The 72089-nt window shown below is 43.0% G+C and overlaps 1 protein-coding gene and 1 pseudogene across 1 annotated transcript; both read right to left on the bottom strand.

The window, feature by feature from the left end:
* Nucleotides 1–31116: 31116 nt before the first annotated feature.
* LOC122012357 (pectinesterase inhibitor 9-like) lies at nucleotides 31117–32015 on the bottom strand. The gene has a single exon (XM_042568904.1). The coding sequence runs from the start codon at nucleotides 31966–31968 to the stop codon at nucleotides 31369–31371; it is 600 nt and encodes a 199-aa protein (XP_042424838.1). The 5' UTR covers nucleotides 31969–32015; the 3' UTR covers nucleotides 31117–31368.
* A 12664-nt stretch (nucleotides 32016–44679) lies between these two features.
* Nucleotides 44680–48720, bottom strand: LOC122012280 (annotated as a pseudogene).
* Nucleotides 48721–72089: the final 23369 nt, after the last annotated feature.

The raw sequence follows: 72089 nt of genomic DNA, 5'->3' as shown, positions 1-72089 counted from the left end.
TCTTTAACCTAAGGGCATGATTTGGGTGAGTTAAATCCTGGGGATTGATTTACATAAACCTCTTTTTTGATAAATCCATTGAGGAATGTAAATTTTATATCCATTTGGTATAACTTGAATCTTTTATGTGCTACATAAGCTAGCAGTATCCTGATAGATTCAAGTCTAGCTACAAGTGCATAGGTTTTATCATAACCTAACCCTTCTACTTGGCTGAACCCCTTAGCTACCAGTCTAACCTTATTTCTTACTATTTCACCTTTATCATCTAGTTTATTTCTAAAGACCCACTTAGTAATGGATTTATTTATGGGTTTAGGTACTAGTTCTCAGATTTAGTTTCTTTTGAATTGAGCTAGTTCCTCTTGCATACTAATTATCCAATCTGGGTCAAGTAGGGCTTCTTCTATATAGTTTTGGATTTAATTTTGGAAATAAGTGCTATTTGACTTAGGTTTCTATAAGATGATCGAGTTTGAACTCCTAGGGTTGGATCACTCAAAATTTGATCGGATGAGTGATTAGATCTTATTCTTGATGTTCTTATGTTAGGGTCAATAATTGGCTCTTCGGATTCACTTGATTTTTGTCTGTTCTTATTATCTTCATCATCTCCTATATTTCTTGCAATTTGATTATTATTTTTATTGATTAAATTAGGTAGACTATTTTCTTCATCAAATATTGCATTGGTTATTTCTTCAACTTTTAGGATATCTTTGCTATAGACTCTATAAGCTCTACTAGTTGTTGAATACCCTAAAAAGATGCTAGTTGAAGATTTTGATGTAAATTTACCTAAATAATCCTTAGTGTTTAATATATGTATTTTACATCCAAAAACTTTAAGATAATTTAGATTGGGCATTTTATTGTAATATATTTCATAGGGTGTTTTATTATAAAATTTATTAATTAATATTCTATTTTGAATATAACACACTGTATTTATTGTTTCTGTACAAAATTAGTTACTTAGATTATATTAGTTTAATATGGTTTTAGCAGCTTCTTGTAATGTTCTATTTTTTTATTCTACTAGATCATTTTGTTGGGGAGTTTTATGACATGAAAATTCATGATTATATCCATTAGTTTAACAAAATTTGGTAAACATATAATTTTCAAATCCCCCCCCCCCCCCATGATCACTTCTAATTCTTTTAATCTTAATATCTTTTTCATTTTCTATTAATTTGTAAAAGTTATTAAAGATTTCAAAAGTTTCATCTTTAGTTTTTAAAAATTTTAGTCAAGTGAATCTTGAATAATCATCAATTATGACTAAGCAGTATTGGTTTCTGCTTAGTGACTTGGTTCTGTGTGAATCAAATAGGTCAAAGTGTAGGAACTCAAGTATTGAGTTGGTTCGATTTAGGTTTGTTAGTTTGTGGGTTGACTTAGTTTTTTGCCTTGTTAACATGCATTACATATTATATTTTATAAAATTTTTAATTTAGGTATACCTCTAACTAAGTCATTTCCACTCATTTTTGAAATGAGTCTGATGTGAGTGTGACCCAATCTTTTGTGCCACAATTTGGTTTCCTCTTGTTGTGTCAAAAGACATTTTAGTGAGGAGGTTGGTAGGTCAATTGTGTAAATGTTATTTTTCCTAATTCTTTTAAGAGTAATTTCATAATTTTCAATATTTTTAATTAAACACTTAGAGTTAGAAAATGTTACTAAATATCCAAAGTCACAGTTGACTTATGTTAAGTAAGTTAAAATTGAATTTATCAACTAATAAGACTTTTCAAATAATAAAATTGGAACTCGGTTCGATATTATATGTTCTGATTACCTTAAGTTTTTCATCATTGTCAAACGTAATTGACCCTAAATTCTTGAGTTTTAACTTGATGAACTTCAATTGGTCTCCAATTATGTGTCTGGAGCATCCACTATCTAACATCCATTAGTCCAAATCATTATGTTCCTACACGTAAAGTATTTGATTTGGATCAAATTTAAATGGATTATAAGATAGTTTAATTGAATTCAACCCCTTATTTTCCATCTTACCCAATCTAGATTGTCAATCATGTTACACTTATGGGTGATTGTGAGATGGTTGATTGACTTTAACTTAAGTTTAAGTAGATTTAAGTTTGATTAGATTAGTTTTAATTTTATTAGAATTAGATTTAAGTTTAATTTGATTAATTGAGTTTGATTTAATTAAGGTTAATTTGATTAATTGAGTTTGATTTAAGTTAAATTTGAATTACATTATATTTAGGTTTGATTTGATTTAAGTTTGATTTGATTAGATTTAATTTGATTAGAGTTAGATTTAAGTTTAATTTGATAAATTAAGTTTAATTTGATTAGATTTAATTTGATTAGAACTAAATTTAAGTTTAAATTTAATTTTATTAATTGAGTTTAATTTGATTTAAATTTAATTAATTGAGTTAGGTTTTAAATTTCACTAATTTTTATTTTAACCTAAATCCATCTTACCCTTTTTAAATTATCAATCAGGGAACCTTATAGGTTTTGTAAGATGGTTAATTTTAATCTTCAATTTAGATTAAAATCTAAGGATTGATTTATATTTGAGTTAGACTAAGGTTTAACAATTAGTCAATTAAACATTCATTTCAATAATTGACTTTCAAGCTATGGCAAGGCACTAAGCCTTTTTGGATATTGAAACAATAACTACTTCTAGACAAAACCTTTTAAAGACATTAAATATTTAATTTTCTTTCTGAGAATCCTTGGTCTAACTAAACAAGTGTCAATCAAGCCTAAGTCCTTATCTATCATAATCTAAGCATATATAAGGAAAGTGGTAAACCAAACATCAAACAAATTTATTTAATAATGAAGATAGCCTTTCTATTAGCTCCCTCTGGACCATAACCTCGATAAGGTCTATCAAGGTAGTGAATTTGATCCTTGAGGATCCAATATTGATCAAGTCCAACTTGATTAATCAAGTTAGACTTAGGGACTCATGCTTGGACTATTTTTCTTTTTGTTCAATTAACAAGGGACAATTAAGATTTAAATTTATGTTTGGCCTTATACCCAAGTCTGGATCAGTTGTATACGACCATTTGTTTCTCAAGAATTAGGTCAAAGTTCTTAGAACCCAAAGTGAATCATTCCAATAAGTTCCTAAGTTCCTTGACTTGAATTTTCAAGTTAGAATTTTCTTCCTAAAGTTGTTGGACTTGAGTTGAAGTTCCAGCTTGAACAGATTCGGTCAAGGAGTTTGGGTTAGTTACTTCCTTGAGGGCTTTGACCTCCTCTTGGAGTGACTTAATATGAAGGTTGGATTTAGCCAATTTTCTAGACAAGTATGAAATTAAATTATGTGATCTAATTAAAGAGATACTTATAATGGATTGGGAATCTTCTGAATTGGATACAGATCTGTGGCTTTACTCAGACTCAACTTTCGATTCTATCTCGGACTTGGATTCGATGAGTTGCTCTCGGGGAGGAAGTCCGAAGAAGCTTGTTTGTTCGAGATCTTTATCGGAGTCTTCTGATGACGATTCATCCCACGTTGCTTGTAGTGTCTTCTTTTTTCGTTGCTTCTTCGTTTCCTTCTGGTTGGGATAGTTCGCCTTGATACGTCCCTTCTTGTTGCAGCTATAGCAGGTGACTTTAGACTTAGTTTTTGTGTTCCGACTTAGTTGTGTCATCTTTGACTAGATCACCTTCTTGATCTCACGTTTTGTGAAGCCGTTCTTTTTCTTGTACAATTTTTGTACTAGGTTGACGAGCTCGACAGTGATCTCATCATCATTTTCTGAATCTGATTCGTCTTCGGACTTGGGTTTGGTTTGATGCTTGTTCCTAAACTCTTTAGTCTTCCTTGCACCTGCAACCAACGTAATACCTTTTTTGGCTGGAAGTGCATTAGTTTGTTCATGTAATTTTAATTCTGAAAATAGCTCATCTAGTCAAATTAAAGAAAGGTCCTTGGATACTTTGTAAGCATCTACCATTGATGCCCACAAGGTATTTCTCGAAAAAGAATTTAACGCGTACCTTATTATATCACAATTCTCTACCTTCTGGTCAATCATGTGTAGTCCGCTAAGTAGGTCTTAGATCTGAGTATGGAGTTAACTTACCGACTCACCATCCTATATTTTAATATTGTATAATTTATTTAAGATTAAGTCTTGTTTGTTTACCTTGGTGTCAGAAGTGTCCTTGTGCAACTCGATTAACTTTTCCCATAATTCCTTGGCGCTGTTGAAGGGGCCGACCCGGTTCAACTCTTTGGAGGGTCTGGGTTGCCTTTGCATTGGCTTCGATATTCTTTATTATGCTTTGGTCCCAATTTTCGCATGATAATGGTTTTCCAGTGTCATCAAGTGGAAGTGCAAAGCCAATTTGGATGATAATTCACATTTTAACTTGTGTTTTGAGATGGTAATCCATTCGGCTCTTCCAGTAATCAAAATTTACACAGGAAAATAGCAGTGAGCGTGCGGTGCTGTAGCCTTCTTGGTATACCATTTAAAAGACTCTTGCACATAATAAAATAACAAGAGTTGTCCCAAGACTTAGTTTTAGATTAGTAGTCTGTATAAAGAATAAAAAAAACTAAAGACCTTGAGTGGTGTTGCACCAACTTTGAGAAACAAAAAATGATTGCAGAAAGAAAAAAAGATTTGATCGAAAGGAGTAATTTTACTAATTCCAATTGACTCCAAAAAATCTAAAAACAATACCACGAAAAATTGCTTGAAGGTGGTTTCACCGATTTGAAGCAACCCCGCTCTGATACCAATTGTAGGATCGTTGCGCTAGAGGGGGGTGAATAGCGCTTGTAGCTTTCACATTTTTTGCAAAACATAGAATGCATAGTAGAAATAAAGAAACACAATCACAAACACAAGTCATTTTTGTAACGCCCGAAAATTCTCAAACTTGCATTAGAATTATTCTATGATTTTTCTGAAATTTTTAGATATTTTTCCGAAATTTTCCGAGTAGCGGAAGTAGCAAAAATAATTAGAAGAATAAAAAGGCTTAAGCGGGAATCGAACCCGGGACTTCTCGGGTCCGCTAAACCTTTAGTTAGCTTTAGAAACCGGTGAACCCAGCAGGGCCGTGCTGAAAGAAAGGAGAATCAATTAAATTTATATTAGAGTTGGGTTCAATAACCCACTTAATATAAATTAAATAACTTAAGTTGGATTGGTTTAATATTTGGTTCGGCAACACACCTCTTCCTCTCAAACTCACGCTGACGCCAACTCCTTCCCCCTCTTCTTCTTTCGGCGCCACACCAAAGGAACCCTAGGGTTCTCTCCCTAGGGCCCCAAGGACGATTTCCGGCGACGATTTCAGCACAAGGACGTTCCCCTTCGCGAGTAGAGCACGTGGACGCGAGCGAATCGTTGAGAAGTCGTCTCCACCGGAATTTCTAGCGATTAGATTTGTAAGAAATCTAGCACACGAGGTAAGAAACCCCTCACTTGCAGTATAATAGCTCCGTTTGGATTTTCTACTCATTAGTTTAGTAATATGCAGGTTTTTGTCGACATGTAAGGTGTTTTTAACCCTCCTCGCAGGTTTAGGGATTTAGTTGAGCACCTTTAGATGGGCCGGACACGTTTACCCTCTTCAGTTTGGGGTTGTAGACGTTGTCGGGTGCCTAAAGGTGATCTCCCTAATAAAGAGGAGAGTGGGGGCACACTAGGTGTTCGACAAAATAACTAGATCAGGAAAAATGCAACTTAGGCATTTTAATAGCTCAGTTAAATGCATTAGAAGCGATTAAAATAGTAAATCAGTTTATTTTAGCTTATATGGGACTACGGTCCAATGGGTGGGCTCCCATAGTCGCCTCTAGGTTCAGACAACCTAGCTCTAGGTTCAGATAACCTAGAAACAGCAAGTTAAAACAGTTAGCTATATTCAGTATTTTATTTTCAGTGGCACTGTACTGGATCAGATATCCATTGGGTTGGACTCCCGCAGTCGTCCCTAGGTTTAGATAACCTAGTTAACCCTACTAAATTCGGGACTTGCAAACCCGGGTCTAGTTAGGGATGCGCGCATAGCAAGTACAGTTGTCGGGCCCAAACAGCATGATTATGTATTTTCACTTATTATGAATTAGTTTTCAAAACTCAGAATTAGTTATGTTAGTTGAGTTTGAATTCAGTATCAGTTTAGCTTATTATATGTTCAGTTCAGTTTATCTTTATTGATTCATATGATTAGTTGCTATGCCATGCTTCAGTTTACATGTTCAGTTATTTCAGTTATGCTTGCAACCATAGTATGTCATGCCAGTACATGTTTTCGAATAGCATTCTTTAAAAGCATGTTTGCATCGTTGCATGTTTTAGTGAGGTAGATGGTTTCTTACTAAGCTTTTTAGCTTACAGATACTATTTTCCTTATACTGCAGATACAGGTAAAAGGAAAGTGGACTAGCAGTGGAGGCTGGAGGTCAATGCAGATCAAGATGTGTGTGGAAGGAACTGGGATAAAAGACCCTCTGGGGATTTAGCATTTACTTGAGCACTTTACAGTTTATTAGTTTCAGTTTTCATGTTTTATGCACTTTTGAACATTAGCAAATTTAAACAATTAGAACTTTTAGAAATTTATACCTTCATGCACTTTAAGTTGTTAAAATGCGTTTTAATGAGTAAAATGTCATGAACCAGTAAACCTTGCTTTAGCTTAAGTTTAGAATTGTTACTACATGTTATTAGAATAGTTTATCATGCATTAGATAGTTGTTATGTGGTATTTTGGCACGCCAGAGTGCTGAAATCAGAGTTTTAGGTGAAATCAGAACTCTGATCGGTCTACAGACCGATCAGAGGGTGGGTTGTGCCGCTGGATCGGTCAGCCGACCGATCCATGCGCGAACAGAGAGTTAGCAGGGAATACAGAAACTCACTGATCGGTCTGCCGACCGATCAGTGAGCCACTGGATCGGTCAACCGACCGATCAGTGTGCTCCTGGATCGGTCGGTAGATCGATCCAACTGCATCCATAAGCAGAGAGTACAGAAGAGCTCACTGATCGGTCAGCCGACCGATCAGTGAGACACTGGATCGGTCATCCGACCGATCCAGCTGCATACAGAAGAAAAATAGCTTCTGGATCGGTCAGCCGACCGATCCAGATTACCACCCGAGCACAGTAGCATCCTGGGTCGATCCACGGATCGATCCAACCAAGAGCAATCGATCCAGTCCAGCTTGGATCGATTGGGAAGCTCAGGTTTCGTCCAAGAAACTTATCAGTCCAGCTCCTTGACCGTAGGGGATGTAGGATACACCAGGTATCCCTTAGATCACATCCTTTAGCACATGTAGAACCAATAACATGTATTAGATCAGATATCAGTAGCATAAAAATTCAAATTAGATCAGTTTTCCGCATAGTCAGTACAGCAGTAATGTAGCGATTCGCCTTACAGCCTAGTAGTAGAAGGCGGGTCGTTACAGAGTGGTATCAGAGCAGTGTTCCATACTTCCTACACACACATCAGCATTGTACCTGCAGCTTCCAAGTAAGAATACCTCTACTTTATTTATGCTCCTTGTTTTGTTATTTCAGTTCATGTTATATGTCTACTGCTTGTTAGTATGTGATAGTTTTAAACATGATATCAGTAGTTATATAACTGTGATTACATTAGTTATGTTATGTCCTCTATGTCTTTAGCAATGGCACGAGGACGCCCAGCTAGAAGGGCACTAGCTACTGAGCCCCAGCAAGAGGCAGGCAGTTCAGTGCCTCCTCCAGACCTTACAGTATTAGTGGCTCAGTTACAGCAGCAGCTAGCTGAACAGCAACAGGAAATAGCCACCTTAAAGGCTAATCAGCAGAATACCCCTACAGTCACCCCGGAACCGAATTTGACGACTCCGGTAGTCTTAGAGGTTCCACCAGCTCAGCCTACAACACCAGCACCAGCACCAGCACTAGCAGTCCCAGCAGCTGAGCCAAGAAAGGAAGCCTATCTGATCCAGTGGCAGCGAGTCAAGCCAGAGAACTTCTCATGCACTAGTGAACCATGGGATGCACAAGCCTGGTTTAAAACACTGGAGAGCACGATGGAGCTTCTGGACTGGCCAAAACACGAGAAGGTAAAGTGTGCCTCCTTCTGCCTGACAGGAGACGCACGCATATGGTGGGAAAGAATCAGAACGAAGCGCCCAGTGAACCAGATGTCATGGGCTGACTTCGAGAAATAGTTCTTCGAGGAGTTCTTTCACATACGGGTTACCAACCGCCACTACAACGAGTTCACTGAGTTTCGTCAAGGCAACCTTTCAGTTGAAGAAGCCGTGAAGAAATTCAACAGGTTGGCTCGTCTATGCCCAGAGCTAGTCAGCACAGAGAAGGAACGGATCCGGTTGATGCTCAAGATGCTGAGGCCAGAGATAGCAGTGAACGTGGCCGGTGGCATACATAGGCCACAAACCACAGAGGAGTTAGTGAGCAGTGCCTTGACCACAGAGCATTACCAGAACAGCATAAAGTAGCAGAAGCAAGTCTCCTCCGAGTCCAAAGGCCAAGGAAACTCTCACACTCAAAAACAGCAAGGCCACAGCTCTAACTGGAAAGGGAACTCCAACAGCAAGCGCAAATCAGGGAGTGACCCAAAAGGAGGACCATCTAGCAAGCGACCCAGTTATCCAAAGTGTGCTACTTGTGGGAAATTCCACCCAGGGGTTTGTCGCAAGGGCACACGAGGATGCTTTGAATGTGGACAAGAAGGGCACATGGCCAAGCAGTGCCCGAACAAGACCGGTCTTCCTCAGCCACAGCAGATTCAGTATGCAGGCCAGCCAGCTCAGTTATATCAGATGCAGGCCGCTCTAGAAGGTCCACTTATCAGCCAGGGCAGATTAGAAGCCCCTCCAGCTATGGCGAATGCGAGGATCTACTCACTCACCAGAGAGGACGTAGCCAATGCCTCGACAGTTGTCACAGGTCAGATTAGCATTTTTCAGTATAGTGCTACTGTTCTATTTGATACTGGGGCAACCCATTCATATATAGCCAGGATGTTCTCCGAAAAATTAGAAATACCCCCAGAGGTACTCAGTGGTCAGTTTTTGACGGCACTACCTTCAGGAGAGATCATGGCATCCACGCACTGGCTCAGAGCAGTGCCGGTCATTATAGCAGACAGAGAGCTCTTTTGTGATCTGATAGTGCTAGAGATGACCGACTATGACGTTATCTTTGGAATGGACTTTCTGATCAGATACGGTGCTACCATAGAGTGCCGTAAACAGAAGGTCATCTTCCAACCTGAAGTGGCAGTGCAGTTTGAATACAGCGGAGAACTAAAGAGAAAGGCCAAGAAGTTTCTCTCAGCTATGAAAGCACAGAAGCTACTGGATTCAGGATGTACAGGATTCCTAGCACATGTAGTCAACGCCAGCCAGGACAAGAACCAACAGCTAGCAGAGGTTCGAGTCGTATGTGACTACCCAGCAGTCTTCCCTGAAGAGTTACCAGGCTTAGCACCAGATAGGGAGATTGACTTTGAGATAGAGCTCATTCCCGGTACAAATCCTATCTCCAAAGCGCCTTATCGCATGGCTCCAGCAGAACTGAAGGAACTTCATGAGCAACTACAGGAGCTGCTTGACAAGGGCTTCATACGCCCTAGTCACTCACCATGGGGAGCGCCTGTACTGTTCGTGAAGAAGAAGGATGGAAGCATGCGGCTATGCATAGACTACAGAGCACTGAATCAGGTCACGATCAAGAACAGGTATCCTCTTCCCAGAATAGATAACCTGTTCGACCAGTTAAAGGGAGCAGCAGTGTTCTCTAAGATTGACCTCAGATCAGGATATCACCAAGTCAGAGTCAAGGAGGGTGATATAAAGACGACGTCGGGACCGATCTGGACATTACGAGTTCGTAGTCATGCCTTTTGCGTGACAAATGCTCCACTACTTTCATGGACCTCATGAGCAGTATTCGGGAGTATTTAGATAAGTTTGTTATTGTGTTTATTGATGACATTCTTATCTACTCGGGAACTCGGGAAGAACACTCAGAGCACCCGAAACTAGTATTGCAGACCCTTATACGCCAAGTTCACGAAATGTGAATTTTGGCTAGATCAGTGTCCTTCGGTCACATCATCTCCAAGGATGGTATTATGGTAGATCCCAACAAGATAGTGAGTAGCTGGAAGAGACCTAAGAACGCCAATGAAATCAGGAGCTCGGGATTAGCGAGATATTACGAGAAAGTTTGTAGAGGACTTCTCCAGGATAGCCTCCCCACCGACAGCTCTTACCAGGAACAGAAAATTTCAGTGGACGGAGGATTGTGAGAAGAGTTTCGCTAAAAGGAGATTGACCAGTGCTCGCATTTTGGCTCTACCAGACAACACCAGCAGCTTTGACATCTATAGTGATGCCTCTAAGTTGGGACTAGGAGCAGTACTGATGCAAAACGGCAAGGTGATCGCCTATGCCTCTAGACAACTCAAGGAGTATGAGAAGAATTACCCTACTCATGACCTTGAGCTTGCAGCAGTAGTATTCGCTCTCAAAATTTGGAGACATTACTTATATGGAGCTCAGTGCAGAGTGTATACAGATCATCAGAGTCTGAAGTACTTCTTCACTCAGAAGGATCTGAACATGTGACAGCGCAGATGGCTTGAGCTGGTCAAAGACTACGATATAGACATCCTCTACCATCTAGGGAAAGCCAATAAGGTAGCAGACGCACTTAGCAGAAAATCCAGTGCTACCTTATTATCTCTTACAGCCATATCACCGCCCCAACAGAAGGAGATCGTAGATTTCGGTCTCGAGCTCATCGTTGGACAGCTCTCTACTATGACCTTAGAGTCTACCTTGCTTGGTGATATTCAGTCAGCTCAGGAGCAGGACCCTGAAATTCAGAAAATCAAGCAAGGGCTAGCAGAATCATAAAGTAGAGAATTCAGAGTGTCCGATAGCGGGGTGTTGTATTTTGGTGACAGACTCTGTGTTCCAGATTAGGAGGAGCTACGGAGACAGATTTTAGATGAGGCTCACAAGACTCCCTATGCGATGCATCCAGGTTCCACCAAAATGTATCAAGACCTGAAGAACCGTTTTTGGTGGCCCGGGATGAAGTGAGACATCGTCAGATGTGTTAGCATCTGCCTCACCTGTCAGAGGGTCAAGGCAGAACATCAGCGATCAGGAGGAGTTCTGCAGCCTATACAGATTCCAGAATGGAAGTAGGAGGATATCTCTATGGATTTCATAGTGGGACTGCCCAGAACCACGAATGGTTTTGACGCCATCTGGGTAATAGTCGACAGGTTGACTAAATCAACCCACTTTTTAGCTATCAAGATATCATACTCCATGGAGAAGCTAGCTCAGTTGTATCTCCAGGAGATCGTCAGACTTCATGGAGTCCCACGAACCATTATTTCAGACAGAGACAGCAGGTTTACATTACACTTCTGGGAGTGTGTACAGTCAACATTGGGCACGAAGTTAAAGTTCAGCACAACATTCCATCCTCAGACAGATGGTCAGACAGAGCGAGTAAATCAGGTACTCGAAGATATGCTCCGAGCATGTGCCCTAGATTTCAAAGGAAGTTGGTGCAAATATCTGAGTCTAGCAGAATTTGCATACAACAACAGCTATCAGGCCACTATCAGCATGGCACCTTACGAGGCTCTCTATGGGCGGAGGTGTAGATCTCCAATCTGCTGGTATGAGAGTGGTGAACAGAAGGAACTAGAGCTTCAGACAGATCTAGTAGCAGATACCACAGCAGCTATACAGCAGAGCCGCCAGAAAAGCTATGCTGATACACGGCGCAGACCCTTAGAGTTTTCAGTTGGGGATTCAGTGTTCCTCAGGGTAGCTCCCATGAAGGGAGTAATGCGTTTTGGGAAGAAGGGCAAACTAAGTCCCAGATATGTGGGACCATACCTTATTAGCAGAAGAGTGGGCAAGGTAGCATATGAGCTAGAGCTACCCACAGCGGTCCACAACATATTTCATGTCTCTATGCTGAAGAAGCATACCCCAGATGCCACCCAGGTGATTGAGCCCCAGTCGGTACAGATCCGCGAAGACCTCAGCTATGATAGTCGGCCTATTCAGATAATAGACCGAGCAGTTAAGAAATTGCGGAACAAGGAAGTACCATTAGTCAAAGTCATTTGGCATAGTCACACAGCAGAAGAGGCAACTTGGGAGACAGAAGCCAGCATGAGACAGAAGTACCCAGAATTGTTCTAAGTTCGAGGACGAACTTTTTATAAGGTATGGGGGATTGTAACGCCCAAAAATTCTCAAACTTGCATTAGAATTATTATATGATTTTTCTGAAATTTTTAGATATTTTTCCAGAATTTTCCGAGTAGCGGAAGTAGCAAAAATAATTAGAAGAATAAAAAGGCTTAAGCAGGAATCGAACCCGGGACTTCTCGGGTCCGCTAAACCTTTAGTTAGCTTTAGAAACCGGTGAACCCAGCAGGGCCGTGCTGAAAGAAAGGAGAATCAATTAAATTTATATTAGAGTTGGGTTCAATAACCCACTTAATATAAATTAAATAACTTAAGTTGGATTGGTTTAATATTTGGTTCGGCAACACACCTCTTCCTCTCAAACTCACGCCGACGCCAACTCCTTCCCCCTCTTCTTCTTTCGGCGCCACACCAAAGGAACCCTAGGGTTCTCTCCCTAGGGCCCCAAGGACGATTTTCGGCGACGATTTCAGCACAAGGACGTTCCCCTTCGCGAGTAGAGCACGTGGACGCGAGCGAATCGTCGAGAAGTCATCTCCACCGGAATTTCTAGCGATTAGATTTGTAAGAAATCTAGCACACGAGGTAAGAAACACCTCACCTGCAGTATAATAGCTCCGTTTGGATTTTCTACTCATTAGTTTAGTAATATGCAGGTTTTTGTCGACATGTAAGGTGTTTTTAACCCTCCTCGCAGGTTTAGGGATTTAGTTGAGCACCTTTAGATGGGTCGGACACGTTTACCCTCTTCAGTTTGGGGTTGTAGACGTTGTCGGGTGCCTAAAGGTGATCTCCCTAATAAAGAGGAGAGTGGGGGCACACTAGGTGTTCGACAAAATAACTAGATCAGTAAAAATGCAACTTAGGCATTTTAATAGCTCAGTTAAATGCATTAGAAGCGTTTAAAACAATAAATCAGTTTATTTTAGCTTATATGGGACTACGGTCCAATGGGTGGGCTCCCATAGTCGCCTCTAGGTTCAGACAACCTAGCTCTAGGTTCAGATAACCTAGAAACAGCAAGTTAAAACAGTTAGCTATATTCAGTATTTTATTTTCAGTGGCACTGTACTGGATCAGATATCCATTGGGTTGGACTCCCACAGTCGTCCCTAGGTTTAGATAACCTAGTTAACCCTACTAAATTCGGGACTTGCAACCCCGGGTCTAGTTAGGGATGCGCGCATAGCAAGTACAGTTGCTGGGCCCAAACAACATGATTATGTATTTTCACTTATTATGAATTAGTTTTCAAAACTCAGAATTAGTTATGTTAGTTGAGTTTGAATTCAGTATCAGTTTAGCTTATTATATGTTCAGTTCAGTTTATTTTTATTGATTCATATGATTAGTTGCTATGCCATGCTTCAGTTTACATGTTCAGTTATTTCAGTTATGCTTGCAACCATAGTATGCCATGCCAGTACATGTTTTCGAATAGCATTCTTTAAAAGCATGTTTGCATCGTTGCATGTTTTAGTGAGGTAGATGGTTTCTTACTAAGCTTTTTAGCTTACAGATACTATTTTCCTTATACTGCAGATACAGGTAAAAGGAAAGTGGACTAGCAGTGGAGGCTGGAGGTCAATGCAGATCAAGATGTGTGTGTAAGGAACTGGGATAAAAGACCCTCTGGGGATTTAACATTTACTTGAGCACTTTACAGTTTATTAGTTTCAGTTTTCATGTTTTATGCACTTTTGAACATTAGCAAATTTAAACAATTAGAACTTTTAGAAATTTATACCTTCATGCACTTTAAGTTGTTAAAATGCGTTTTAATGAGTAAAATGTCATGAACCAGTAAACCTTGCTTTAGCTTAAGTTTAGAATTGTTACTACATGTTATTAGAATAGTTTATCATGCATTAGATAGTTGTTATGTGGTATTTTGGCACGCCAGAGTGCTGAAATCAGAGTTTTAGGTGAAATCAGAACTCTGATCGGTCTACAGACCGATCAGAGGGTGGGTTGTGCCGCTGGATCGGTTAGCCGACCGATCCATGCGCGAACAGAGAGTTAGCAGGGAATACAGAAACTCACTGATCGGTCTGCCGACCGATCAGTGAGCCACTGGATCGGTCAACCGACCGATCAGTGTGCTCCTGGATCGGTCGGTAGATCGATCCAACTGCATCCAGAAGTAGAGAGTACAGAAGAGCTCACTGATCGGTCAGCCGACCGATCAGTGAGACACTGGATCGGTCAGCCGACCGATCCAGCTGCATACAGAAGCAAAATAGCTTCTGGATCAGTCAGCCGACCGATCCAGATTACCACCCGAGCACAGTAGCATCCTGGGTCGATCCACGGATCGATCCAACCAAGAGCAATCGATCCAGTCCAGCTTGGATCGATTGGGAAGCTCAGGTTTCGTCCAAGAAACTTATCAGTCCAGCTCCTTGACCGTAGGGGATGTAGGATACACCAGGTATCCCTTAGATCACATCCTTTAGCACATGTAGAACCAATAACATGTATTAGATCAGATATCAGTAGCATAAAAATTCAAATTAGATCAGTTTTCCGCATAGTCAGTACAGCAGTAATGTAGCGATTCGCCTTACAGCCTAGTAGTAGAAGGCGGATCGTTACAATTTTACTTAGTTCGGAGCCTGTGGCAACTCCTAATACAAGGCCTACACCACACTCGTTGAGTGTTTACTTTAGACAATTCACTATCAATTTGTAGAATTACAAAGACAAGTACAATTACAATGAGATTAAAGATTAAGTGCTATAAATGAAACTTATACCGACGACTTAGAGAGTTGGAGTTTCAAACTTTCGATCATCAAAGCAGCGTTATAGCTTCGTAGACTTGCCTTTGGAGGAGCGCGCAAAAGTAGAAGACATTTGTATTCGTTGTCAATGAATGTCTTCGAAGCTATTGGTCCAACCACTTTTATAGTCGAGTTGAACCTGATCCAGATCCGCTGATCTTAGGTTCACTGTTTGACTCGACATTAATTGGTCAACTAATCCAGTCGTTCAGTCGACCGAACCTTCTGAATCTGCCCAGCTTCCCATCCAGATTCTGCCGCTTAGGATAGAAGTCTTCGGTCCACCAATTGAGTCGTTTGGTCAATCGAACCTCTGATGCTCCTCAATTTATCTGGTCCGATCAACTCGGCCTGATCAAGTCGCTGCATATCCACCGTTTCGTTGACTGAATTCGAGATTCAGTTGACCGATCCCTTGATCAAAAACTTCATCACGAGCTAAAATCTGATCATTTTGCTTAGGGGTTCGATCGACCGATCCGGACGTTCGGTCGACCGAATAAAGCAAAAATCATTACCTGTAAAATGTTAGTCTTCTTGTAAAATAGAGTTAGAATAATAGACAAGTAGTTATATAAAGAATAAATTTGATAGCCTCCAGACTATCAGGTCCTGACTTTGTGTTTCGCTGAAACTCTAGGTCGGACCGAGGCCTACTATTCCATCTTTATGGAATGCGTCCTCACCTACTCATCTTAGGAGAGTTTACCTTTTATCATATTAGTCCTCTAGATCGTCTGGGCTTTTGGTCAACGTCCGAGATGTGAGGACTTCATGCTGGACTTTCGCTTTACGACTCGTCCAGTCTTCTACCTGGTGTCCGCGACCCTCAGAGTTTTCACCTAGCGTCATCGACTCTAGGATTTCGCCCAATATTCTCAACCCGCCAAGACTCTGCCCAGTCTCCCGGACCGGGACTTCGTTGCCTAATCGCAGCTAGGACTTTCCACCTATCTAACCTCAACTAGGACTTTCCTGCACACTTAGTCACACTTGTTAAATCACAAGACAACTTAAATTTGAACCCTTTGTCATAATCAAAACATAGGTTCGATCATCTGGTGCTTTCTGCACCAACAATCGCCTGATATTCCATAAAAATATCCTAAAAGTTGAAAAAACAATCAATATAATTTTTGATAAAAGAAGATAATGAAATTATCAACATTGAAATAAGACCACCTAGGGTAAGATCTAACCAACCACTTGCCCAAATATTAGGTGACCCGACTCTAGAAGTTCGAACTAGATCATCCTATAAAAATTTAGGTCAAATAGCCTTTATCTTCAAAATTGAACCCAAGACTATAGAAGAAACCCCAGATTGGATAATTGCAATGCAAAAAAGAACTATGCTAATTTGAAAGAAACTAAGTCTGGGAACTAGTACCTAAACTGACAAATAAATTCACAATTGATATCAAGTGGGTCTGTAGAAATAAACTAGATGATAAAGGAAAAATAGTAAAAAAAAATAAAGTTAGACTAGTAGCAAAAAGGTTCAGTCAAGTAGAAGGGTTAGATTATGATGAAACCTATGCACCTATAGTCAGACTTGAATCTATTAGGATGCTGCTAGCTTATGTAGCACATAAGGGATTCAAATTATTTCAAATGGATGCAAAGTCCGCATTTCTTAATGGATTAATCAAAGAAGAAGTTTATGTAAATCAACTTCCAGAATTTGAAGACCTAGACCACCCAAACCATGTCCTTAGGTTAAAGAAAATATTATATAGACTAAAACAAGCACTTAGGGTTTGGTATAAATGACTATCAACATACCTAATATCTATAGGGTTTAACCAAGACCAAATAGATCAAACATTATTTGTTAAAACCTTAGAAAAAGATATTTTTATAGTCCAAATCTACATAGATGACATAATTTTTAGCTCAACTAATATAAAATTTTTAAAAGAATTCATTAAATTAATGAAAAATGAATTTGAAATGAACTTGATAGGGGAACTTATTTTTTTTCTTAGAATTACAAATAAAACAAACTAAAGAAGACATTTATGTCTACCAAATAAAATATGCTAAAGAGTTAATTAAAAATTTAGAATGACAATTTCCAAATACATTAATACCCCAATAGCAACCAATGTAAAAATTGACTCTGACTTAGAAATTAAACCAGTAAACTTAAAATATTATAGAAGTACAATAGAAAGTCTACTATACTTAATTACAAGTCGATCTGATATTTTATTTACAGTTGGTATGTGTGTTAGGTATCAATTATGTGCAAAAGAATCATACTTGACAACTGTAAAATGAATACTTAGATACATTAAGGGCACACTAAGTGTTGGTCTTTGGTACCCTAGAATTAGGACATTTGACTTAGTTAGGTACTCTGACTTAGACTATGCTGGATGTAAACTAGATAGAAAAGTATAAGTGGTCGTTGTCAACTTCTAGGTCAATGCCTAGTAAGCTCGTCCAATAGAAAGTAACACTATGTTGCCTTGTCCACTACTGAAGTAGAGTACATATCTATGGAGAATGTGTATCTCAACTTTTATGGATGATACACACTTTAAAAGATTATTACTTAGAATATAAAAATATAAAAGTTTCAATTGATAACATTGTTGGATTGAAAGCGCTAGAGGGGGGGTGAGTAGCGCTCGTGACTTTCACTCTTTTCGAATTCGTAAATCGTACGAGTTTAAGCAACGGAATAAAGAAAAGGGAACAAAAACAATACACAAGGACACGAGGAGTTACTTGGTTCGGAGCCTGTGGCGACTCCTACTCCAAGGCCCGCGATAGTTGATCGCTTCCGGTGGGCAACAACTATGAGCTCGAAAAATATTACAACTGAAGTACAATAAGGATTATAACAAAATAAACTGAAATATAATACCGACAACAACAGATTGAAGAATCACAGCTCCAGGTCGTCGGTAACTTGTCGTAGCACTTCTGGGTCATCTTGTTAGCAGCACACAGGAGAAAGGTCACTTGAGAATTGTTGTTCAAAGCTTGAACCCTCCTTATAAACAATGATGGAGGCGCCTCCAAGCCTGTCCGAGGTGCCTCCAGGCCGTCGAGTCGCACGCGTGGATCAACTCTGATCTGGTCGCACCTTATCTCATTGAAGGCGCCTCCAAGCTGCTCCAAGGCGCCTCCAACGCCTGGTCCAAGGCGCCTCCAGCTTCCTCCGAGGCGCCTCCAGCTTCTCTGGACAGCTGGCTTCGGCTAGCACCCGAGGCGCCTCCAAGTCCCATAGAGGCACCTCAGACACTGTTCATCTGAGGCTAAGTGTGCTTCTTTGTTCCTACAAAATGTGTTAGTCTCAAACACAATCCCTGCAAAACAAAGTTAGCACAGAAACAATATGATAGATATAATTGAAAGTCATCGGACTGTCCGGATCTGACTTCGGATTTCCAACCGGAAACTCTAAGTCGACCCGACGCCTACTGTTCCCTCTACAGGGAACGCGTTCTCACCTACTCCACTCAGGAGATTTACCTGTTGCCAGTGTGATCCTCCAGATCGACTAGACTTTTGCTCAGTGTTCGAAGCTTCCGAAATTTCTGCTGGACTTCCGCTTCCCGGCTAGTCCAGTCTTTCACCTGGTTCGCGACACCAGGACTTTCCACCTAGGGTTACCCCCCCAGGACTTTTGCCTGAAACTCTTGACCCACCAAGACTTTCTGCATAGGGTTACCACCCCCTATGACCTAGGGTTACCACCCCCTAGGGTTTTTCACTTGCCTAACATCAGCTAGGACTTTCCTGAAACACTCAATTAAGTACGTTAGATCACAAAATAACTTAACTTTGAATTCCTTTGTCATTATCAAAACAACGGTCGATCGTCGGATGCTTCCCGCACCAACAATCTCCCCCTTTTTGATTATGGCAACTGAAATTCAAAGCTAAGTAAAATCGATGCATAAAGTTTAAGTAAGCAAGCTTAATAAATTTTGAATGTCAGCATGGTTAAGCTAAAACTTAAACTTTGTCAGGCTCCCCCTTAATAAAGGCTTTCTTTAAAACTTTCTTTATAAAATTTTCTTTTGAATTTCCCTACTCTCCCCCTTTGCCATTTATCAAAAAATAAACACGTTTGAAAAAAAATCTTAACTTTTTATGAAGATTTTAGGAAAAAGGTAAGAGGTAAAAAGACTAAGTAAGGATTCTTTAAGTTACTTTGTTTTAAAAACCACATTTCTTGTAAATCAAATTCGCTAAGTAAGATAGTTTGAGCTTGAAGTTGGTTTTCTAAAACTTTATCAATTAATTTGGCTTAGAGAAAGATTTTTCTTTGTAATATAGTAAAAACTATAGTTTCAAAAATTCCTTAGGACACTTAGCTCTTTATAATTCATTATAAAGTCTTAGTTAAGTGAAACCAAAGTCTAAAGATCAATTTTTCTTTCAACTGAGTTTAAAAGGCTAATAAAAAGTTGACTTTGAAATGTAACTTTAGCCATTTTGAAGCCTAGTTGAATTCTTTGAAAAACATATTTTAGAGCTAAATTTGAAAATCTGTTAGAAAATACTTAGCTAAATTTTCAACAGTTATTAAGGGAGAGATTTGAAAGACTTAGCTAAATTCGAAAAAGATTTGTTGACAATTATTAATTTCAAAAAGACTTTTAAGAACGGCTAAGGCTAAAAAAGAACAAAATGATTTTTAAAGGAAATTTTTGAAAGTAATAGGCTAAATTTTGCAAAAACTTAGCTAAATTTGAAGGGATTTTTCTTTTAGGCGAATAGTCAATTTAAAACTTTTTGAAGGCAAAAGAGGAGCTTAAAGCCTTAATGTCCAAGCATGAGTTGAGTTAGATTGATTGTAAACTAGCTTATTTTTTTTAAGTAAGGTATCAGAGCCCTAATGTTCAAGCCTGAGTGAACTCAAAGATTTAAAAGTCAAGCACTTTGGTTCGCGGCCACATGTCTAACCATTTAGCTACTTACTGATTACCTAGAGAGCAACAACTATCACTTGGTTAGTCAAGTTAAGTCAATAGATCCAGTCAGATTTGACTAGGGTTGGATGACTTGACCTGATTACTGTTAGTTAGGTTTTTAACGCTCAGACTCATATTGATGCACAGACATAAGCATGCTTGAGTCCAGGCTGTACCCTATGCATCTCACACCATTCTAAGTTTTTCAGGCACAATCAAGGTACACCTAGGTGTTTGTGAGATGCTCTGGCTGAATTCTAGGAGAACATGATTTCTAAGGTAGAGCCTAGGCTAAGTCCAAATTTTGAAAATCTAGCAAAATTAGGATTTTGAAACCAAAATTTTGCCTAGAATTTAGAAATATTATTTTGAAAACAAGTAACACATTTAAAAGTGAAGGTAGGAAACTGATTTGAAAATCAATACATATTCTACCCAATACATTCCTATTTGTGCAGAATTTAAACAGATAAAACTAGTAAGCATAAATAAGTAGAGTTAAACTAAGTACTAGTACAGTCAGACTGGAAAATATAGGTGTCTATCCAAGATACATCAAATGATAGTGTCATAAAGCAGGGTCATCAAAAGCAGGATCATCAGCTGGAGGTGGTGCAGGGGGCTGCTCGGGTGCAGGCTGAGGTTGCCCCTGGCAATGTATCTCGCCTCGGAGAGAGGCGAACCCTACAACTATCTCAGATCGTAGAGATCGGAGAAAGCGATGGCTCTCTCGAACAGCGCGTCAAGTCTCAATGGACTGAACCTCAAGACGGGCGAGTATGTCCTCGACGGAGAGTGATGCCGAAGTCGAAGACCCGGCTGATGTGGAGGGCTCGGCAGAGGTGGAAGGATCTGCGAAAAACTCCTCTGCTAAGAAGTCGGGTCACTCCTCTCCCTCGCCTGGTGCATCCTCGCCCTCTGGAGCAGCGACTGGCGGCGGCCGGCCCTTCCAGGTCAGAATCCCCTTGGCAGTGACTTCTATACTGGCTAGTCCAAGACTCCGCTGCCCTAACTCATCGTATATGGTAAGTGGGATGAGTGTCCCTATGGTCGTGTCTATCCTAGAGGTGGAGAAAATCTGGGTCAGGATATGACAGTAGGGCATATGGATCACTCCAGAAGTGACTGTACTAGATGCATGAATGATGTTATGAAACATATGCAATGCAATGTCTATATCTAGGCACTGACTAAGAGTGTACAAAAAGAATGAGTGGGACGATCACATCTTCGAGACGTCTCGAGATGTGATCGGTAAGATGCATGCGGTCAGGACTCTGTACATGATGTAGTCCTGAACTCGAAGAAGAGTCGACCTGAACTCAGTCAGGCCAAAGGGTCTCTCCTCCCCAAAAAAATGCATATAGATGTTATCTAAGGTGATATGGGAATAGGGATCACCGAATGGTAGATCCCTAACCGGATAGCATAGGAAGGTGCATGTGGACTCCCTAAGCTCTAAACTCGTACGTATCAGGGATGGGGTAAGATGGATGTCAGTTCCACCAACTCTGGTGGAATATGTAGTATCATCAACCTTTTCAAGGTTGTGATAGAACTGGGCACACAAATCCTGGTTTACTGTGTTGTTGCAGTAAACCAGTTTCCCTAAGTGATAGTAATCTATCATCTGGACTGCGGGGAGACAAAGCTAGGCAAAAAATGTCCTACCTACATATCTAGGTTTGATGGACTCAAAGGTAAACCTAGCAAAATCTATCCTATGTTGCTCCGAGGGGAATCTAGGGTCCGTAGAAGGGGCCCTAGCCGGTGTAGGATCAACAATACGACGTTTCCTATTTTTGACAATATATATAAAAAGATGCAGAATAACTACAAATAAAGACAATAGGGAGGTTTGAGATATACCTAGGAGGCATTGCTAGGAGTAGAGGAGGAAGAGGTGGGTCAAAGGCGCCTTTGAGGATGAAATCACACGTTTTTGGAGAGGGAATCGTAGAGTGAAACGAGTTAAGAACGAACAGAGAAAGGCTCTGTTCGTTTCTGATATCTCGGGTCGGAGGCGCCTTATTCGGTTCTTAAGGCGCTTAAAGGAGCAGTTGGAGGCGCCTCGGAGATTCTAACTTATCAGCATCTGGTTTTAGCACATGTGCTGGACTACCCCAAATCCGAATATGTCTTAGACTGGGTTTTCGCCCATTCCATAATTCTATGGGAGTAGAATAAACTGATTTAAAAGGTACTAAGTTCAGAACGTATACTGCTGTTTCCAGAGCATATCCCCAAAACGAATTTGGTAATTCTGAATAACTCATCATCGATCTAACCATTTCCATAAGAGTCATATTCCTTCGTTCTGCTACACCATTCTGTTGGGGTGTTCCAGGTGCAGACAATTGGGATTGAATCCCGACCTCTGATAAGTAATTCCTGAACTCTCCTAAGAGGTATTCGCCACCACGATCAGATCGTAGTGTCTTGATACTTTTACCTAATCGTTTTTCCACATCAGCCTTGTATTCTTTGAACTTATCAAAGCACTCGGACTTGCGGCGCATTAGGTAAATGTATCTGTATCTTGAATAATCATCTATAAAAGAGACAAAATATTCAAAACCTCCTCTTGCCTGGACAGACATAGGACCACACAAATCAGAATGAACCAATTCTAACACTTCTTTGGCTCTATACCCCTTGGCCTTGAACGACCTCTTGGTCATTTTACCTTCCAAGCAAGATTCACAAGTTGGAAAATTTTCCAACTCTAACGAACTCAAAAGTCCATCAGCTATAAGCCTCTGAATCCTACTTAAGTTAATATGACCAAGCCTTAGATGCCAAAGATATGCTTGGTTCATTTCCGAAGGTTCTTTTCTTTTATTAGAGTTAGAAGATGAGTTATAAATTTCCATGTTTTGCTTTGTGGGAGAATTTGGATTTAAAATATACAAATTGCCAACTAATGTACCAGAACAGATAATCACTTTATTTCTCTTAATAACTACATCGTTACTGAAAGAAACTGAATATCCATCTAAAAATAGTTTAGAAACTGAAATTAAATTCTTTCTAAAACTGGGTACATAAAGACAATTTCTTAAAACCAAATTTCTATTTCTACTAAAAGATAAGTAGACGTCTCCCACCGTCACCTTAGTAGCATTGCCCATGTAGACGGTAATCTCTCCTTCAGTTAGTCGTCGGGTTTCCTGGAACCCTGCAGGGAATTGCAGACATGATCAGTGGCTCCCGTATCTACACACCAGGTGCTGGTAGATAACACCACTAAACATGTTTCAACAACTAGAGCATGAGATATACCTTTGTTGTTCTGATTCCTACGAGGACAGTCCGCCTTCCAATGCCCTGACTGCTTGCAGATGAAGCATTTGCCTTTCGGCTTCTTCACTCCAGCTTTAAATCCTGTACTCTGAGATTTATTCACTTTCTTTGCTGAGCCAGCTTGTTTCTTCTTCTTCTTTCCTCTCAGTTTAGAAGTAGAACCATTCTCAGCATAGTGAATTTGAGAATTGTGATGAAATAATCCTTCTGCTGCTTGAAGTTTTGTCAGTAGTTCCACTAATGAATAAATCCTTTTATTCATATTATAGTTCAGGCGGAACTGCTCAAAACTTCTAGGTAGCGTTTGGAGGATCATATCGATCTGAGTTTCCCCATCAATTTCTCCTCCAAGGATCTGTATCTCGTTCAGATAAGCCATCATCTTTAGGATATGATCCCTTACAGGAGTACCCTCTTGCATGGTGGCTGTTATTATCTTTCTCATGGCTTCTTGCCTAGAATCCCTATCCTGATGACCAAAGAGTTCCTTGAGATTGTTCATAATATCATAGGCTGTTGGTAAATCTTGATGCTGATGTTGCAATACATTTGACATTGAAGCCAAAATGTAACACCGCGCCATCTCATCTGCTTTTACCCATTTCCTATGATAGTCAATCTCCTCTTGGGTAGATTCACCAGTAAGTGCTTCAGGACAAGGCTCAGTCAGTACAAATTTATAACTTTCAGCAGTAAGGACAATGTCCAAGTTCCTTTTCCAATCTATGTAATTAGGTCCAGTAAGTCTATTCTGTTGAAGTATGATGGACAGTGGGTTGAAAGTCATCCTAAGAATCACAAATAACTTTTGGTCAGAACTCTAAATTTAGAATAATATTGATTCCTCAAACAATACTATTTTAAATTAACCAACACCTCAAAACACCGTGAATTTTGTATGCCACGTTAGTGTGGACGTATACAAATTCAACATTTGTAAAAGGAGGGTTTTAACCCATTAATTTTATTATCTCGTCAACCTAACTTTTTGACAAATAAAATTAATAGTTGGTATCATTTGGTCACACAAATAATAGCAGTGACTCCGATGGGGAGGATACTATTAGATGTGTCTAAGTGTACACCACTACTTGACACTAAGTCCATTAATAAGATTATGCCCCTTCCGTTGGGGAAGATCACACGCTCTTAATTAACTTCCTATAGTCATCCAAAAATGGAAGTCTGTTCTAGTGATCCACAAACAAGCTCATCCGTTATGGAGGAAGGCACTCAGAGCCAACGCGCAAGCTTGTTTGCATCACTTACAAACCAGTAATGGAGACCATGAGATTTATTTAAAAATCCCTCTCCCACTTAGTTATTTATAAACGAGGAATTTTTAACTATGCTAGCCTACTAGTCATGTATACTATCATGCACACACAACACAATATAAAAGCAATAAATAGAAAATCTAATTTTCAACTATTATGGCTTTTATCTATAGTTGTCCTTCGTGTGTTGTCATCCCAAGCTGCTGCCATAATTGGCCACCGCCACCGGGTCTAGCTGTCGCATACATCTTGCTCCTAGTTCCGCTGCGCCTCTGGTCCTTAGAAGGTTCCACGCTTTGCAAGATTTGATCCACGACATAAATAGAATTTTACATTTTGATCCTATATTTCATAAAAGGAATGTACATGTATCTAGATCAAAAATAAAATCCTAATAAAACTAAATACAACTCCTGCTGTATTTTTAATACAATCATGCACACACATATAAATGCCCTTGACATGTCCAAGGGTCCAATCACACATAATAACTAAAAGTCATAATAGTTGGATCCTGCATCCACAAAGTTAGCACATCCTACTATTAACCTGCCTAAATTATGTATGACATGTGCATAATTAAACTAATACCAAATACACAGAGGCAAAACCCTAGCTCTGATACCAATTGTTGGTTGCTACTCGGAAAGCCTAGAGGTTCCATTGTACAAAAATTTTGTACAATGGTCTGAACCTTTTCCTAGCTACCATGTGTTCTTTTAAATTAAATTTTGGATCGCCTGTGGAACTTAACACGTTTGATCCAAAACTTAATCTATTTGTTCTTTTAGGTTTTGACTTGGATCTCCTACGGAACTTTACACGTTCGACCCAAGTCACCTTAAGTTATTAATTCCATTAAATATTAATTTCCATAATCGGTTCCCAGTACTGACGTGGCGAGGCACATGGCCTTCTTGGATATGGGAGCAACCACCACTGACTAGACAAAACCTTTTATAGAAATCTAATATTTAATTTCCTAAAATAACTTTAGGTTAACCGAAAAGAACAATCAAATCACAAGGAAAAATAAAACAAAAAAAAACACAACTTCGAAAAACATATTCGAAATACTAGAACGTAAGCCTCTTGTATTTGGTATTATTTCCAAAAATAACTAGTATGATGCGGAAAGAAAAATTACTAGTTATACCTAGTAGAAAAACCTCTTGATCTTCTACCGTATTCCTCTTCTAACCTCGGACGTTGTGTGGGCAACGATCTTCCGAGATGAGAAACCACCAACCACCTTCTTCTCCTCCTAGCTAGGTTCGTCCACAAAGAAGCTTTACCAAGGATGAAGAACAAAACACCAACCAAGCTCCAAGAGATGCAAGCTTTCTCTCCTTCTTCTTCTTCTCCAAGTAGTATCCGGCCACCGCAAGAACTCCAAGGGGAGAGAGAGGTTCGTCCACCACAAGAGGAAGAGAGGGAGAGGATGATGATGATGGCCGGCCACACCAAGGAACAAAAGAGGGAGAGAAACAATAGAGGTTATGTATCATGAAGGCACCCTCACCCCTTCTTTTATATTCCTTGGCCTAGGCAAATTAGGAAATTTAATTACAATAAAATTTCCTTAGTTTCCTTGACATGATTTAATTGAGAAAAATAAAATAAAATTTCCCCAATTAAATTCTAATGGCCGGCCATATCATGAAATCAAATTAGACAAGTTTCAATCAACAATTAAAACTTCCTAATTTGTTTCCGAAAATTTTAAAATTAAAATTTCTCTTCAAAATCTCTTCATGGTTGATAAAAAGAAATTTCCATAATTTTAATTTTACAACATGTGAATAATTTTTAAAGAGAAAATAAAATATCTCACCAATCTACAAATAAGGAAAGAGATCTAATATCTTTCTTTAATCTTTTGTAGATCTTTTACAAGAGAGATAATTTAATTTTAATTCTCTTTAATAAATTATATCTTCCACATAATAAAAATTAAAATTAAAATTCCTTTTTTAATTTAATTTGGCCGACCCCTCTAGCTTGGATTCAAGCTAGGGCCGGCCACCCCAATTTATACCTAGGCCGGCCCTAGCTTGGTTCCCAAGCTAGCTTGGTCGGCCCCCTTTGGGTGGGTATAGAAGGTGGGTATAGGTGAGTATAGTACTCTATAAATAAGAGGCTACGATAGGGGCCGAGAGGAGGAATTGGTTTTGGTCTCCCGATAAAATTAAGCATCCCGTGTTCGCCCCGAACACACAACTTAATTTTATCAATAATAATTTATTCCACTAGAGAACTATTATTGAACTACCGCACCAATCCCAAATTACATTTTTGGGCTCTTTCTTATTATGAGTGTGTTAGTCTCCCTGTGCTTAAGATATCGAATGTCCACTAATTAAGTGAGTTACTGACAACTCATTTAATTAATATCTTAGTCCAAGAGTAGTACCACTCAACCTTATCGTCATGTCGGACTAAGTCCACCTGTAGGGTTTAACATGACAATCCTTATGAGCTCCTCTTGGGGACATTATCAACCTAGTATCTCTAGGACATAGTTTCCTTTTATAATCAACAACACACACTATAAGTGATATCATTTCCCAACTTATCGGGTTTATTGATTCATCGAACTAAATCTCACCCATTGATAAATTAAAGAAATAAATATCAAATATATCTGCTTGTTATTATATTAGGATTAAGAGCACACACTTCCATAATAACTGAGGTATTTGTTTCTTTATAAAGTCAGTATAAAAGAAACAACCTCAAATGGTCCTACTCAATACACTCTAAGTGTACTAGTGTAATTATATAGTCAAGATAAACTAATTCCTAATTACACTACGACCTTCCAATGGTTTGTTCCTTTCCATTTTGGTCGTGAGCTACTGTTTATAATTTATAAGGTACTGATAACATCATCTTCTATATGTGACACCACATACTATGTTATCTACAATATAAATTAATTGAACAACTACAAACAAATGTAGATAATTTGACCAAATGTGATTCTTTATTCATAATGAATGTTTACAAAGCTTAGGCTTTCAGTATACACTCCAACAAGTGCGATCCTCCAGATCGACTAGACTTTTGCTCAGCGTTCGAAGCTTCCGGAATTTCTGCTCGACTTCCGCTTCCCGGCTAGTCCAGTCTTTTACCTGGTTCGCGACACCAGGACTTTCCACCTAGGGTTACCCCCCCAGGACTTTTGCCTGAAGCTCTCGACCCGCCAATACTTTCCGCATAGGGTTACCACCCCCTATGACCTAGGGTTACCACCCCCCAGGGTTTTCCACTTGCCTAACCGCAGCTAGGACTTTCCTGAAACACTCAATTAAGTACGTTAGATCACAAAATAACTTAACTTTGAATTCCTTTGCCATTATCAAAACAACGGTTGATCGTCGGATGCTTCCCGCACCAACAAACATAAGTTCAATCAATTTAATAAAAAATTCAATACACCATTCAAGGACTAAATACATAGAAGTTAAACACCACTTTGTAAGGGGTCATTAGCTAGGAGTGATATTGTACTTGACTATGTTGAGTCCAAGTCAAACCTAACAGATATTTTCCCAAAACTCTTATCTGAACTTGAGTTTAATACACTAAGAAGACAATTAGGAATGTGCTTAGTAGAATAAATTCTAATCCTTTCAAAATCATTTTTTTCTTGTCTTTCCAAAATTATGGTTTTTTAAAATTATATTATCTATCTTTTTTCAAAAACCTTATATTCCTTAAAAATCAGTCTGGTTTCAAAATTCTAGGATAAACAGTTATGTTTCCTCCAAAACTCTCAATTTTACTAGTACTTTCAAAATATTAGAATTAGCTTAGGTTTTACCCCCTAGAAAACATGTGCTCAAAGGTTCTAGCCAGAGCATCTCACAAGTACAATAGGATTACCTTATTTATAAAAACACTTAGAACGGTGTGAGATGCATAAGGTATTGCTTGAATTTTCATATGCTTATGTCAGTGCATCAATATAAAGTTTGGACGAAAAATACCAATTCAAATCGATCAAGTTAAGTTTTCCTTCTTAGTCAAACTAGTTGAATCACTTACTTAACTTGACTAACCAAGTGAACGCTACTACCTTATGGTAAATAGTTAGTAACTAAAGGTTAAACATTTCTTTTAAAGAAAGTAGATGATTAATTTTACAAAGATTTTTTTCTTTGATCTTTCCATGCTTAGACTCTAGGATCATAATCATCTTAAAGTGAACTACCCCTTCAAACTTAAAACACTCACTTAAACAGCTTTTAGGTATTAAGTATTTTTGAAAAAACAAGTTAAGTATTTTTCAAAAGGTAAATTTTATTTCAAAAAGTAAAGTCATATTTTAGCTAAGTATTTTTAAGGTAAAAATGAAGTACTATATTTCAAGGGGGGTTTTGAACTTTAACTTAAAGATTTTTACGTCCATTTCTACACTTAGAAACTTTTCTTTTGAAAATTTTTTCTTACTTGTGACGAGACTTACTTGTTTTCTTATTTACTTAACTTTTAAATGTGTTGTCGTAATTAAAAAGTGAAAAATTATTGGTACAGGAAGTACCAGATGATCAAACTTGAATTTTGATAATGACAAAGAGTTATAAGTTAAGTAATATTATTGTTCTAACAAGTTAAGCTAAGTGTGCAAGAAAGTCTTAAATGATCTTGAGTAAGGTGAAAGTCTTAGTTGAGACTAGACAAAAAGTAGAAAAGTTTTAGCTGCGATTATGCAACAAAGTCCTGGTCCGGGGAATTGGTCAAAGATTTGGCAGGGTAAGGACGTCGGGTGAAATTCTAGGGTCGAGGATACTAGGTGAAAGTCCTGAGGTCGCGGACACCAGACAGGAAATCCTAGGGTCCAGGACACTAAGTGAAAATGTCGAGGTCTCATATACTGAGCAAAATGTAAATTCCCTTTAAAAGAGTATGTGAGGACGCGTTCTCTGTTGAGGGAACAATAAGCGTCATTTCAACGTAGGATTTTCAGAAAATCCAAAAGTCATAACTGAACAGTCCAGAGACTATTAAATATTTTATTATCATATTATTTATTGTATTAACTCTATTTTATAAGATTTTTTTTATATATGTACTAACATGTTTTAAAGGACAGATGACTTTCATATTTTTATAATAAGAAGTATATAGAGACGTTATTTTGATGTTTTTAAAAAGGAACGCACTTTTAATTAAAACGATAATAAGGAGCTAAAGAGCTCTTTCGATGAAGACGATAATAAATTACGCCCTTTTAATTTTTTTTTCTAAGATTTTAGTAAAAATGTTTTACTGCTTGGTGGTCAAGATTTTAGTGGCATAGAAGCTAGTTGATATAAGTCGCGTTCAAAATGTAAGCATTGCTGGAATAGAAGTTGATATAAGTCGCCCTCAACATGTTAAGCATTGCTGGAGTTAGAGTGACCTTGGTACAGCGCGCACACCAGCAGGCACCTCATAATTCTACTTCCCAGTTCCCACTGTAAGAGCTAGGAAGCTCATATTGTGCCTCACGGGCATAATCGAGTTGGTCGTAGATTGTCATTAGGAAGCTCATCTGTTTAATTCTTGTTTAGATAAATCACTTCCGCCCCATTGCTACAATGACAGCTTGCGTCTAGGCATGCTGGTCGTCAGTAGCAGTGGGCACTATGGGTGTCAGCGATAGACTCCTAGTTGTCATGCACAAGATATAAAGGTCTAAGCAGTTCAGAAGTTAATGAGTTGCCAGCATGAGGCAAGAGAATGATGAGGAGCTCCATAGAGTCTTTGTTGTCCTGCACAAGAGATAAGGGCTAAGTATGTCAGAAGTTGATGAGTTGCCAGCATGAGCTCCAGCTCCAGTGCCAATATTAGAGATGAATGGGCAGTATGATATGCCATGTGAGATGAAATGAGATGGCAGAATATTTGACTAGACTCGATCGGTACCATTGTTAAAAGTTTAGGCCAGATTTGCTCAATGCTGTTGTTCGGATAATAATTGTCATGCAACAAGTTTGATCGGATCCATTTCGCATTCAAGTGGGGGTACGTCAAAATCGCCCATGTGCTCTCTCTTGTCTCCTTTGCCAGTTTTGTTCCAATTCCAATCTAGGTGACCAGCATGCTGACCACTCCATGTAAATTATAGATTTCAAAATTTAAATTAATATTTTTTTAAAAGAAAAACGAAGGATGAAAAAAACATTATAAGATGTGTCCCGACTCCCGAGTTAAGACAAGCCAAAAGAAAGAAACAGCTGTCGACTCCATGTGCTAGACATTTTCTAGAGGCCCAAAGTTAATAAATGTCTCAAGTGAATTTCCAATATACATACAATTGAAAAAACAGGTGAATAAATCACGACTGAAACGCTAAAGTAATTGCTGCCTCAAACAAACTGACAAATAAATAAAGCAATAAACTCATGTCGGTAGCTTGTTGGAGGTCCCGCGCTGTCTTTGGACTCGCCTTCCTGAGTGTGTGAAACATAGGCGAAATTTACGGCACTAAAATATATCAACTTTTGGATGAACAAGAATCCGTTTATACCTCTTTCCGAAGTTTTCTTTTGCTTCAATAAAAAGAAAAGAAGCAACGAATTGAACTCAGATATAAGATTACTTCAATTTCCACAGCAACACTCTGCGATATATATATATTTATATGCATCGATCACTATTATATTATATTTTACATTAGTTTACGTTGAGTTCTAAGCCTATTTATGCAGATCGCCCATACATATATGGATTTGACAACGCTATTAAGCGACAAAACGAAAGCTCAAACCTTATGCGCTTTATATATCAGCTATATGCGAGCGAGCAGGGGTATAGCAAAGAGAGTGAGAACCGGGTTCAGGTCCTTGGCTGGAGCCGGTTCACGAGAGCCAGGGCATTGCTGGTCACCTGCGCCACCTCCACCACCCGCTTCCGGATCGCCGCTCGGACGGTGGGGCCGGCGTTCTGGGAGACGCTGTCGAGGCACGTGCTCTGATCGGTGAGCGCGGCGCTGACCCAGGTCTGCACGTTGCTCAGGTGCCACGAGAACCGCAGGCTCCGGGCTGGCCCCATCCGCCCGATCTCGCGGATCGAGCGCCGGAGCCGGTCGACGCTGTCGCGCATCGTCTCGAGGCAGTCCTTGACGGCGCCGGCCTCGCGCGTGCGGCCTGATGTCGGCTTCCCGCCGCACATCCGGCTCACGAAGGCCGAGGCCGACCTCGCCTTGGCCGCGCTCACGGAAAGCGCGGCCACCGCCACGCCGCGGGGGCTCCGCCGGACCGGGGGCGCGTAGGTTGAGAGGCTGCGCTCGCAGAGGTTGGGGTACCTCGTCGCGCGGCAGGAAGAGCGGATGAAGGCGCTGGCCCTGTGACCCACAGCCGGCGCCGAGGAAGCGGAGGCGCAGATCGCGACAGAAGCTACCAGAACTAGAACTAGGGCGAGAATGCGACGCTCCATGATGCTTTCCCCCTTGAACCCGAAATTAGGGAGGGGACTGAGGAGCTTATAAAAGGAGACTGGTTAGTGGAGGTGGTGGGCGTGTCACGTGATTTGCGTTCATTGTACAGTAGATTATAGCTGTGGCTATGGAACACCGAACATTTTCTAATTTGAACAATTAACATTTTTGTTTGAAAAAAACTTTATTTTCTTCTCTAAACTTTATTGACTCAAAATATATAATTATTTTAAATATGAAAAATATACTAAAATTCATTAAGAATATAATTCTTCTCTAATCAATTGCCAAAATAAATAAAACTGTAATTTTCTAAAAACACTTCCAAGATTTAAGATTGCCTAAAAAGAACATCGAAAATTCGAAACGGCCCAAAAAACACACCTTTTTCGCAATTAACTTCTTTGTCAGTTAACTTTGTCTCTTTTTCACGTTGATACGGATATAATATGAGGGGTAGAGGAGGAATAAGAAAAGGGAGGCAGGGGCATTCTAGAGATTTTACTGTAACAGTCCCTTTTAGGGTACTATTCACCCGGAGAGAGGGGGGGGGGGGGGGTTCGCGTTTTTGTTTTCCGCCGCAAACTTCTTTTCCTTCCTCTTTCTGATGAGCGCCTCGCCGGCGCCGGCTTCCGGCCACCACTCTTCCTTTATCTCTCTCCCTATCTCCCTCTTATCGCCGATGGCATAGACAACGCCCAGTAACATCTCGTCTGCTTCTCTCCCTCGCCAATGACGAAGCCGTCTCCTCCATCGAGTTCTCCCGGCCGTTGCCGGGAACAGGGACCAGGGGAGTGATGCCGCCACTCCCTCTCCTTCTCATCCGCCTCAGCTCGCCGGAGCCGCCGCAGAGCCACCTTCCCTCTGCCTCCTCTCCTCTCGCCGGAGACGCCTCAGCTCGCCGGAGCCGCCATAGGGAACGCCACCAGCCCCTCCCTTCTTCCTCAGCTTCGTTCGTGCGCCGCTACCAAGCCGGCAACTCCTCCTTCCTCTCTCGCCGACCGCGGTTTCCAGCCGCCATCTCCTCTCTGCTCCCCATGCGCACCATGACCCCCATCGCGAGCGCCGGCAGCCCTTTCTCCTTCTCCGTGTCGACGTCGCAGTGTTCGGAGCCGTTGCCGGCACTACTGTTCACCCTCACAGTCTGAGCCTTCACGTTGCAATCGCTGCCCCCTCCGCGCTATGGCTAGTTGTCGCCGTCTTTCAGACTCCGACGCTTATACGGGGCAGCTATCTCGTCGTCGTATGCCTTCGGGCTGTGTGCCATGTTTGTGTGCCCGGTCTGTATGCTGTTATTGTGTCCGGACCTTGTGCTGATCTTGCTCGTATACTGTATTCCACCCTAGCGCGGCTCCTATATATGTGTCGGGTTCCGGCCTACGTGCCGACCCAGCGTCCCGGCCTGCGTGCCGACCCAGCGTCCCGGCCTGCGTGCCGACCCAGCGTCCCGGCCTGCGTGCCGACCCAGCGTCCCGGCCTGCGTGCCGACCCAGCGTCCCGGCCTGCGTGCCGACCCAGCGTCCCGGCCTGCGTGCCGATCCAGCGTCCCGGCCTGCGTGCCGACCCAGCGTCCCGGCCTGCGTGCCGACCCAGCGTCCCGGCCTGCGTGCCGACCCAGCGTCCCGGCCTGCGTATCGATCCAGCGTCCCGACCTACGTGCCGACCCAGCGTCCCGGCTTGCGTGTCGACCCAGCGTCCCGGCTTGCATGCCGACCCAGCGTCCCTGCCTGCGTGCTGGTGTCTTATCCCGGTCTGTAGCTCGTCTTTCATGCCCGTGCCGCGTTCAGCTCTTCGTCGTCAGATCCAGCTCTACAGCCTGATCAGAGTTAGCTACTCTTCCGGGCCGTGACAACTCGAGCCGTGTCCCATCCGAGGGCGCCCCCCTGGGCCAGGGTACATTTTCCGTCCATATTCTCTCTGCATTTTATTATTTTATGGCTTAGTCTTGTACTCATATATTCGTTGGATCTGCCTCGAGCATCGAGGTACCGGGGGTCGGGTCAACCCGGTCGCTGGCTGCAGGTAGCGTTGACCAGAGGACTTTCGAAGACTTGGTCAACACGGGAGCCATCTCAGCACACCCCCCTCCGGGACGTCGCGACTTCGTCAACATTCTCGCCACCTCACCCGGCGGTCCGTCTAACTCAGCTTCCGGACGGGATCAAATTTGGCGCCGTCTGTGGGAATACATTGGGGGCAAACTGAGAGATACCAATACCGCAATAGCGACTCAACTCAGAGAGAAAAGGATGTAAAGGAAAGCGAAGACCACCTAAGATTTTATCCCTAAAGACAGTGATGAAACCTTCGGGAGGAGAAGAGGGATGTTCATCTGGTGAGGGAAGACGAAACTCATATGCGGCGCCTAGCCCCAAGTTGGATTGCAGTGAAGACAGATCGTGATGGTCTAAATCAGAGATGTAACGTGAATACCAGAAGAGTTCCTTATCATCCATGATTACGAGGAGTAAGCAAGTGAGGAGGATGAAGACAAGAGGGGTCACAGGTCGGGCGCAAGCAGGAAGACGAGGAGTTGCACTGCCAGAAACGACCGCGAACGAAGGGAGGAGGATAGCGAAACGTCAAAGTAAGGACGGCAGACTACCTTTAGGGTTTATAAAGCCCATTCATTCCTAGGAAACATCGAGAGTCGAGTCGAGTATCTTTTTGGGTAACACGCCCCAACGTCGTCTGATAGGAAGTAAGCGCCGAAGGGTGCAAAAAAGGGTCAGAAGCAGGCGTCAGGAAGCGTGAGCAGTAAAGGCGTTGAACAGGTGTCATCCCGAGAAGAAGTGCATTAAGGATTGACATGGCAAGGCAATCATAAAGGGGCGTGGCCTACAAAAAGTGCATTCTCCTCGAAAGGCCCGAGACTAAGCAGGAAGTTTCATAAAGCTGCGGAATCCAGGCAATTCAAAAGGGCCAAGAATGAGATAGGTCAGGTCAGTAGGAGTGAGTGTCAGATCAGAGAAATAGCGAGCAGGCCTGCGGGGATGTTGCTTGCTCGGATCATCCGAGTAAGTAGGTCCGCATAGGCATCTCCTGATCAGATCATTTAATCAAGCGCGTCGCGAGAGCTACGGGGTCGTCACAAGCTATGAGGGCGTTATGACCCAAGGTTCAAGGAAAAAGGTGGTGCGGATGAGTAAGCCTAGGGCTAACAATATCGACCAGATCGACAAAAACCAGCAGGTCGGCATAGGCGAGATGGATGAAGGCGGAAAAGAGCAATACCTTTGCCGTTTGGGGTATTACTGGTCTCGGACCAGCGCCATCGCCACCGGTCTCGGACCGGAGTATTATTACTGGTCTCGGACCAGCGCCATCGCCACCGGTCTGGGACCGGAGTATCATTACTGGTCTCGGACCAGCGCCATCGCCACCGGTCTCGGACCGGAGTATTATTACTGGTCTCGGACCAGCGCCATCGCCACCGGTCTCGGACCGGAGTATGTCCTCGTTTGGACCAGCGCCATCGCCATCGGCCTCGGACGAGTATTATTCGGTCTCGGACCAGCGCCGCCACCGGTCTCGGGACGGAGTATCGAGACTCTCGCCCGGTCACGAGTTATAAGTGAGCTCTGTTCTCACGCCCAACGACCGCTCCCATGCTAGAATTAAAAGTGAGCCTTGTGCTCACGCCCATCGACCTTTAGGTCGGTTCTCAGCTCTCGCCTCGGTCGAGTTATAAGTGAGCTCTGCTCTCCAACGACCTTTCGGTCGGCTCCATCTCGAGAATCAAAGTGAGCCACTGTGCTCACGCTTTAGGTCGGTTATCGAACTCTCGCCTAAGTGCGAGTTATAAGTGAGCTCTGTTCTCACGCCCAACGACCTTCAGGTCGGCTCCCATGCGAATTTAAAGTGAGCCTTGTGCTCACGCCCAACGACGGTTATCCCAGACTCTCGCCTCGGTGCAAGTTATAAGTAAGCTCTGTTCTCACGCCCAACGACCTTTCCGGCTCCCATGCGAGAATTAAAGTGAGTCTTGTGCTCACGCGACCTTAGGTCGGTATCTCGAACTCTCACCCGGTCACGAGTTATAAGTGAGCTCTGTTCTCACGCCCAACGACCTGCCCATGCGAGAATTAAAAGTGAGCCTTGTGCTCACGCCAACGACCTTTTCGGTATCTCAGACTCTCGCCCGGTGTGAGTTATAAGTGAGCTCTGTTCTCACGCTCAACGACCTTCAGGTCGGCTCCCATGCGAAATTAAAGTGAGCCTTGTGCTCACGCCCAACGACCTTTCAGGTCGGCTCTCGCCTCAGTGCGAGTTATAAGTGAGCTCTGTTCTCACGCCCAACGACCTTTCAGGTCGGCTCCCATGCGAGAATCAAAAGTGAGCCTTGTGCTCACGCCCAACGACCTTTTAGGTCGGTATCTCCAGACTCTCGCCTCAGTGCGAGTTATAAGTGAGCTCTGCTCTCACGCCCAAAGACCTTTCAGGTCGGCTCCCATGTGAGAATCAAAAGTGAGCCCCGTGCTCACGCCCAACGACCTTTTAGGTCGGTTATCCCAGACTTTCACCTCAGTGCGAGTTATAAGTGAGCTCTGCTCTCACGCCCAACGACCTTTCTGGTCGGCTCCCATGCGAGAATCAAAAGTGAGCCCTGTGCTCACGCCCAACGACCTTTAGGTCGGCTCCCATGCGGGAATCCAAAACCATCTCCCCTGCGAGGATCATAAGCGAACCCGGCATCCACGCCTAACGACCTTTCAGATAGATATGCCTCACAATGAGCGGAACGTCTGCCGATAATCAGGTTAACTACATCTGGCTTTATTTTATTTCCTTTATGCAAATTACGAATATGCAGCAAGTATGCGAGGTACTGAATACGGGAAGTCATCCATCACACCCATAAAGCATCAATATTAACTGCGGAATCAGGTTTTGCACGTTCATTACAGTCTTAATTTTCAAGCATTATGTTGGTTTTATTATCCAAAATTCATACATAAAAATGAGTCATGAGGCAACTCTTGTCTCTTACATACAGGCCAGTTTTTAAGAATGCTTGCTAGATAAAAATTGAGCAGGAAAGACTATGCCGGAAACAGACAGACAGACAAGTACAGCGACACAGTTCAATAAGTGGGTGATACAGCTAAGGCTACAAGCGGGAACGTCTTGCGGGAAAGGAGCCACTGAGACAATTATCACCCAGACCAGCTTTAACTCGGGGAAAGGATTGGTCATGGAGAATGAGCACTGCCACGTGAAGAGCTATCTGGAGACTCGGGAGCTTCTGGGGCGTTCAAATCCCGAGCCAGCTCCGCATGTAAGGATTCAATGACTGCTTGTTGCTGGGCGATCGTGTCTTGCTTGACGTCAAGGCACGTGCGGAGAAGGGATAACTCCGTCTCATGCTCTCGCTGCAAACGTTCTTGGAGGCTAAGTTGGTGTTGCAGGCTAGCCTGGCATTCCTCTTTCCTCGCCTTCTCCGCATGCACGCAATACTTTGCAAGACGATACTGAGCTTCCATGGAATGCAGGGCAGCCGTCTGGCGAGCCTGATCTTGGGACACGTGCTCCAGTTCGCGTTCTCTCGCGGCAAGTAGCGAGGCGAGTTGATTTATCATCACTTGGGAGGGTGGTTGATCAACCTCCTCAGAAGAAGGAGAATGCATTGCGTGGGAAAGAAGCTGGTGGCACACGGGTTAGCAAAAGAAAGTAGGAATGCGTGAAAGAGGAAGGATAGAATAAAGAAGTGACCATGAGGCTCTTTATAAAGAAGGCGGGTGGCCAAGTCAAAACAACTGCGTGGGTACGGCACCCCAAGCGACTGGCGAAGCAATTAAGGAGGCATGGTATCCCAGGCGACGCGACACAAAGGTTGATGCGTGAGGAAGGAAGCAGAGCGCACAGAGATATGCTGAGGTAGAGACGCAGAGATAGGCTGAGGTCACGGAGATATGCTGAGATCTTAGAGATGTGCTGAGGTCTAGTCAGTCAGACTGTAGTCCTCCTTCGACTAGACTTATGGGGGAGGCTTGTGATACGGCTGACAATGGAGGGGCCCCAGAAGGAAAGGGGGAGAAGGGTCAAGGCCATGTAGCGGTCAAAAGTCAAGATGATGTGGTAGTCAATAGTCAAGGTGACTCGGCAGTCAATAGTCAAGCTGACGGGCAGTCAGAATCGAGCATAGGGGGTAGTCAGAGGTCAGGCAGACTTGTTGATCGAAGGGGTAAAGCAGTAGGAAGACGAAGGGAGACGACAGGCGAGGTACAAGTCACGGGTCGGGATCGGTAGAGCTGACTAGAAATAGCCCGATCTGCAGGCCTGCGGTCGAGGGTCAGGAAATACAAAGCGCAGGGTACAGATCGGGATTGACAGAGCTGTTTAGATATGGCCCGATCTATAGGCCTGCGATTCAAAGGACTGGAAGTACAAGTCACGGGTCGGGATCGGTAGAGCTGACTAGAAACAGCCCGATCTACAGGTCTGCGGTCGAGGGACAGGAAATACAAAGCGCAGGGTACAGATCGGGATTGGCAGAGCTGTTCAGAGTCAGCCCGACTGGCAGGTGATGCTTAGAGGTTGGATCTGATCAGAGGATGCGAGGCAGATGCAGGCCTCAATAGATCAGATGAGCTAAGCCGTGCGGGAGTCGGGGAATCACAATTGTCCGTCAAGGGGTAATCACTACATACCAACGATATGTGCGGAGACGGAGGTTTCTAAATGAGAAGATGCTTTCACAACCAATAGCAGCCTGACAGATGGCCTTCATTACAAGACAAAACCCATGTGTAAAGGCGGAGGTTTCGAAAACAAGAAGATGCTTTCACGATCAATAGCAGCACGACAGGTGTCCGGGACTACACGACAAAGCCCAGCGTCTAACGCTTTCTGACAGGATGGCGGGTTCTAGAAGCGAGAAGGGGGCATAAAAAGAGGAGGCTTCTTCGTACGCGGGTACACGCTCTCTCGTCACTTTTTTCCACAACTTTTCACTTTCAGTCAGTTTTTTCCTTCTCTTTGCATTTTCTGGGGAAAAAGTACCTGACTTGAGCGTCGGAGGGCCTGATTCGGGGACTTTTTCCCTGGGTTCTGGTCTCTAACGTGAGGAGGGGGATCGTCTGAGTGTGTGCAGGGACCTGCAGCATCGTCAGCCGCCCGTGAGAGCCGAATCACCCACGACTTTCCGTCAGCAACCAGGCCGTCGCGACCAGCCTTCGTCCGACTCAGCCTTCGGACGGGATCAAATTTGGCGCCGTCTGTGGGAACACAACAGCCTGTTCTGGAACGTGAAGATGGACTATGTCGGGAGGTTCTCTGCTATTATCATAATCCCGGAGGATCTCGATGCACATATTATTTTCTATCCTCACTCCACCGGTATTCGGGAGTCGAGGGATCGAGTGGAGCTTCAGCTGGCTGACAGGTATTCGGGAGTTAAGGAACCGAGACAAACCCTTAGTCGGTTGAAATGGCTTCCCGATCAGGTACGATCACAAGCTCTGCTCTCTCTTTACGATTATAGGAACTGCTATATTTCCCTGATAAAAGAGTAAGAGCCTAGTTCCTTGATCAAAGATTAGAGCCTTCAATTTCTGATCGGACACTAGGGGCCCAGCTCCCAGCTCATACACTTGGGACACAGCTCCCCAATCATAGACTTGCAGTACCACTTCCCGATCAGGGTCTAGGGGCCTCGCTCTTTGATTACAGGTTAGGGATCTTACTCTCCGATCAGGGACTAGGGGCTCAGCTCCCCGATCAGGTGTATTATAGGCTCCGTACCCTTCGCCGTGAGGCTCTGCATCCTTTTACTGCTACAGGCTCTGCACCCTTCGCCATGAGGCTCTGCATCCTTTTACTGCTACGGGCCCTGCACCCTTCACCGCTCTGCTTCCTTCAACCACGGTGCTCTGCTTACCTCTACTTTTATGAAATCTGCTCCCCTATATTACCATGGGTTTCATTCTCTTTGACGGTCGGGGCTCATATTATCACCTTCTCCCCTCGCTCCACGGGTATTCGGGAGTTGAGGGATCGAGACAGATCCGCAGTCGGTAGGCACCACACCGCTGTCAGGTATGACATAAGATTTATTTCCTCATGCTACTACATGTTTCGCTTTTACTAGCTTCAAAGCTTATCCTTCCCCGTTCGGGGTTGAGTGGTTTTCACTGGTCTCAGACCAGCTTATTGGATTTCATATTTCCCTCGTTCGAGGTTGAGCGATAGTCACTGGTCTCAGACTAGCTTATTGGATTTCTTATCTCCCCCATTCGGGGTCGAGTTATCGCCATCGGTCTCGGACCGGAGTATTATTACTGGTCTCGGACCAGCGCCATCGCCACCGGTCTCGGACCGGAGTATCATCTTGGTCTCGGACCGGCGCCGCCACCGGTCTCGGACGGTGTGTCGTCTCGGACGGCGCCGCCCGCCAGGTCTGACCGTGAGCCTCGTGCTCACGCCCACCGGCCTTTTAGGTCGGTAGTCCCAGACTCTCGCCTCGGTGCGAGTTATAAGTGAGCTCTGCTCTCACGCCCAAGCACCTTCGGTCGGCTCCCATGCGAGAATCAAAAGTGAACTCTGTTCTCCAAGCGACCTTCGGTCGGTGCCCGAACTCTCGCCTCGGTCACGAGTTATAAGTGAGCTCGCCCTCACGCCCGACCTTCGGTCGGCTCCCATCAGAATTAAAGTAAGTTCGTTCTCACGACCTTTGGTCGGTAGCCCCGAACTCTCGCCTCGGTCACGAGTTATAAGTGAGCTCGCCCTCACCAACGACTTTCAGGTCGGCTCCCATGTGAGAATTAAAAGTGAGCTTTGTTCTCACGCCCAACGACCTTCTCGGTACCCCAGAACTCTCGCCTCGGTCGAGTTATAAGTGAGCTCGCCCTCACGACCTTTCAGGTCGGCTCCCATGCGAGAATTAAAAGTGAGCTCTGTTCTCACGCCCAACGACCTTTCAGGTCGGTACCCCCAGACTCTCACCTCAGTGCGAGTTATAAGTGAGCTCTGCCCTCATGCCCAACGACCTTTCAGGTCGGCTCCCATGCGAGAATTAAAAGTGAGCTCTGTTCTCACGCCCAACGACCTTTCAGGTCGGTAGCCCCAGACTCTCGCCTCAGTGCGAGTTATAAATGAGCTCTGCCCTCACGCCCAACGACCTTTCAGGTCGGCTCCCATGCAAGAATTAAAAGTGAGCTCTGTTCTCACACCCAACGACCTTTCAGGTCGGTACCCCCAGACTCTCGCCTCAGTGCGAGTTATAAGTGAGCTCTGCCCTCACGCCCAACGACCTTTTAGGTCGGCTGCCATGCGAGAATTAAAAGTGAGCTCTGTTCTCACGCTCAACGACCTTTCAGGTCGGTAGTTCCAGACTCTCGCCCCAGTGCGAGTTATAAGTGAGCTCTGCTCTCACGCCCAACGACCTTTCAGGTCGGCTCCCATGCGAGAATTAAAAGTGAGCTCTGCTCACGCCCAACGACCTTTCAGGTCGGTAGTCCCAGACTTCTGACGGTCATGGCTCAGATTATTCTCTTCTCCCCTTGCTCCCCGGGTATCTGGGAGTTGAGGGACCGAGACGGATCCTCAGTCGGTTGACATTACTTTGTGATCAGGTATGATAAAGGTTCTATCCCCTTATATTGCTACAGGTTTCGTTTCTATGGGCTTCAAGGCTTATCCTCACCCGTTCGGGGTTGAGCTATTACCACTGGTCTCGGACCAGAGTATTACCACCGGTCTCGGATCAGAGCATCATTAACGATCTCTCAGTCAGGCGGTCAGACCAATTCCCAGTCAGTCTTCCAGACAAATCCCCGGTCGGGCTTTCAGACAAATTCCCGGTCAGGCTTTCAGACAAATTCCCGGTCGGGCTATCAGACAAATTCCCGGTCAGGCTTCTAGACCAAGTCTTGGTCAGACCTTCAGATCAATTCCTGGTCAGGCCTCCAAACTGCTTCTTTGTCAGGCCCTCAGATTGTTTCTGGGTCCAGTCTCCAGATCGAGTACTGGTCAGGCCTCCAGAGCACCTCCCGGTCGGGGTCCCTGACTCTTGCCCCAGTGCGAGTTATAAGTGAGTTCTGCTCTCATGCCCAACGACCTTTCGGTCGGCACTCATCGCTCTGCTCGCAGCTCTGCCTGACATTCACCGCACTCGCTCTGCTCACTTGCTGCTCTGCCCGGCACCTATTATACTCACTCTGCTCGCTGCTCTGCACGATACTCGGCTCCCACGTTCCGCTCATCGCTGTTGCTCAGTCGGCATTCATCGCTTCACTCATCGCTCTGCTCGGCACTCATTGTACACACTTCGCCGCCCTGCTCGGCACTCATCATGCACGCTTCGCCGCTCTGCTCGGGACTCATCCTTAACGCTTCGCTTACCGCTGTAGCTCGGTCAGCACTCACCGCTCACTCGCCATCCTGCCCGGCACCCATCCCACGTGATTCACTGTCGCTCGGATTCATCATCGCTCGGTCTGCACTCGCTCAGTCGGTACTCGCTCGGTCTCGCTCTCTATGGCCCGGTCGGGATCCATTGACGCTCGGTCAGTACTTTTCTCAGTCGCGCTCACGGCTCGAGCAATACTTTTCTTAGTCGCGCTCACGGCTTTGCTCGCCCATCTTTCTCTCTAGGGATTGGTCGTGATTTATTGTCGCTCGATCGCACGCTCGACACCACTCGCTCGACATTCTCAATCACTCAGTCGGCACTTTTCGGTCGTCTGATTATCGCTCGATCATTTTACTCAGCATCTCTCGATCGTCTACTCGATATCGTTCGACATCTGCTAGATCGCTCTTTTGACATTCGCTTGATGTCTTTTGTCGCTCGATCGGCGCTTATTCTTTTCGTCGCTCTGCTAGGTACTCGTCGTCCACAGCTACTTGTTCAACGTTATATGACAGAGCCGCGATATGACTCGACATTCAGTAGTGATTCTATTTTTCATTTGGCTGGGTCTAGTCAGTCGGACTTGCGCCTCCTTCGACTAGACTTGAAGGGGAGGCTTGTGATACGGATATAATATGAGGGGTAGAGGAGGAATAAGAAAAGGGAGGCAGGGGCATTCTAGGGATTTTACTGTAGCAGTCCCTTTTAGGGTACTGTTCACCCGGAGAGAAGGGGGGGCTCGCGTTTTTGTTTTCCGCCGCAAACTTCTTTTCCTTCCTCTTTCTGATGAGCGCCTCGCCGGCGCCGGCTTCCGGCCACCACTCTTCCTTTATCTCTCTCCCTATCTCCCTCTTATCGCCGATGGCATAGACAACGCCCAGTAACATCTCGTCTGCTTCTCTCCCTCGCCAATGACGAAGCCGTCTCCTCCTTCGAGTTCTCCCGGCCGCTGCCTGGAACAGGGACCAGGGGAGTGATGCCGCCGCTCCCTCTCCTTCTCATCCGCCTCAGCTCGCCGGAGCCGCCGCAGAGCCACCTTCCCTCTGCCTCCTCTCCTCTCGCCGGAGACGCCTTAGCACGTCGGAACCGCCATAGGGAACGCCACCAGCCCCTCCCTTCTTCCTCAGCTTCGTTCGTGCGCCGCTACCAAGCCGGCAACTCCTCCTTCCTCTCTCGCCGACCGCGGTTTCCAGCCGCCATCTCCTCTCTGCTCCCCATGCGCACCATGACCCCCATCGCGAGCGCCGGCAGCCCTTTCTCCTTCTCCGTGTCGACGTCGCAGTGTTCGGAGCCGTTGCCGGCACTACTGTTCACCCCCACAGTCTGAGCCTTCACGTTGCAATCGCTGCCCCCTCCTCGCTATGGCTAGTTGTCGCCGTCTTTCAGACTCCGACGCTTATACGGGGCAGCTATCTCGTCGTCGTATGCCTTCGGGCTGTGTGCCATGTTTGTGTGCCCGGTCTGTATGCTGTTATTGTGTTCGAACCTTGTGCTGATCTTGCTCGTATACTGTATTCCACCCTAGTGCGGCTCCTATATATGTGTCGGGTTCCGGCCTACGTGCCGACCCAGCGTCCCGGCCCGCTGGCCACCCTGACGGCTAGCCGCAGCATTGCAGGCGTGTTGCTGTCGGCACGGGCCACGGCCGCCACCACTCAGGTCGCCGGCGGATCGGACCTGCTGCGCTTCACCGGCCCGATGACCGGCACCGCCTTCGCGCTCGACGCGGCGTATCGTCTTGGCGGCGTGCCGACCCAGCATCCCGGCCTGCGTGCCGACCCAGCGTCCCGGCCTGCGTGCTGGTGTCTTATCCCGGTCTGTAGCTCGTCTTTCGTGCCCGTGCCGCGTTCAGCTCTTCGTCGTCAGATCCAGCTCTACAGCCTGATCAGAGTTAGCTACTCTTTCGGGTCGTGACAACTCGAGCCATGTCCCATCCGAGGGCGCCCCCCTGGGCCAGGGTACATTTTTCGTCCATATTCTCTCTGCATTTTATTATTTTATGACTTAGTCTTGTACTCATATATTCGTTGGATCTGCCTCGAGCATCGAGGTACCAGGGGCCGGGTCAACCCGGTCGCTGACTGCAGGTAGCGTTGACCAGAGGACTTTCGAAGACTTGGTCAACACGGGAGCCATCTCAGCACACCCCCCTCCGGGACGTCGCGACTTCGTCAACATTCTCACCACCTCACCCGACGGTCCGTCTGACTCAGCTTCCGGACGGGATCACTCGTCTTTTTTGTTTTTTACTCTTTCCTTCCCTTCTCTTTCTTCTTTTAATCTATTTTCATTTATATAAGAATAATAATAATAAAATATTTTTCTATTTTTTAATATTTAATTATAAAAGAATATAGAATAAAATTAATAAAGAAACCTGATTTTTATTTCACTAACTCAATTCACAAGCAAACTACTAGATCATTTGGTTCTTCGGTTCTTCATCAATTTTTCCTCCCTTTGCACAAAATGATGTGGTAGCCATGCCTGAAATGTTTCCAGGGTTTCAAGATTAATCGAAGATGGATGAACGTGAACTTAAAGTTGCACAATTGATGCTTTGTAACACTATGAAGATAGAACGTGAGAAATAGTAGTTAGGCTTACGTTGATTTGAATGGCGCACTGGTGGCTCCGATAGGCGTGCTGAATGCGACATCCTGAAAAGGGCCTGCCATTTTGCCCCGGGGAAACCATCCGAGGTCACTACCTTTCTTTCCCGATGGGCATTCCGAGTATTCTGCTGCAATCTGAAACAAACACACATAGCAGAAGGAACGAAGGAAAAAAAAGATTTACCTTTTAAAATCAAATAGATTTCTCTATTGAAATCGTGGAGTATATTGAATGAGAAGCAAGATAGAAGAAAAAGCATATCAAATAGAAAACTAACAGGAAGTAGTACACATTGAAATGCACAATGTATGGATCAGAGATTTTACCTTAGCAAACTCTGCAGGAGGAACCTTGTCCCCATTGCTTAGCCAACCATCTTGCAGTTTCTTATACGCTTCATTTATCTTTCCTTATTTTTCGCATAGGGCATGTCTTGCTGAAACCAATAATAGCTTGATTAGAGTCCATATACAAAGGCTTAGACTCAATAAACATCTTTACTTGCATCAATGAATTGGCATATATCTAAAAGGTGAAAACGAAAATACAGACTACAAAGTTTAAGATGACACACTGCTGTCTGCTAGTAGTATCAAAGACTATTTCAAGAGCCACCAGGGTCTAGCTCATATGGTAGAGCGCTCGGGAATCAGTTCCTCATACCTCTATTTAATTTGTGCCTCCGGAGCAATGGTGTAATAGTTAGATCCTCTAATGGATAATCAAAGGATCTAAGGTTCGAATCTCATCTGTAGGGGATTTTTTCTTCTAGTGAGAAACAAGCCTAAGAATACTGGTCATTTGAATGAGCCTACATTAGCGCATCCATATTTATTTTGGTAGCCAATTGGACACTTATGTGGGGCCGGACATGTCACCTTCAGGATTAGTCAGTTCAAAGAACTAGATATTTAGATTATCAAAAAAAAAATTATTTCAAGAAACTACTATCAAGGCCTAGGAATGGAATAACAAGGCCTCGAATTCACTTCTGATTAAGAAACTACTACAGCTCAGGGACATCTTGCGCGAACGAACTGGCACAACACAACAAGCACAAGACATGCTGGCCGGTTGGTACCAATCTGTCCAATGGGGTTCAGCAGCAGCAGCATATGAGTTTTTTTTGCCAAGAAAAAATGAGCCCAAAGCTTGGGCAAAGGTTGTGTGGATGCCCTACGTTATGCCAAAACATCAGTTTGCTCTTTGGCTACTTGCAAACAAACGCTTACGCACCAAAGAATAGCTCCTGTATGTACCATGCAAAATCTGCCTGCTATGTAAGCTCGCCAATGAAACAATGGATCATACTTTTTTCATGTGTCCCGTCAACAACACCGTTTGGAGCAAGGTGAAGACATGGCTCCACCTATGACACGAGTTGTGCACCTCCAAAAGAATGTTGGAGGTCTTCGCCCGGTGGGGATCGCTAGTTGACTAGAGCACGACACTTAGGTGTCTCTTGTATGATCTTTTTACTTTGGTAAGCTAGTAATCGATGTTAGTTTGTGAGAGATGTACCCAACATTGAGAGGATGTTCCTTGAGATTCAGACGCATATTTTCCGCTTTGCGAGCATCTAATAAGTAAACCCTCCATTGATAAACAATTTACCTTCCTTCAAAAAAATAAGACTATGTCGACTTTAGATGCACTTGATTGCTTATTTTATACCATATTTTATAAAAGTGTAATTAAAAAAAAAAATACAAAAACCTCTAAGGTAAGAAGTAGACATCCAGTCAAAAGTGTTTCAAATGGTCAGTCTTATTTGATGCATTTGAGCAGTTCTGAACAATAGCAAGCAATTCATGTTCCATCTACTTGGTATCAATTTCCTGAATATTAATCCTAAATTATATGTAATAAATACTAAAAGAAAATTCATATAGAAATCTTGTCACAAATTAACTCCAATTGTTTGACCAAGCCAACCTATAGAATCTCCCTTTGAATATCATGCACATAAAAATTGTTCAAAAGATTTCCTGGCAATATCTCTATCATTCCAATATGCTTTTACAAAGGCAAAAAATAAGGTTAAAAGAAATTGAGATAACATTGGCATTAACACCTCTATGCTTTCTAAATTCATGATTACTAGTAAATCCAGAGATGTGATTTACAATTTAGGATCAAGTTCAGGAAATCACATGTTACAAATGCTCTTATTTTTCCCATCAGAATAAATAGAATTTGCCAAAACAATCCAGAAATTTGTTGGGAGTCAAGAGAAAAAAACTGATTTTAAAAAAAGAATAATAGTAAATACAAAAATAAAAGGGAAGAAAAGTGCTAGAAAATTTTGACCGAAACAATGCCACCAAGGAAAATTATGATCTACATAGTTATTTTGGTATGTTTAGTCTGAATCAATGATCATTAACCTCAAACTCGAGTTCCCTTGCTTCATGAACAAAATAAATGAGCCCTCATAGGTTGGCATAGTTAGTACCTATATAAGTGTTTGATCCAATAGGTCTTGGGATCAATTCTCACCAGGTGCAAAATGCCTCGTTGATTGTCTAACCTCCCCATGCAAAGGGCCGTTGTGCTAGAGCAAAATGCCCCCCTAATTTACCTACCTATATCTTAGCGTGGGACTGGTAATACTGAACCGCATGGGGTCAGCGATGCCACCTTTTTCTCCAATGAACAAAATAAATGAATTCTTAATAAAAATCATGCAGTCATGAAATCCACTAGGCTACAACAAAGCATACTTGCACTAAGCTTAAGTGGAAGTAATGGAAGACAGACAAAAATTAAATTATGGCAAATTTGAAGAAGGAAATTCCGTGTAGCCTCAAGCAACAAATTAACTCTAGATAGTGAGGTAAATGTCTTGATTGAGCATGCATTGTTTGATCTTTAAACTAAGTGTTCCTCTAGAAGAGGTTTGGCATCCTCTGAAATATTTAATACATAAAGTCTGAATTTCATATACAATTAGTTAAAGGATATGAAGATAGAACCTGGATACTTGTTTTAGTTGACAATAATTTTCTAAGACGCATCCTTTGTTTGTTTGAGGAAACAGCCTATGTCAGAGATGCCATTTTAAGAGTATCGGCTATGCCAGAGAGACAATTCGATCAAAAGTTTCTTTTCTCCCCGTCATTGTAGATGATTGCAAATTTGCAATTATATTTTATTGCTCTAACACGAGAAGAATGAAATCTGAAGCCAATGTAATAGGAAGCTATCAGAGTGATAGCTTTGGCATTTGGAATGTCACGAGCACTCAAATTAAAGTTACCACGTAATGAGCTAATCTAGATGATAACAACTCCATCAATAATCATCGAGTACCAGCAGCAAAAAATTTCAATGTTTTAGGAGAAACTTCTAATTAAAGGGAATTCAGATCACAAGAAAAAAATGGTTTAACCTTTGGCATCACTTGACTTGCCACCCTTCCCTTTGCCCTTTGAGGCACCGTCATCGGCTCCAGAGGCAGCCTGTTTTCCCTTCCCCTTACCGCTCGATTCCTTAGGCTTCGAGTCTGTCCCCATCGCCTACTAATACCTGACAGCAACCTACACGAAGAGATAAAACGATTTCTTTGACGATGTCAATAAGTAGATTCCCACATCCGAAGCAAAGACGACCAAAGATGTGCTTCGGCGCAAGCCATAGAAGGACGGATAGTCGACTGAAATAACAATAGGAACACATCAGTAGCGTTCAAGAGCCTGTAGACTAACCTTAGCGGCGGCGGTGGCCGAATCCTCCTGCTTCGTGGTGATTCTACCGATCATGCCCCCGTGGTCGCGAAAGTATTAAAATAACTGAAATAAAAATAACCTAAATATGTAGACTTCTTACTGAAATAATGAAATCATATATTTGTTTTACAAAATTGAATTTAAAATGTATTTAACATTCATTTCAATTTAACTACTTGGATTAACTTATAATATTAAGATTCTCATATAGTAGAAAAGTAGGGATCCATTTTTTTACTATTCTTATTATCACTATAACAAATATGGTATTAATCACATGTTACGATACTATTCTTTTTATTAAAAAAATGTATATTTTTTTCAAAATTTAACATCGTACAAATTTCGATCTAGAATACCTAATGTTTAATCCTGAATTCAACATATGAATTTCAATATGACCTTAAGCAGATTCAGTAAATGGTGGGTTTATTTACTTTGATCATTACATAAATAATCTCATCTTGACATAATTATCAAGGTGACCTTAGCTTATGAGTATGTCTTTATTCACAGCTACATAAGTTGTCCCATAAGTAATGGTCTTACCTCTATTTATACTTAACAAATAAAGATAATTGTCCATGTGAGTAAATCAATCTTAACCTGCCAACATGTTCATTGAGACTTTAATCCAAAATGTAACAATATATACGCTGAATAGATCATAGTATTTTACAACATGTTACATTTTACGAAGTCACAAAGACTTTCTATATCCTTGAAATGACTCTTTAGTCAGTAAAAGGATCTGTAAGCATATTACATGTATGGATGTACTCAAGAACTATCTATTTATTATCAACAATATCCCTAACAAAATTATACTTAATTTCTATATGTTTACCTTCGCTGTGATATTTGGAATCTTTGGAAAAAGTTATAGTAGCTTGACTGTCACAAAATATTATAACAGGACTCTCACCATTCTCAACAATGTTTAGATACTTTAGGAACCTTCTCAACCAGGTAATTTCTTGCATATCCGCTGCATAAGCTACATAGTTTCTATTGTAGATAAAGCTACACTAGCCTAGCCATATAGCTTCTATTATCGATAAGGCGATACAAGCCAAGCCACATAGTTTTCATTATCAATAAGGCTACATAAGTCTACTTCTTGCTATTCCATACGATGTTGTCATCATTTAGCAAGAAGTCATATGTGAATTTTCTGTCATCAAGGTCTTCCGCTCAATTTGTGTTTGTATAGCTTTTCAGACTCATCTTAGATCCTCGAAAATAGATACAACAATCTGTTGTCTATTTGAGATATCTGAATATCCTTTTCACCGCTTTCTAGTATCTCGATCCTGGGTTTGACTGAAAATGACTAATTAAGTCAATATTATAACTTATATCAAGATGAGTACACAACATAGTGTACATTAAACTACAAAGAGCACTACATATGATTTTTCCTTCATTTCGGATATTTCTTTAGGAGTCTTGGGATGTTGCAATTCGATATATTGAAGTGTTGTAGCATCTTAGTGATATAAGCCTCTTGAGACAAATCCAAAAGCCTTTGTGATCAATTTTTCATGGTCTTCACTCCTAAGATGTAGTCAACTTCTCTACAAAATCAATATACTTCATTTGAGTATATCCTTTTGCAACTAGTCGAGCTTTGTATTAATTAATCGATCCATCCACTTTCCTCTTGATTTTGAGAATCCACTTATTTTCAATACCCCTTCGGCCTAGAGGAAAATCAACTAAATTCCAAACTTGATTCTTTCTCATTAACTCCATTTTATCATCCATTGCAAATTTCTATTTTTTTCTCTAACTGAGCTCAACCGTTCAAGGTTCATCGTCATCAATTGAGAGTGTTATTAATTTCTCATTCTCAATATCAAATCATTTTCGAGGTTTAATCTTACGAACACTTCTGTGTAAGTTAAGTTGTTGAGAAGTTAACTTATGACTTGACAAATTACTCCCACTAAGTTGACTAGATTCAGACATCTTTAATAATTTCTAATTTGTTGATAAAGGAATATTATCCTCTTCCTCTATTTCAAATAAAGGAATTGTTTTATTAACTTCACCTCTTGTTAGAAACTCAATTTTAAGAAAAGTAGTATCTCTTGACTCTATTTCAAAGATGGTTTCATCTTGTTGCTCACCAATAAAGACATAACTCTTAGAATGTCTCAGAATACCTTATAAAGATACATTTCTTACCCCCGAGTCCTAATTTTTCATATTTGTGAGTCTTATCATGAACGTAGGCAGCTAATTCTCAAGGTCTTAAATTACTCAAATTTAGTTTTCTGTCTGCCCAACATTCATATGGAGTAGATGGAATAGAATTAAAAGACATTCAGTTAAGTATATAGGTTGCAGCTAATAACAAATCTCCCTAATAAGAAATTGACAAATTAGCTTGAGCCATCATACACCTAACCATATCTAGAAGAGTTTGATTTCTTTTTTCAGTAACCTCATTTTGCTTTGGAGTTCCAGAAATAGTGAGTTGTCTAATAATCCCTTTTATCATTACATATTGTCTTGAATTGATCAGACAAATATTCACTTCTACGGTAAGTACATAATGTTTTAACCTTATATTCTAATTAATTCTCAACTTCGTTTAAATAACATTTGAAACAATCTAATACTTCAAATTTATGAGAAATTAAATACACATGACCAAATCATGTAAAGTTATCAATAAATGTAATGAAATATGAACTTCCATTTCTAACCTTTGTTAGCGCAGATAGACCGACAAGAGGGGGGGTGAATTGCTTGGTTACAACCTAGTAGTTGTTAATCCAAGGCAAATGAAAAACACTAGAAAATCTTCTTTTTGAAGGCAAAGAAGCCTTTTTACACTCGTTGGATGCTCAGAAATTAACTAGGAAATCAATATAGGAGTTGTTGAATATTTCCTAGGTCCAGGAGTTTTTTTATAACCCTTGAAAAATGTTATCCACAGCTTGAATGCGCCTTCAAGGTGGTCCAAGGAGTCTTCCATCAGATAAATTCTATCTCCCAAGGATAAAATTTTATTCTCGAGTAACGGTTAGGTGCCTTCTAGCCCATGGAAGGTGCCTTCCATAAGGCAAAACGCAAATCAGCTCCCATAAGTTGATCTTTTCTTGTGTGGGTGATGCTTCGGCTACTCGGAGTTGAGCTCACCTAAACCCAACTCTAACCTTCTCCTTGAGCAGACTTTCTTCCCAGCTTTTCATCCCTCAGACGATGTGTACGTCCTTCTTGTTCATCGATGTATTCTTCCGCAACATCTCATCCAGGATGCACCAAGCCCGTCGGCTCCTTTTTCCATATCATCCTTCTCGCTAGCTATGTTTTTTGCTCAACTTCTTGTGTTCCTAAGATCCTACACACTTAGACACAAAGATCAAATACACAGGACCTAACTTAACTTGGTTGACTATATCAAAATTGCCATGGGGGTACTTACAACCTTCGCATTCATTGGACCATAAATATCCGAATGAATTAATTACAATAGTGACTCAGCTCTAGTAGTCTTACCAAATGGTTTCCTAATTACTTTTTCAGCAAGACAATGCTCACATATAGATAAGTTAATCTTATATGAGTGCCTAAACAGACCCTCTTTAGCTAATTGATTCATTTATTCATGTCCTATATGTCTTAATCTAGCATGCTAAACTTCATCATTTACATCAACATCGTTAGTAAGAGCAATATTTGAAAAATAACCATTATTGTCATAATTAATATCTGGTTCTACATCAAGAACCATGAAACCATCCAATATATGATCATAATCTATTAACACAGAGTTAATTCTCAGTTCCACATGATGACTGTAAAGCTTATACAATAACTTAAATTAAGAAGACTATTAACAGAAATCAGATTCCATCGAATCTCATGAGCATACAAGACATCATATAGAAATAAGGTAAGTCCACCACGTATGTTGAGTTTGCAAGTGTCAACTCGTTTGACTTCAATCTTTGCATTATTTCCCATATATTTCCATTTGTTGTTAGCTGGTACCCAACAATACTCCACATATGTAGTTCGATCATGAGCTACATAGTTCGTTGCTCTTGAATCTATAATCCACAAAGGATAAGAATAGGCAAACAACACTGAACTAGCAACATAATGTTCATGAAAAGAAAATAAACATGGATTTACCTTTTTCAGCTGAGTACATTCCCGAGCTCAATGCCCCTTCTTGCCACAGTTATAGTAAGTCAACTTGCTTTTAGATTTCTGTCCATATTTCTTTTCTTTCTTCTTGATTAGGCCTTGCCTATCAACAACACTGGCTTCTTTTCCCTTTCCCTTTCCTTTTCCTCTTTTAAACCATTTTTTTATTTTTGGAACCAGAGCCTTCAGCTATAAAAGCTAGACCAGAAATCTTTACCGATTCTATTCTCTCCACCTCTAGTTCTAGATGGCGTGAGACGTCAGTAAAAATCTTGATACTTTCACTGTGAGTTAGATTCTATTTTATTGTTTCCCAAGAATCAGAAAGTGAACAGATAACTGCTTGAACCTATTTTTCATCAGTCAACTCATGACTAATAGTTTTTAGCTCTCGATTCATATTTGCCATTTTCCTCAAATATTGGGTCATGGTAACATTCAGGCACTTTTTGTAGCTATCAAACTTTATTTTCAGCTGACGAAATTTGCTTAAACTTACTCCACTATACCTCTCTCTAAGGCAACCAAGACTGCATGAGCAGATGATAATGACTCGTACTCAAATACCAAGTCCTCTACCATTGAACTAATCAATATTCCCTTAGCATGGGTATCAAGGTCACGTTTGTACTGTGCTATAGAACCATCAGTAGGTTCTACCATGAACTGATTTACAACTTCTATGACTTATTTTTCCTCAAGAACATATTATATCTTAAGGTGCTAGATTTTGTAGTTATCTCCATATAATTTCTCTCTATTATTGAGTTTAGCTATGATATTCTTATTTGTCATGATCTAACATAAATAAACACATTATTTAGTAATTCAGTATATTTCACATGTATATAATTTATGATTGATTCAATATTAATTTAAGTTGGTTTACAAAATCAAATGGCAACTACGTTTCCACTCATCATTTGTATAATCCAATATAACCAACATTGATCAATACTATTATATACATCCCATTAAATGAACTAATCATTAAGTGAATAAATCATGAAATGAACTCATCATTTAAATGAACTAATCATTCCTTTAAGGTTATTAACACATAACATTCCCTTTTCTAATTTGTTAATATATAACATATCTTTTCATAAAGTAGTACTATTTGTACATAGCAACAGTTTCTACTACATGATTTTATTAAACTTAATGGGATAATACTATTCGTACATAATAACAGTAACAATAACAACACTCTAATAAGCTAGATAAGCTAACACCATTACCACTAGGACAAACACTAGTGTAGCGATCAACATTATCTCTATCATCTTGGACTCAATTAGGGCAAATCTCATATAAACCATCTTCAGGATTCTCTATTGGATTCACATTCGGATCCTCTTGTGGATCCTCCTCAAATTCTTCGAGATTCTCTTAATCCACATGGTGAAGTAATCCCACACACAACTATACATATGAAATTCACCTTTCGGAGAGCCCCCATAAATGGTGTGCTACTTCATTGAGGTGTATCGGTAGCGATCAAGCCAAAATCCAGATCCTATAATTATTTAGGATTGAAAACTCTTCCTACTCGAGCTATGAATGCTCTTAATCACAACGTGTGGCAGCCACTATCAATGTCTGATGACTTTCAACAATTTGTAATTGTGCAACGTGCAATATGCACTGCGGATAGTATAATTGCGTGCTATGTGAAGTCATATTTGTTATAGTGGATGATGATTAAATACTACACTCTTAATAATATCTTCAGCTTCTTCTAATATTTTGTTCATAAGAGCTCCCCAATAGCTAAGTCAAATGAAACCTTAATGGCATAATAAATCCCTTTATAATGTATGAATGATCAACCATCTTTTAAGCACATAATGTAGACATTGTTGCAATAAACTCTTATATTAATCCCATGACTCAAATAATGATTCACTATCCTTTTGAATGTATGAGCGGTCTTGCTAGGAGGGAAGTACTTGCTTAGAAATCTTAATTCACATTGATCCTAAGTCGCTATACTCTCATCGGGAAGCGACGATAGCTAGATCTTAGCCTTGTCCCTTAATGAAAACAGGAATAGTCTAAGTCTTATAACATTCGTAGAAACTCTATTTTGCTTAAGGGTTGTACAAATTTTTGGCACAGCGGGGCTAGAAAGAGGGGGGTGAATTGTCTGAAATAGAAAAATAAAATCTCTTCCTGATCCTTAGATTTAGACTAGAAACGCAGTTAAAAATAGAATTAACAACTTAAAGAAATAAGTAAAAGGTCACTATTTACTTGGTTACAACCTAGTTGGTTGTTAATCCAAGGCGGTTGAAAAGCTCACTAAGAATCTTCTTCTTTAAAGATGGAGAAGTCTTTTACACACACTGAAAGCTCAGAAATAACTAGGAAAGTGATTACAGAAGTTGTTGTGCTATTTCATAGCACTAGAGGTTTTTTTATAACTCCTGAAAATCTTATCCATAGGTTGAGGGTGTTGGTGTTGCAAGGTTTCAAACATAGTCCCACATTGAAAACACATGGGAAAGATCATGGGTTTATAAGAGAAAGATATCTCCATTTGGCATGAGGTCTTTTGGGGAGAGCCCAAGAGCAAAACCATGAGGGCTTAGGCCCAAAGTGGACAATATCATGCAATTGTGGAGATATCTAAACTCTTTTCGATCCTACAATTGGTATCAGAGCCCAGACTGCCAGAAGGTTTAACCGCCGATTGTGCACAAGAGTTATGGTTTGATTGAGCCATGTGTGTACAATATTGACCTCGAACAAAGAAATTGGGGGCTCCTATGTTCGGATCAAGAGGATCAGACACCGGGCAGAAAGTCCTAGTTGCTGCTAGGCAAGGAAGTCCTAGTAGGTCGGGTGGACCGAGGGGTAGAAAAACTTGGTGGGTCGAGGATCGAACATGGGAAGCCTGTGATCCTTTGTTTGAGGGGGGATTGTTGGTGTTGCAAGGTTGCAAACATAGTCCCACATTGAAAACACATGGGAAAGATCATGGGTTTATAAGAGAAAGATATCTCTATTTGGCATGATGCCTTTTGGGGAGAGCCCAAGAGCAAAACCATGAGGGCTCAGGCCCAAAGTGGACAATATAATGTAATTGTGGAGATATCTAAACTCTTTTCGATCCTACAGAGGGTACCTCCAAAGGGCTTGGAAGGCGCCTCCAGCGAGGCATAGTGGATAAAGCTTTATCCACTACCAACGGTAATAAAATTGGGTCGAAGGTGCCTTCCATAAGCATGGAAGGTGCCTCCCTTGCTCATGGAGAGCGCCTTCCATGCTCATGGAAGGTGCTTTCCGCCTGAAGGAAGCGAAGGGGCGCAGGGTGCCTCGAAGGTGACTTCAATGCTCTTTGAAGAAGCTTCCAGTAGCGTATACCTTGCTCCAAGCCTTCCTTTGGATCTTTCGTTGCTCCGATCGCTTGAGTGATTGCGGTCAACTGAAATAGGGCTCACCCGAACCCAATTTTCAGACTTCTTCTTGAGCAGGCTTTCGCTCCAGCTTCTCGTCCCTCGAACATCGCATACGTTCTTCTTGTCCACCGGTGTACTCTTCCGCAACACCTCGTCCCTTGGATACACCAAGTCCGTCGGCTCCCTTCTTGTGACATCCTTCTCGCTAGTTGTGTCTTCCGATCGACTTCCTATACTGCTAAACTCCTACACACTTAGACATATGGATCAAACCAATATAAGACCTAACTTAACTTTGTTGATCACACCAAAACAACCACGGGGTCCAACACAAATCTCCAAAAAAAAATTCCAAATGTAAATTTGGGTTTTCCATGGGCACTCCACTAATTTGGCAATGTTGGACCATACATATTAAGGTTGACTTAAGCTCAAAGTTATTTGCCTCAATAGTTGGTCTGATAATGCTGATCTTAATCCTCTCAAACTTGGTGTTGCATAGTCTCCAAGTAGTTGTTTGTTATTATTTGCTATGATAAGGTCCACGGGTATCTAATTTTGATCCATTGCTCTTTGTTCAATTAGTGTTTGATGAAAAGTACGATCAATCCCTGAGTCAAATGGCAATAAATCCCCTGACCTTATGGTTCTTCATATGAACTGAACTAATTTCCTAAAAAAGTAAAAGAAACAATGCTAAGAAAACTATAAAAAAATGCAAATAAAACTGTGAAATGAAACATTTTAGTCCAATCAATTGCAATTCAACTAATATTAACCAAAATCAATCCCCGGTAATGGCGCCAAAAACTTGATGTGGTAAATCACAAGTGCATAATTTCATCATCAAGTAATAAAAGATCGAATCCACAAGGATTGATGACAAAGTATTAATCTATTAAACAAATACAATTGTCTAGACTAATTGTGAGGTTGAGTTGTGTAAAAGCAAGAAATTTAAGGAGAAAAGGGTCGAAGGATATGGTGAAGAAAGAGTATTAAGTGAGATGAGAGGAAAAAAAGAGATTGATCTAAGAAAATTCGATGTGAAAGTGATTCTAAGATTTAGGTTTAATCACAATGATTGTAAATACCTAATCTATGTTTGGTTTCCTATCCTTAATTATTATTTATGTAGCTAGGTAGACTATCCTAAGGTATCCGATGTGAACTTTTGGAACTACACCAGCGTATCTGTTCCAATTCATCTTCTACTTGCAAAGTGACAGAGCTAAAGGATTATTTTCTTAAGGAGATCTCTGTTACGTGATCTCACAACCCCCGAGTTGTCCTCTCTTAGTGCGTAGCGATGAATTGGAACCGATCCATTAAGTTCTATGATAACTTATTGCTCCTCGTGGCATAATGATCACTTTCATAGGTGACTCTGTATGTCGTGGATTTCTACGGGCCGGAGGATTAAATTCTCCTTTTAGTTCATCCCCGCACCTCATGGGATACAAATCTTATACTTTTGGTATCAAGATCATCTGTACATAGTAGGCCTAAACCACAAACATATATATTATTGAATAAGAAACATTCGAACTCAATATATTTAACAAAATAGTGTTTACATATCAAAGGTTAATCCCTGATCCTAAAATTTAGAGTACACTCCATAAACTCGGAGTTTCAATTAGATATCATCATTAAAACAAGTTCAATTAAGAGAAATTTAGAAAAGAGAAGAAAAACATAATCTCGATATGTCAGATTATCTTTGGATGTTCTCCGATCTAAATTTTGGGCCGAAGGTGTCAAAAATCCCTCATATCCACTCCCTAAAGTCTTCTTGGGGCCCTTGGGCAACTTCCAATCCAGATATCCTATTTTGAGATCCAAATTAGATTTTATATTAATTTTCATACACTTGACACAGTCGTGGCCACGGGCACAGCCTGCCCATGGTATTCACTACGACTACTTTTGTGCAACGACACAACCTACCCATGGCACAATCTGTGAAAAATCTAGAACTCCGGCATGGTCATGCCCTCCCGCATAGCCTACCCGTGGTGCAATCTATGAGATATGAAATGTTGAACATGACCACCCCATAATGGCCACGATCATAGCTATAGCCATGACAGCTAAAATGTGCTCGGGAAGTGATCTTTGAACTCCTTTTTCGCTCCTCTTTGCTCCCTATCAAAGAAAATAATAAAAGAAGCTCTCCAAACTAGAAAAGTATTAAAATGAAGCACAAATAGGTGCAAAAATGAGATATATACACAAGAAATGGGATAAGATATGTGTCAAAATATGATAAAAATCCTATATAAAATGCACACATCACCTGATTCTGACTTCCCTATGATAAGTTCTATGTATGTGTCAATTGCCTTAACTTCATAAACTTTGAAAACTTAATGATCACTGTTGTTAATGACTTCAAACTAATATGTCTAGACATATATAGACTCTAGGACACTTCAAGAACCTATAGCACTTAGAATGAGTATGATCAAAGCTCTCTAGGTTTATCAATAGTTTTTAACTGAAATCCATTGATGAACCCAAAAAGGCTTTAAATGGTTTTTTTGGGGGCTCAAAACTAGGCTATTATGGGTTTCACCCAATAATAAATGTAAATCCCTGAATGAGCTTTGATTTGGCACTAGAATACCCCTTTTTGATATCTAAGTTAAAAGTTATGGCCTCCATATGCAAGCAATTGAGACATACACATAGCTTATTGTAGGGATGTTAGAACCAAGAATGAACACCATAAATAATTTCATTGCACTACTCTCTTCCATTACATGTTAACTGATGGTAGTTGGATTTGTCCCTGAGCAATATAACGGAGTTCTCCTGAGCAATATAGTTGAGTTCCTCCCCTCAAACGGGAAAAGTATTGCACAATGATATTACTAAGCAATAACATTAAAGTCCCATAGTGCAATATTACTAAGTTCCACAGAGCAATAACATTAAAGTCCCGCAGGATAATATTACTAAGTTATGTAGAGTAATAACATTAAAGTTAACTCCGCGAGACAATATTATCAAGTTCCACAAGGTAATATTCCTCAATAGATACAACTCTAACTTTCTCTCTAATGCTCTCATTTCTTATTTTGTCCATCCTCGTATGTCCACACATCCACCTTAACATTCTCATCTTTGCAACTCTCATCTTCTGCTCATGTGCTCAAGTCATAGTCTAACATTAAGCTCCATATAACATAGAAGGTCTAACTGCAGTATTATAGAACTTACTTTTAAGTTTAAGAGGTACTTTACGGTTACACAAAACACTCGACACTCCCCTCCATGTTACTCATCCTGCTTGTATTCTATGTAAGACATCTCTCTCAATCTCTCCATTATTTTGTAAAAATGATCCTAAATATTTAAATCTCTTGGTTTCGTGCAACTTATCATTTCCTATCTTAACAATTGTCTCATTACTTCTAATATTGCTAAACTTAAATTCCATATATTATGTCTTTAACTACTAAGCTTAAAATCTTTCCCTTCTAGTGTTTCCGGCCAAGATTCTAATTTAACATTTACTCCTTCACATGTTTCATCTACAAAAATAATATCATTTGCAAATAACATGCACCACGATACTGTGTCTTGAATGTGTGCAGTGAGTTCGTCCATAATTAGTATAAAAAGATAGAGACTTAGAGCTGATCTTTGATGTAACCCTATCTTTATTGAAAATGCTTCAGTTACTTTGCCTGAAGTCTTTACTCTGGTCATTATATCTTCGTACATATCCTTAATTAGGTCAATATATGTTACACTAACACCTTTTTTTTTCTAGAATTCTCTATATAATTTCTCTTAGGATTCTATCATAAGCATTTTTCTAAGTCAATGAATACCATGTGTTGATCTTGTTTTTGCTCCCGATATTTTTCAATTAATTGTCTAAAAAGATGTATAGCTTCTATTGTCGACCTTCCAGGCATGAATCCAAATTGATTTTTGGTAATTGTGGTCTCCTTTCTTAATATTTTTTCTATTACTTTTTCCAAAAGTTTCATAGTATTAGCTCATTAGTTTAATACCCCTATAGTTTGTACAATTTTATACTTCTCCCTTATTCTTATATAAGGGAACTAGAGTATTTATCCTCTATTGATCAGATATTTTTTTCGCTTTCAATATCATGTTAAATAGTTTTGTAAGTCATTCAATACCCTGTTTCCTAGGCACTTCCATACCTCTATCAGAATATCATCTGGTCCAATGACTTTTTCATTGTGCATCTCATTTGAAGTTTGTTCTATTTCTAAAATTTGAATTCTACGATAAAAATTAAAATTTCTATCATCATTTGACCTACTTAAATTACCTAAGTTAAGTTGATCATCTAAACCTTCATTAAAAAGTTGATGAAAATACCTCTTCCACCACTCTTTTATTTCTCCATCATTTACTAATATTCTATTACTTTTATCTTTAATACATTTTATTTGGTTAAGATATCTTGTTTTCCTTTCTCTCACTTTAGTTATTCTATAAATGTCTCTTCCCCTTCTTTTGTATCAAATTTTTGATATAATAGTTCATGATCCTGTCCGAACCAGGAGTCAACGGACACTGGGCACGTGGCGATCCCTGCTGAATCCTCGAATGCTCCGGCGAACCTGCAGCAAAAACCGAGCCAGGAGGGGTGTCCCGGCGACGGCCCTCCGACGCTCAAGTCAGGCGAGGAATAACAAAAAGGTGGCCTCAAGATGAAGATTTGCATACCTCCGGTGAAGAAATGGAGACCTTATATAGACCTCTCGAAGGAACCTGGGCGCGCCAATCAAAGCAATCACCTGCTTTCGACCATGCCCAGGTAAGGGTCTGTCAGAAGGATCATGTCCAGGTATGGGTCTGTCAGAAAGACGCCTATAAGGCCATACCGCCACTGTATCAACCTCTCCATGATGTGACGGCGAGATCCTCCATCGTACACTCTCGTGTATGGCGTAATTATCAAACATACCATTGCTGACACCCCATATCCTGAGCCGAACGAATAGGCCGCTCGGCTAACCTTCATACCCTCGCCCTTAGCCTGGCCGAACGGACCACCCACTCGGACCTTCGGTTCCCGCCGAGCAGACGCCCCGATCGGCCATTCGGTTCTCCTGCCTTGGCGTCGGAAATCCCGGTCCATGACTGGGTTATCTTTGGTTCCGCTCGGACCCACTCAGCTGCTCGGCGCGGCCCTTAACCGCTTAGTCAGCCCTCCATCTGTCCTCAAGCTGAGACCCTTCAGGAAGTGGATCCCCCATTCTTACCGCCGGATCAATTGCCTCCCCTTCAAGTCTAGTCGAAGAAGGCAGTGAGTCCGACTGACTGGACTATGTGTCCGAGCGGGCGGTCGCCGCCTTACCATTGCTTATAATATCCCTTGAGCCGTTCGGCCCTTATGCCAAATTTAGCCGCTCGGCTCTTAGTTTTGGATGCCTTGGCGTTCAACCTGGATGTTCGCTTGTCTAAATCTTCTCGGAAATCGTGCAATCTTTTTCATTAAGGCGAAGCGTGCGCGGTATGGGCGCATTAATTGCGCTCGGTGACAAGGCGCCACGTGTCGACCATTGTGTGGCGGCGGCGTCACTTACGATGGGACGCCCCCGTTTGAAATAGACGGTCAGATGATGACTTCGTCTCCCGTGACCTGCATCCGACGGCGGAGGCCGACTGACCTCAGCCGTATAAAGCCTCCGTCTCCTTCCGTCGCCGCCTATTCGCTTACGCGCTGCCTTCTGCCTCTTCCTCTGCCGTGACCTCCGATGATCCAGTTCTTGTTTTTCGGCGGCGGTCATCTCCTCGGTGATTCTTTCCGCCCGTTTCCTTCCCAGTGAGTCTTCTTCTTTCACTTACTAGGTCTCCTCTGCTCATTTCGCCCCTTTCGTTCCCCTTCCTTCAATTTCTTGCTATTCTTTCGCCTCTCCGAGATGGCAAGCTCCTCCGAACCCGCCACCAACGTTCACGGCCCATGGTATGCGACTATGGAGAGTCGGTTTGATGAAGAGGGCGCTCGGCGCCTTGTTCGGACGTACGGGATCCCAGATGACCATGAAATAGTTGTAGCCGACCCGACTGACCGGCCCCATGACCCCCCGATCGGCGCCATTTGTTTTTTTCTAGACCAATTCCAGGGCGGCCTTAGATTTCCTACCCATCCCTTTATTTTAGAGGTTTGTAACTATTTTCGCATCCCGCTCGGCCAACTTGTGCCGAATTCCTTTAGGCTGCTGAGCGGGGTGGTCGTCCTCTTCAAGCTGCACAGTATCCCTCTTGATCCCAAAATATTCCACTTCTTCTTCTATCCCAAACAATCCGAGCTGGGCACTTTTATTTTCCAAAGTAGAATAGACTTTAAATTTTTTGATAATATGCCGACCTCCAACAAACACTGGAAGGAGTTTTTCTTCTATATCCGACTTCCCGAGCGGCCAGCATTCCGAACCAAATGGCAGACCGCCGTGCCGACTCAGCCGGAGCTCGGCAAGTTCAGAAGCAATCCAGCCTATCTTCATGCGGCGCACTGGTTGTCCGGTCAGCGATACAAGATCGACCAGTTACTGCTCAAGGGGGTGTTGTATATTTTCGGATTGTCTCCCGTTCGGGCAAATCTCCCCTTCCGCATGAGTAAGGATTCTTCACTCTCTTAGTCTTTTTTGTCTAATTGATTTTAATTTCTTTTACTGCAGCTGAAGTCATGTGGCGCTCCAAGGCTACTGATCATCTGAAGTTGAAGGTCGTGGAGATTGAGGCCGCCACAAAAAAGGAACTCGCCGAGCGGGGTCTTATCCCTAGCCGCCCGGCGGATGTAGGAGAGGGGGGGGGGGGGCGCAGTCCGCCCCTGAAACAGAAGTTGTCCCATCCGCTTCAACGGAGGTTGAGGCGGATCCTGTTTCCTCAGCCCCCGCCGAGCTGGGCGTCCACCAGGTTGGAGATCCACCATTGGAGGTTCGGCGGAAACGTCGAAGAGACTCCAGCCTTCCGCCGACCCAAGAGGGGGAACCACAGGCGCCGATCGGCTTAACTTCGCCTGCTCGCACGCCATCACAGATCGGGACCCCTGTGGCTTCGCCGACCGCACAGCCCTCCGGCTCCCCTCCTCGGACTCGTCGCCGCTTACGTCGGTTGGGCGAAACTTCCACTATAGGGGAGTCCTCGCATCAGGCGGCCGCGACTGAAGAAGCGCCGTCCGGCCACCCAACCATCAAGACTACCCTCCGATTCCCATCGGAGGAATATCTATTGTCCGCCGATCAGCCATCGAGCCCCGTTCACGAAGTAACCCTGACGGGTCCGCTCGCCAAGCTTTTTGAGGACGCGCAGATTCAAGTGGCCCTCATGACGCCCATGCAGCTCGGCGACAACAACATGCAGCAGGCCACTCAGGTAAAATCATTTTTCTTCCTGTGCCATGCTATTGTTTGGTTCCTGATTTCGTTATTTCCTTTACAGCGCTGGGCTGAGCAAATCGCCACTAGCCATCGGCTAGCCGAGTTGGAGGAGCTCCTGGAAAAACTTCAAGTGTCGGGGGGTCCCACAGCCGAGCGGGAGAAACAAGCACTCGAGGCCGAACAGAAGAAGGCTGCTGACCTGGCTACAGAGGTGGCTCGGCTAGAGGGCCAAGTCAAGAAGCGCGAAGCGGATGCCAAACGCGCTACTGCCCAGAAGAAGCGAGCGGTAGCCGATTTGGACAAGATGAAAGTAGATGTCCGTGCGCTAGATCAGCGATCCAAGGATCTGGAGGCCCAGCTGAACGCCGAGTGAGAGGACCGTTCGGCAGAACGCACAAAGGCCGAGGTGGACTTGAAGGCTGTCCAAGATACCTTAACTGCTTCCCGAGCGGCACTCAAAAAATATAAGGAGGGAGAGCCGAACCGCTTAGCAGCAGCGCCCCAAGAATACCGCCGCTCGGAGAGGTTCGGCATAAAATTCGGTGGCAACGTCTCTTCTACTTTCGCCGAAGCGGTCAAGGTCACCGTGACATACTTGAAGAAAGGTGGCCACCTTCCCGAGGGAATGCATATTCCCGCTTCCGACCTGGCGGCCATGATTGATGATATTCCGGACGCCTTCTTTAATTTTGAAGACCCTGAGTGAGGCGAGTTCTTTCAAGTGCTTTCTGTATTTCATCCGCTCGGCGGATGCAACATTTTTTGTACGTGCCGTTCGGCCTCCTTATGTTCCTTTGCTTGTATTTGTTTGCCCTTCATTGTCTCCTTTTAGTGTGTTGCTGCTTATTCGTAGGATCAGTTGGGCTTCCCATGTTTCCGACTGATCAGGTTAATCGGTAGACTCGTTTTCCTCGAACTCGTTTAACGCTTGGCTACACTGCTTGCATCCAGTGAATGCGAAGTGTTGGCAAGCCGATGGCCGATCGGACCTAATTAATTTAGTACTTGCGAACGCTCGTTATTTGGCGTCCTCAGTTCCGTCCAAGTTCACAGTCGCGAGTTCGGCACTCGATCTTTGATGGAGCTCGATGGCGCGGATATTTATAGCCGATCGGCGCGGCTCTTGATTTAGCGACGGTGCTCGTCGACCTTTCGCTCGGACATTTATAGATGCCGGCGCGGCTCTCGATTTTTAACGACGGCGCTCGTCGGCACGGATGTTTATAGCCGATCGGCGCGGCTCTCGATTTTTAACGACGGCGCTCGTCGGCGCGGATGTTTATAGCCGATCGGCGCGGCTCTCGATTTTTAACGACGGTGCTCATCGGCGCGGATGTTTATAGCCGATCGGCGCGGCTCTTGATTTAGCGACGGTGCTCGTCGACCTTTCGCTCGGACATTTATAGATGCCGGCGCGACTCTCGATTTTTAACGACGGTGCTCGTCGGCGCGGATGTTTATAGCCGATCGGCGCGGCTCTCGATTTTTAACGACGGTGCTCGTCGGCGCGGATGTTTATAGCCGATCGGCGCGGCTCTTGATTTAGCGACGGTGCTCATCGACCTTTCGCTCGGACATTTATAGATGCCGGCGCGGCTCTCGATTTTTAACGACGGCGCTCGTCGGCGCGGATGTTTATAGCCGATCGGCGCGGCTCTCGATTTTTAACGACGGTGCTCGTCGGCGCGGATGTTTATAGCCGATCGGCGCGGCTCTCGATTTTTAACGACGGTGCTCGTCGGTGCGGATGTTTATAGCCGATCGGCGCGGCTCTCGATTTTTAACGACGGTGCTCGTCGGCGCGGATGTTTATAGCCGATCGGCGCGGCTCTACGGTTTAACGTCTGGGCTAGACGGCCTTCAAGGCTAACTCCTTACCAGGCCAAGCGACCTTAGCCTTCATAACTTATCCCGTGCTCGAACAAATTTTATGCCCATCCGACCGGCACGAGTCATTTGCTTACGAATCTAAATGCATACGCCGTTCAGCGGAGAATGCTCCATGTGCTTTCATCTTTTTGCTCCCTAGCTTGGAGAACGTACTCCTGGCCGACCGACTCGGGGTCTACTTCGTCGAGCATTTTGGCTAGGATAATATACCTCCGTCCGAACAGTACGGGGCCTTCAATTTTCGAGCGCTTGGCTCAACCCATTTACCTCCGGCCGAGCGGCTCGGGGCCTTCGTTCTTTTGTTGGCGGTGCCTTATTTGTTCTTTTGATTTTTCGTTTCTGCATTTCAAGTATTCAGTCGAAAAAAGTACACAAGATGATTTACATAGGCACACCTTTCACCCTGCCCGGTAAGGCTGGAGGTGGTTCGCGCTCCACGGTCTATCTAGCTGCCGACCGTCCTCGTCTTCTAAATAATACGCGCCCGAGCGGAGCTTTTCGATGATTTTGAAGGGACCTGCCCACGGAGCTTCAAGCTTGCCGACGTCGCCGACCGGCTTGACTTTCTTCCAGACAAGATCGCCGACCTGGAATGATTTGGGAATGACGCGTCGGTTGTAGTTTTGCTTCATCCGCTGACGGTATGCCATCAGCTGAACGGACGCCTTTGCCCTCTCAAGTGCTGAGCCTACAGCATGCTCAGTTGAAGACAGATAAACATAAAGTGACTCACCCCCGATCGGCTTGGCTAGTACAGGCAGGGAATTAAGATATGTCTTCAATTCTTCGAATGCTCGATCGCACTCCTCGTCCCAGTGAAATTTAGTGGCCTTGCGCAAAATTTTGAAGAAAGGGAGGCTCCGGTCGGCAGTTTTGGAGATGAATCTGGACAATGCGGTTATCCGACTGGTCAACCGCTGTACTTCCCTTGTATTTCTTGGCGACGGCATGTCTTGTAGAGCTTTCACCTTGCTGGGATTTGCTTCGATTCCCCGCTCGGTCACTATGTACCCCAAGAAGCGCCCTCCTTTTGCTCCGAACAGGCACTTCTGGGGATTTAGCTTGACTTCATATTTGCGAAGCGTTCGGAAGGTTTCTTCCATGTCCTTGAAGAGATCGGCCGCTCGGACGGATTTGATAAGAATGTCGTCCACATAGACTTCCAGATTACGCCCGATCTGCTCCCTGAACACTTTGTTCATCAAGCGTTGATAGGTGGCTCCGGCATTCTTCAATCCGAACGGCATCACATTATAGCAATATGTGCCGTCGGCCGTTACGAAGCTTACTTTTTCTTGATCTTCCCGGGCGAGCGGCACTTGATGGCGTCAAGCATGCAAATTAATTCGCAGCCGGCCGTAGAGTCCATCAGCTGATCTATCCGGGGCAGGGGATAAAAATCTTTGGGGCATGCTTTGTTTAAGTCCCGAAAGTCGATGCAGACTCTCCATTTGCCGCCCGGCTTGGAGACCAATACTACGTTGGCCAGTCAGCTTGGGAACTGCACCTCGCGTATGTGGCCGGCCTGCAGAAGTTTCTCTCCGTCCGGATGACGGCATTCCGCTCGGCACTGAAATCCCTTTTTCTCTGCTTCATGGCCGAGCATCCGGTCGGACATGCAACTCATGCTGCGCTAGGTTCGGTGAAATTCGGGCAACTCATGTGTCGACCGACGAAGACATCATGATTTCGTTGGAGGCATTGGATCAGTTCCTCCTTCTGCTCCTCCTCCAGATCAGAGGCGATAAAAGTCGTGGCCTCCGATCGGGTCGGATGGATCTGAACCTCCTCCTTTTCATCATAAATTAAAGCAGGAGGTTTCTCAGTTATGGCATGTACCTCGATTCGGGGCGCCTTCCGAGCGGAATTAGCTTCTGCTCTGACCATTTCGATGTAACATCGCCGAGCTGCTAGCTGGTCTCCTCGTACTTCTCCCACTTTGTCCTCCACGGGGAACTTGATCTTCTGATGGAAGGTTGAGACGACCGCTCGGAATTCGCCGGTCGTCCCAAAATGACGTTGTAGGATGAGGGGGAGTCGACCACCACGAAATTTATGGTCCTGGTCCTCCTGAGCGGCTCCTCTCCCAGCGAAGTAGCCAGCCGGATCTGTCCAACCGGCTGGACCTCGTTGCCCGTAAACCCATAGAGCGGGGTTGTCATGGGCAGCAGCTCGGCTCGATCAATTTGCAGCTGATCGAACGCCTTCTTGAATATGATGTTGACCGAGCTCCCTGTGTCAACGAATATGCGGTGAATAGTGTAATTTGCTATTACCGCTTTAATGAGCAGAGCGTCGTCGTGGGGCACGTCAACTCCTTCTAAGTCCCGGGTCCAAAAGTGATTTCCGGTCCACTCGCCCGCTCCTGGCTGCAACCGACCGCGTGGATCTGGAGCTGCCGGACGCCCGCCTTTCTGGCTCGGTTGGAGTCTCCTCCGGTCGGCCCACCAGCAATAACGTTGATCTCGCCCCGGGAAGTATTGCTCCTGTTTTCCTCCTCCCGAGTGGACGGTCGGGACCGTTCTCTAGACGCCCGGCGATTCTCCTGTCTTGGGGATCGGTGCCGATCGGGCGTCTGGTGCTGTTGCCTCTCGGTGCGGGTCCGGTCAGCTGCATGGGTCCTTTGTCTCCTGTCGATGGGAGGAGACCGTCGTTCAGCTTTCCTGGGAACGGGATTAGCCACGAAGGGAAGACTTCGACAATCCCTCGTGTTGTGCGTATCCGTCTGGTGGAAGGAGCAGAACATAGGGGTCCACCTCTTCTTTGGTTTGGGCCGAGCGGCAGCCACTTCTTGTACGTGCGATCTGGCGTGGGGGGATCGAATTGCTTCGGCCCTCGGTCCTTTGGGCGGCTGCTGAGCGGCATGCTGTTTTCGTTCGGCATGAATAGGTGCCCGCTCGGTTGGAGCTTCCTTTTTCCGGGCGGCTTGCGCTTCTTCCACGTTTATGTATTCGTTGGCCCGATGTAGCATGTGATCATAATCTCGGGGCGGCTTTCGGATGAGCGACCGGAAGAAGTCCCCATCCACAAGGCCTTGCGTGAAGGCGTTCATCATCGTCTCCGATGTGGCCGTTGGGATGTCCATCGCCACTTGGTTGAATCGCTGGATGTCAGCTCGAAGCGATTCTCTTGGCTCTTGCTTGATGGCGAACAAGCTGACACTCGTCTTCTGATAACGCCGACTGCTAGCGAAGTGGTGGAGGAAGGCCGTTCGGAAATCCTTGAAGCTCATGATGGATCCGTCTGGCAGCCTCCGGAACCACCGTTGAGCCGATCCCGAGAGAGTGGTAAGAAAGACTCGGCACTTCACTCCATCGGTGTATTGATGGAGCGTGGCTGTGTTATCAAACTTACCCAGATGATCATCCGGGTCCGTTGTTCCATTGTACTCGCCGATCGTCGGAGGCACGTAGTGCTTGGGCAGAGGGTCTCGTAAAATAGCCTCCGAAAATTGGCGATTGATCCGCTCAGGGGATTCGTCCGCTTGGGGGGCTTTCCCCTTTCTGTCATCTCGTCTGGGCATTTCGTCTGAAGAAGATCCTCTATCTCTTCGAGCTGGTACAGCTTCAGGGGTGCGAAATAAGGCCCGATGGAATGCAGGAGTGGCTTGAGGTGCTTCCGCTCGACCACCCGACGCAGATGTTGCTTGTTGCTCCGGCCGCTCGGCTTCTGCTTTCTGTTTTTGCTCCACAAGTTTGGCGGCCCTCATCTCGACCAGAGCGTCGAGTTCTTCCCTCGAAAGCATCACTGTGTGTTGTCGTCCAGCCTCGTCCATTGTTTCCGATCGGATGCAGGAGCGTTCCCACAGACGGCGCCAATTTGATCCTGTCCGAACCAGGAGTCAACGGACACTGGGCACGTGGCGATCCCTGCTGAATCCTCGAATGCTCCGGCGAACCTGCAGCAAAAACCGAGCCAGGAGGGGTGTCCCGGCGACGGCCCTCCGACGCTCAAGTCAGGCGAGGAATAACAAAAAGGTGGCCTCAAGATGAAGATTTGCATACCTCCGGTGAAGAAATGGAGACCTTATATAGACCTCTCGAAGGAACCTGGGCGCGCCAATCAAAGCAATCACCTGCTTTCGACCATGCCCAGGTAAGGGTCTGTCAGAAGGATCATGTCCAGGTATGGGTCTGTCAGAAAGACGCCCATAAGGCCATACCACCACTGTATCAACCTCTCCATGATGTGACGGCGAGATCCTCCATCGTACACTCTCGTGTATGGCGTAATTATCAAACATACCCTTGCTGACACCCCATATCCTGAGCCGAACGAATAGGCCGCTCGGCTAACCTTCATACCCTCGCCCTTAGCCTGGCCGAACGGACCACCCACTCGGACCTTCGGTCCCCGCCGAGCAGACGCCCCGATCGGCCATTCGGTTCTCCTGCCTTGGCGTCGGAAATCCCGGTCCATGACTGGGTTATCTTTGGTTCCGCTCGGACCCACTCAGCTGCTCGGCGCGACCCTTAACCGCTTAGTCAGCCCTCCATCTGTCCTCAAGCTGAGACCCTTCAGGAAGTGGATCCCCCATTCTTACCGCCGGATCAGTTCAAAAGTTTTATTTTTTACTTCACGTACTACTTTCTTAGTTTCTTTCTTTTCTATTGTATATTTTTTAAAATTTTTCTCGTTCTTATAAATATATAATTCCTTATAAGCTATTCGTTTTTCCTTCACTTTCTCTTATACTTTCTCATTCCGCCACCAAGATTTCTTACTTAGTGGTGCATGTCCCTTTGATTCACCGAGTACACTCTTAGCTACTATTTTCAACTTTGATATCATCTTATCCCATGTTGTATTTCTTGTACTTCTACCTTCTCCTTAAATATATTTTGCTTCTCATACTTTAACTTCCACCACTTAATTCTAGGAATCGTATATATTTTCTTTCTATTGATACTATGTTTGAGACATATATCCAACACTACTAACCTATGTTGGGTTGTTAAACTTTCTCCATTGATGACTTTACAATCTTTACAAATCTTAATATTCTTCTTCCTAATCATAAGAAATTCAATTTGCGATTCATTATTCCCACTTTTGAATGTGACTAAGTGTTCTTCTCTTTTCTTAATAAACACATTAGCTAATATAAAGTCATATGCTATCGCAAAACCTAATATAGTTTTCTCTTCCTCATTTCTTGTTCCAAACCCATAACTTCCATGTACCCTCTCATATTTCTCATTTTTCACTCTGACATACCCATTTAGATCATCTTCCATTAAAATCATTTCATTTGGTGGAATATTTTATAATATTTCATCTAAGTCCTCCCAAAACGTTAATTTGGTAGCTTAATCTAATCCTACTTGTGATGCATATGCGTTAATTATGTTCATAGTTTCTTTCGTCACTATTATCTTAAGGGCTATAATTCTATCCCCTTTTCTAACTACTCCTATAACTTGATCGTTTAACAAACTATGTACAATAATATCCACTTCATTTTTTGCTTTACTCTTTTCAGTGTACCATAATTTAAAACCCGAGTTCTCTATCATCTTAGTATTATCGCCTATCCATTTTGTCTCTTGTACTAATTCTTCTTCTAATCATCATATCTACTACCTTCATTGATTTATCGTTGAGAGTTTCTATGTTCCATGTTCCACATCTTAAATTATTAGTTTTCCTATCATATTTATTCTTATCCAACCTATAGTGTAAGAACTCTTGCATATTTAACACTACACTCAAGTTCTCATAGAAATGTAACGGTCCTTGCTAAGATGTTACAGTCGGACTTTGTAACGTGAACTCTTCTATATTTAGCACTACACCCGAGTTCTGGAGATGTAGTGATCCTTGCCGAGACGTTACAGTCGGACCCTGCAACGCGTTCTTTTCGAGGAATAACCTAGTATTAGCACAATAGTTTAATGGATCCATTCATTGAATATTTATCATAGTTTTAACGTTAGCTGGCAACCTTCCTCCTTTATCCGGATTTGGGACCAGTTCTTACAATCCGACTAATTTTGAAAGTGATCAATCCAACTCTATAAAAATTTTATATGACCACTTGAGTAATCGAGAAACATAGATGAAACTTAACGGATGCTGGAACATTTACTAGTCCACTCATGGTGGTAAAAGATGAATACGCTCGCCCCCAGTGTTCCCACTAATCCGTCTCAGGGCCAACATGGAGAAGGTAAATTACGGATGACTACTAGCTCATGAAAGTTATGGTGGTGATTTTCCTATCGTGCTTTTTTTTTTTTTCAGAACTTTTATTTCCCTACTTCCTTGTTCTTGCACGTTAGATTTTTTTTTTTTATTATTCTTATTGGCCTTCGATGCTACTCCTGACTACTGTGGAAAAATTGTAGATACATTTATAAGCATTAATCAGCGGAAATGTGAAAATGTTGTATGTATTTATTGCTTCTGGTCCCTATTTAGGTTTTTACGATATTCTAGTAAGTCTTCTAAACTCGACTTGTCCACGTGAATTGAACTTACCGATCGAACAACTCATTCCTTCCATCAGAACTTTGCCTAATGCCCATGAAATGGAAGAGCAACTCCAGTAACGAATACTTATTGAAAGGTATATCATTTGTCAAGTGTCTT

This window comes from Zingiber officinale, chromosome 1B, assembly GCF_018446385.1.
Source record: "Zingiber officinale cultivar Zhangliang chromosome 1B, Zo_v1.1, whole genome shotgun sequence".
Lineage (NCBI taxonomy): Eukaryota > Viridiplantae > Streptophyta > Magnoliopsida > Zingiberales > Zingiberaceae > Zingiber > Zingiber officinale.
Note: the sequence above shows the minus strand (reverse complement) of the source record. Positions and strands in the feature narration are given on the sequence as shown.

Bases quoted from the DNA above. Each gene is read 5' to 3' on its own strand.
- LOC122012357 (XM_042568904.1), bottom strand. From the start codon at position 31,968: ATGGAGCGTCGCATTCTCGCCCTAGTTCTAGTTCTGGTAGCTTCTGTC.